The following is a 66,668-nucleotide window of genomic DNA, read 5'->3' as shown; positions in this document are numbered from 1 at the left end:
TTCATCTTCACTGTCCAAACAAATACGTGTGGGAGTGTACATACCTCAAGAAGAAGAGGTTAATAAAAACATGATGAAACACAAATTAATCTACTAATAATCCTGTTGAATTCACTTGTTTGTTGTTTTTCAAAGATGACTGTGATGTGATTTGCCCAGCAAAAAACCAACACCACAGTAGCCTACATTAGTCAACGGGCAAGTTCGTTTTACATGGCTCGGTGCCCCGGGTGAGTTGAATTTTATATTTTATATTTTAAACCATTCCATTGTCCCTTAAATAAATCTCCATTTTTCTTGGGCACCGGGCCATGCAAAACAAATTTGCCCAATGAGGACAACATGATCAGATGGCACCCTCTAGTGGCCCACTATGGGACATAACACTGAATGAGTTGTTCATGGACATCACGTTTCAAGTTGTATTAGTTGTATGTACGGGATATGTATGGTACACATCGCTTACTTGCAGGTTTCTTCTCGACAATGCAACAACAAATGAGAAATAGTAATAAATAAGATTATGAACAAAGGGGCTATGAAAGGGTTTTGAAAGGTCAATAGCTGAGTGGTATGAAATCCTGTAGGCTAGTTAATTGATCATGTGCTGCACAAAGCACATTAAGCAGTTCAAGATCAATATAGCCTATATGCAGTAGATTCCGATGGCAGCAACAAAACAAAATCTACAAAACAAAATCTATAAAATTAGCTGTTTCATATAGATTCATATAGGCCTATACGGCAGACGCTTTGACCCAAAGCGACCTACATTAGTGCGTGCATAAAAATGCATTTGTAAGGGTGAGCATCGCAAGTGCCATGCCCCACCAACTGAGCAACACACCTTCGTGTGGTGGCAGACAGGGTGCTCTTCAACACAAAAATACTAGCAGGGAGTAGGTGCATTGTGTGTTTGAGGGCATGCTGTAGGCCTACTTGTATCCTGYAACACCACCTGTGAAATCTCTGGATTCTCAGGGCTGTCGAAGTGCAGCATCTGGGAGCCTACAAAACTCCCTAGTTCTTGCCGATGACAAGCATACCCATAACATTATGCAACCACCACCATGCTTGAAAATATGAAGAGTGGTAATCAGTGACGTGTTGTGTTGGATATGCCCCAAATATAACGTTTTGCATTCATTGCTTTTTTAAAATMTCTTTGCCATAGTTTTTGCAGTATTATTCCGGCAACTGAATTAGGAAGGACGCCTGTATCTTTGTAGCGGCTGGGTGTTTTGAGACACGATCCAAAGCGTAATTGATAACTTCACCTTGAAACTTGTTTTACCCATCTATAAATAGGTGCCCTTCTTTGTGAGGCATTGGAAAACCTCCATAGTCTTTGTGGATTTAATCTGTGTTTGAAATGCACTACTCAACTGAGGGACCTACCAGATACTGTAACTGTATGTGTGGGGTACAGAGWTGGAGTAGTCATTCAAAAATAATGTTAACCATTATTATTGCACACAGAGTGAATCCATGCAACATATTATGTGACTTGTTAAGCAAAATTTGTACTCCTGAACTTGCCATAACAAAAGGGGTTGAATACTTGACAACACATTTCACAGCTGTTTCATTTAATAATTATTTGTAAACTAAATTGCAACTGTGATTATGGGGTATTATGTGTAAATCAGTGTCACAATCATATAAACTTAAATCATTTTAATCAGGCTGTAACAATTCAAAATGTGGAAAAAGTCAAGGGTGTGAATACTTTCAGAAGGCATGGTGTGTGTGGTGTGTTTGTGTGTGTGTGTGTGTGTGTGTGTGTGTGTGTGTGTGTGTGTGTGTGTGTGTGTGTGTGTGTGTGTGTGTGTGTGTGTGTGTGTGTGTGTGTGTGTGTGTGTGTGTGTGTGTGTGCATATGTGTGTTTCGTGTTAGAGGCGCCCCGAGAGCCGATGCTAGAGCCGATGCTGCTGTACCGTTTGCCAAACAGTCTATGGCTTGGGTGGCTGGAGTCTTTGGCAATTCTTTGGGCCTTCCTCTGACACCGTCTGATATAGAGCTCCTGGATGGCAGGGAGCTCAGCCCCAGTGATGTACTGGGCTATCCACACCACCCTCTGTAGCGCTTTGCAGTCGAGGGCCGTACATTTGCCATATCAAGCGGTGATTCAGCCAGTTAAGATGCTCTCGATGGTGACGCTGTAGAACTTTCTGAGGATCCGAGGGCCCATGCCAAATCTCTTCAGTCTCCRGAAGGGGACGAGGCACTGCCTTGCCCTTTTCAGGACTGTGCGGGTTTGTGTGGACCATGTTAAGTGCTTAGTGATGTGGATGCCAAGGAACTCGAAGCTTTCGACCCGCTCCACATCAGCCCCATCAATGTGGATGGGGGCATGCTCTCCCCTCTTTCTTCTAAAATCCACGATCAGCTCCTTGGTCTTACTTACATTGAGGGAGAGGTTGCTGTCCTGGCACCACACTGCTATGTCGCCGTCGGGGATCAGGCCTACCACAGTCATGTGGTCAGCAAACTTGATGATGGTATTGGAGTTGTGTGTGGCCACGCAGTCATGGGTGACAAGAAGTACAGGAGGGGACTACGCACACACCCCTGAGGGGTCCCTGTGTTGAGGATCAGCGTGGAGGAGGTGTTGTTGCCTACCCCCACCACCTGGGGGTGGCCAGTCAGGAAGTCCAGGATCCAGTTGCAGAGGTAGGAATTTTGTCCCAGGGTCCCTAGCTTGGTGATCAGCTTGGAGTGGACTATGGTATTGAACGCTGAGCTGTAGTCTATAAACAACATTGTCACATAGTTATTTCCCATCTTGTCCAGGTGGGAGAGGGCAGTGTGAAGTGCAATTTATATTGAGTCTCATCTGTAGATCTGTTGAGGCGGTATGCGATTTGGAGTGGCTCTAGGGCGTCTGGGATGATGGTGTTGATGTGTGTCATGACCAGCCTTTCAAAGCGCTTCATAATTACAGATGTGAGTGCTACATGGTGATAGTAATTTAGGCAGGTTACCTTGGTGCTCTTGGGAACAGGGACAATGGTGGTCAGTTTGAAACATGTTGAGATTACAGACTGAGACAAGGAGAGATTGAAATCCATGAAGACACTTGCCAGCTGGTCTGTGCATGTTTTAAGATCGCCCTGGTATTCCATGTGATTGTTAACCTGTTTAAAAGTTTTTCTCACATTAGCCACAGAGAGCGAGATCACACAGTCATCCGGAAAAACTGGAGCTTTCATGCAAGGCAGTGTTATATTCCTTGAAGCGAACATAAAATACATTTATCTCGTTTGGGAGTTCTGCATCGCTGGGCAACTCACGGCTGGGTTTCCTTTTGTAATCCGTTATCGTCTGCCAGCCCTACCACATACGACGAGCGTTGGTGCCGGTATAATAGAGCCCCACAGTGGTGTCATAATACCCATGAAACCTAGCGGTCAGGGCCTAAAATTAACACCCGCCACCTGCCATTTTGGCATTGGCAGGTAAGATGACTCGTTCACCAGTCACAGTAGCGGGTTATCAGGGCTCCACAGTGCGAGCATTTCACTCAAATKAAATTTTATTTGTCACATGTGCTGAATACAACCTTACCGTGAAATGCTCACTTAAAAGCCCTTAACCAACAGTACAGTTCAAGAAAAAGAGTTAAGAAAATATTTACTAAATAAAATACAGTCAAAATAAAAAGTGCTGGAGAAGATCTGCAGAGAGGAATGGTAGAAACTCCCCAAATATATATGTGTGCCAAGCTTGTAGAGTCATACCCAAAAATACTTCAGCTGTAATACAGCTATAATCGCTGCCAAAGGTGCTTCAACAAAGTACTGTGTAAAGGGTCTGAATACTTATGTAAATGTGATATTTCACTTTTTGCTTTGTCATTATGCGGTATTGTGTGTAGGGGAAATGAGGGGGAAAAAATAATTTCATCCATTTTAGAATAAGGTTGTAAAGTAAGATAATGTGGAGAAAGTTAAGGMGCCTGAATACTTTCCGAATGCACTGTACATTGTTTCGCATTTGCGACGGACCTCTTGAATGCCCCGCAGGTCACTAGATTTCTCCAGGAATTCAAGTCAGGGAAACGTGCGTTCTGTCCGGCTAGGCAGCCTCTCGTGAGGAAGCAAAATATCTTCAAGGGAGAAGAGGGAGGCAGGGGAAGGTCCGACTGTCTCCATTAAAAAGTCACTGTAGTTAAAAAGTAGATACCCGCCAAGTAACAAGTAATTAGCTAGCTACTAGCTTCTGCTGTGTGTTTACACTTTGCTTCCCTGGTGTGTTTACACTTTGCTTCCRTGATTTGGCACGAAACTTCGAAATGGCGCAACAGTCAGCTATTGAGTCAAGCGAGAGCAATCAATTTCCAACAGTCAAAACAATTGGATAAAACAGAGAGCTTTGTAAACATTTGGCCTGTAATTACGTGGTATTATGAGAAGAGCACATGAGAGACATGTGCTTAGCTTAAATCCTTTAAAAAATATATAGCAGACTTGCTACATTTTCACAGAATAAATAGGCTCACCTGTCTCATTAAACACATTCTCGATATTAAATTCTGAAGATAAAGTAGACAGCATGTTTATCTTAGGTGACTTGTATTCCTTTGCAACAACAATAAAAGTTTCAGTGGAGGTGAGTGATTTCATTTGCAATTAGTAATTTATCCAGTGGAGTGCCCAAGGTCGCTTTTGAGCTAGCGCRGAGACCCCTAGAGGGCGTAATTTTCCTGATGTTGTAATACCTGTAGGTTTCGACGCAGTCAGCCCAGCCGGTAATACATTAGCGTCCCCTATGGACCGGCTCGTATATAAAACATCCTCCATTCAGGCTGCAAAGGAGTCGGTTTCCTTCTTAACTCGATTGAACCTGCCTTAACGTCATGTCGGAGTGATCGGAGGAATGACTTGTCTACCCAGGAGGAACGGCTTGGAGTGTTCACATGCTATTATCCCTTATTCATGTCACTTGTTAAATCCCTAATACATGTCAGACATCCTTTTAAGGTATGTACCCAGTATGTCCCTCATGTCATCTATCACTGGCCTTTAAACTATCCCAATGCCTCGGACCAAGAGGCATGGAGAGGCAGCCTTTAGTTATTATGCGCCCAGCCTCTGGAATAGCCTGCCAGAGAACCTGAGAGGGGCTGAAACTGTGGGTGGATATACAGTATTTAAAAGACATCTTAAAACACTGCTTTTCCTTAGGGTGCTTTTTAGTTGTTCAGTTTGTGTCATTCTATATTTTTTATCTTATGTTTGTTGTGTAGTAAAGTTTTTGCTTTTATTTTCATTGTTTTTTATTAGTTTTTTCCTGTAAATCACATTGCGTTGCATTCCATGTCTGAAATGTGCTGTATAAATAAAGCTTGATTTGATTTGATGGTGTATGTGTGCCATTCAGAGCGTGAATGGGCAAGACAAAATATTTAAGTGCCTTTGAATGGGGTATGGTAATAGTTGCCAGGGGCACTGGTTTGTGTCAAGAACTGCAATGCTGCTGGGTTTTTCACGCTCAACATTTTCCAGTGTGTGGGAAGCCTTGGAGTCATGGGCCAGGATCCCTGTGGAACGCTTTCGACACCTTGTAAAGTCCATGTCCCTGATGAATTGAGGCTGTTCTGAGTGAAACTCAATATTCGGAAGGTGTTTCTAATGTTTGCTATACTCAGTAAATATATATATACAGTATATATTATAGGCTGCAGTAGGCTACAAAATAGACTTTCCAGTGACACTGACTCACCCAATGATGAAGATGAACCCTAGGCTACTCACCTGTCATGGCCGATGCGCTCGTGCCAATCAATAGCCTATCTTAAAATAAGTTACTTTGAAAAACAGCGCTGTTCGCTCAGAATCACTCAAAAATTTGTGGTTAGCTTCTACAGGCAGATTAGTAATTTATTTTCAGCAGTAGGCATTTGCTTTCCAAACTGTATGCCTACGATTTTCTCGTGATTGTATTTTGAAACTTGCAAAAGCTAATTGACAGCCACAACCAACCATAGAAATATAATCCATAGATGCAGTTTCCAGTCAAATCAGGATTGGCAACCATTTCTAGGGTACACATGAGTTTAACAGTCAAAGTGCCGGGGTTACAGGTTCCAAAATCCTTCTATGGATTATATGTCTATGGCCACAATGCAACAAGCTGTTCTATATTTGGCAAACGCTGCCCAAATCACAGCCTTCATGACAGTAAGTGCTTACTATAAAATGTTTTCCACAGCTATTTTTTAGAAGCTATTGATCCTCTGTGGCTAAATGATGCTCTCTGGTGTAGTATTTTAAATTATTTTATTCATGTATGTTCAGACAGGAGTATGCTAGTATAATTTTGGGAATAAAAAACAAATTGTATTATAATTTTGGCAAGCAAAAAAAACAGAATATTGTCAAAACAACCTATGACAAACAACTTAAAAGGAATAATAGCGACATCTTGCTGCCCGTTGGGCTACCTTTGAGCAATTCCATGATAACAGAATGATCCTCAGACTCTGATGTTTCACTTTAAATGTATGTCAAACAAAAACCAATGATTGCAAGGTTAAACAAACCATACAACTCTATAAACAAGGACTAATTTTAAACAATTTCCACAGAAGATTTTACAAAATCACTTGAAGAACCGTGCAGATGCAAAGATTAGTAACATAATGATGGGTTGTGCTCTTTGTGCCCTGATTCTGTTACCAAACTTTGCATCTGCATTTTGACATACATTTTACAGTGAAAGAATTCGAGTCTCAGCATCATTCTGTTACCATGGAATTGCCCCTTCTTAAAAAGCAGTTGGTAGATTTCCCTAATTGTTTTGATTTATTTTACTCTTATTTTAACAGGTACGTTGACTGAGAACACATACATACAGCAACGACCTGGGCAATAATTACAAGGGAGAGGAGAAGGGATGATTGAATGAGCCAATAGGAAGCTGGGGATTAAGTGTCCATGAAGGTATGAGGGCCAGGTTGGCATTTTAATTAGTGTGTGTGTGTGTGTGTGTGTGTGTGTGTGTGTGTGTGTGTGTGCGTGTACAGTATGTCTGTGCGTGTGTGTATGTTTAATGCAGCAGCAATGACTATACATCAACAATGATGTCCTAAATTGGGTTATTTGACCTCAGATATGAGAATCAGAGAATCTGTGTGTTAGACTGGCTTTATTCTGCAGGAGTGAATGGGAGTGACTGACTGTGCTGTCACTCAAACCTGCTCATTAGCCTAAATCCAAGAGATCATCCTCATCATACTGATACATTCCACACACACACGATGTGTTCATGGTATATAATTTGTCTTTCAACTTTGATGCATGCATGATTAATAGTTTTCTCATTAATAGCAAACAGAGGCAGTAATAATTTACGTACAGTTTATAAAGGGTTTGTTAATGGTTAATAGTGTTTATAGTTTTTTTWATTTATAGTTTAAGAAGCAGTAATAAACAGTTGTATGCTAATTGCGTGATAAATTCATGCCAATAACAAGTAGGCCTATTTGGGGGAAATACATTTAGGCTGCTAATTGCCATTTGTCAACAATCTCAATAATTCAGCATTTGGTTAAAAAAAACGTATATGAATGCTGTGCCATCTGCATGTTAACTTGGTTATGACAGCGTTACTWGCTCATATCAATCTCTGTCCTCTGCTCACACTGCGTTCGTCTGACATGGTAGCCTGGGGCGAGCCAGACAAGCGCCTTCATTGGATTTCTAAAAGATAAACAGACAATTAGGACAATATTATATTCAATTCCTCGTGATTAAGAATATATATAGACTACTGTATATTCCCTATTCACACGCGTTACATTGTTAATCCGAGTATGCGCACTGAACGCCTCCATTGTCTACCAGCAGCAAGGAGTGAGAGCGAGCGCGCGGATATGAGAATGCAGGGGAGCGGCATACATTGACCCAAATCTCCGGGAACCGGAGAACAAGCGGACCCGGACACACGTACGTCGTTGGAAAGACAGACTGGCAGACAGACAGCAACAGTTGTCATGGCTATGGTTATGATCAGCTGAACCAGTCTTCAAGACAAAAATAATAACATTAAAGGGGGGTAGCCTAGCCTACTGCAGAGAAGCGCGACTGTCGGAACCGTTGTTGCGCTTTGTGCTTGTCATCATCCCTGTTGTGATTTGGAGCAGGCTGTCCTGTCATTCGTTGTGAGGGGAAAACGTCTTGCGTTTAGCTTATCTTCATCAAGGGGAGTTGTTTTTCTATCATTAATTTGACATCATCCTCCTATAAATGATCGTTTTTCTCTGTTGAGCTGAATCAAAACATTCGAGTCGCTCATGTTCCTGTCAGGGAAATGGGCTGTTGCGTCTGTTATACACAGCTGCTTTAGTCAGACTTGACAACCGGGATTTTTTAAAGCTGCCGTTTTGTCCCTGGCAAGGGGCGATCAAGTGCACTGCAGACAGGCGTGTCGGGGGCGATTCCAGTGACGGCTCTCGACTCTTTGCGGAGCCCTGTTTCAACACCCCCCACCCAATTTTATCGGGCGATTTGGATGGGGGGCAAGCAGAGTACGGCAGGGCGGCCCCGGGGTGCTTTTCACGGTGTCTCGGCYGATGACAGCGCAGTGCCACCCTCGGCCCACTTTGGGCACTACCGACCAAGTGGCACTATGGGGTTACGCAGTCGCTCAGTGAGTTCTGTGGCTGGGATGGGCATAGAACATAGTCCTACGGTGCCCTTTGGGTTTTATACCCCCAGAGGAACAGACTCGGACAGGGCCGGAGGTGGGTCTGGCACTAACACCYCCCATGGTAATGGCTACCAGGAAACAGGCAGCGGGCATCACACAGATGGTATGCTCTATCTGGGCTCCCGAGGGTCATTGGCAGACACCTTACCCCTGCACATTGCACCCCGATGGTTTAGCGCCCACAGTGGTAAGTATCAACACAGCCACCCATGGCTGGCTGCACACATCACAGTTATCAGGGTTTACAATGACATTAGGCCTCGATGTCATCAGCAAACTTCCCTGCCATCCATGGAACTTCATTAATGAATTAGTGTGTGTGTGTGTGTGTGTGTGTGTGTGTGTGTGTGTTGTGTGGTGTGTGTGTGTGTGTGTGTGTGTGTGTGTGTGTGTGTGTGTGTGTGTGTGTGTGTGTGTGTGTGCGTGCGGCCATTGTGTAGTGCCATCAGGGCAGTTAATCAGGGATTCATTGAGTGTCTGACCTTTTGTATCTTATGTACCTTATTGGGGGGGAGGGCACAGCTATCATCTGTTTACCTCAGACCACAATATGTCTCACTGACTGGGCTTGTCAGGGCCTGAGCTGCAGAATACTGACGACACTGACTCAGGTCCCCAGGCACTCATTACCAAAGCCCAAACCAGCAACCCACAGGAGGGAATGTCAGGCATCAACATCCAGACTGTTTGCCTTTTATATCGCTAGGTGACCCTGCTGTTCCTTTTGATGACTGAGACGCTCCCATAAKGGATAAGGCTATGGTCCTGCTTCAGGTACATAATTCAGCCCTGTTTTCAAGACATGGAGTCTCTCTCTGTCCTCTCTGTAAAATGGCTATTAATAAGGCTGATCACAGGTGCCTCCGTCAAGTGCCCTTGGGAAGTGGTGAGGGAGTGTGTGGTGGTGGTGGGGGGGTAGAAGGAAGACAGAGACACCAGAACTTAAATTCTACCAATTTCAAACTCTCAAGTCTGGTGTGGTCACACTCCTATCATAGTATGGATTTGACTGTGGAATTGCAGAATTGATTGAAAGAACCATTAAAAATATATATTTTCTGGAAATTTCTTGGAGCATTTCTCTTATCTCGGTGGAGCATTGGTCAGACATATTGTTGCGTTCAATTGATTAGTCAAACTAGAAACAGTACTCACGGTCTGCAAAGCATGAAAGACTCTGGTGAGGTGCCACCATGGCAGGTAGACAGTAGACAGTTCTGCAGCATAATAAACAATGTAATTCATACTTTAAAACCAAAAGTCTGACACAAGGTCACATCAGAAATCCCCTATGACAATGGTATTACATGCCGACACACGCACGCACGCACGCACGCACGCACGAACGCACGCACGCACGCACGAACACACACAACACACCACACACCACACCACACACCACACACCACACACCACACACCACACACACCACACACATTTCTTAGGCTTGAAGCATTACAAATATTACTGAGCCTTCTGATATTTACCAACTGGACAGTTTTGGCCTGCCCTTTTCCATGCAGCCTCATTGATACTCCATTAATACTCTTATTAATATTGTATGACTGCTGATTAGTCTGATCCTGGCAGGAAACCTCATTCTGATAGCCAACTGCTTGATCCAGCAGCAAACAGTTTCACTGATGCAGTTCCTGAACAGAGTCCCGTCTACATTYTCACTTAGTAAATTGCTCACCTACTGTTGTTGTTATGCACTCTCAGATTAGAGACTCCTTAGCAATGGTCTGTGTAATCTCTCCTCCTGTYATAGACCCATGGTGCTCACTCACCCATCACAGAGCTAAGTAATCACTCACCGATTTGAGCAGAGCAGAGGCACTGACTGAACTCTCTTTGAGCAGAAGCCAATGTAATTGTTCTAAAATTAAAGCCATAAGSAATCATTCACTTGTGTACACCGCCATTTTAATTTAAATGTAAWTAATGATGATAACACACATGAACACATACACACGCATACTACTGTAGACACACAGTGTTGTGGCTGGGTTTTAGTGGCAAGTCTTTTAGGAATGATGGGATGTGCTGAACTGAACATCTGAAGATCTGTGCTGAACTGTCTGGCAGCGGAATTCAACAATATAGGTCATTCTCAATTTATTTATGTTTTCCCTTCCCCTCACACACACTCTTTCTCTATCTCTGTCTCTTCTCCCAATGTCTCAGCACAGTGTACWCASACWCKKACACACACASACWCKKACACACACACACACACACACACACACACACACACACACACACACACACACACACACACTGGATGGCTAAGTGAGGAGTTTCTGTTGCTGCGTCTGTGACAACCACGTTTCTTGTCACTGCTATTTTCAAGATGAACACTTGCTTGCTCCTTACCACCCTCACAATATCCTCACACACTTGTTTCATCAAGATGCAGAGGATGAGAGAGGGAAGAAGGGAGATAGGGAGAGATGGAGGAAAGGAGGGAGAGAGGGAAGAGACAGAGAGAGGGAGAGAGCGGCTTGACATGTTCCTCTGACAGACTTCCTGTCACCAGTGTTTCACAGCCAGTCTGTTGTTGAGTGACAGCCGACAGACCTTTCTAATAAAAGGACGCCACAAGTGCAAACAACTGGCCAATTAAAAGGACAGGGGGCCAGGGCAAAGGCAGTGGCAACCGTTGCCATGGTGCAGGGACTAAATCCTGTCATTATACAGCAGAGACTTTCTAAAGATAAACCTTTGACTTCAGTAGCAGGGGYCATTAGCCTCTGTCAATCAAAAAAGCAGATGATGCCACTGTATAGCAAGCATCACACTGATCACAGGATGCTTTCTATGTCATTAAGCATCACAAACCTTAATCACATCGTTTCCCAGTGCTTCCCATCACAGCAAAGCAGTCTCATTCACTGTGTAATGATACCCTAGTCTCTCCCACACACGACACCCCAATGCCATTACACACCTCCCTCCTACCCACACTCTACCCCCCATTTCACCTGTATTGAAGGCCCCATCACCTCCTGCAATCAAGGAGTTTAGTGAGGAACAGAACAATAGGTCAGTATGTCTCTCTCACGGCTCCCTCCACCCCATTTCACTCTCCGTCTTTACCGCTCTCATTCAGCTGTTTCCATGGAAACTGCTGTTCTTTCCGGTAAGGTAAAGAGTTGTCTGAGTTGCGATTGAGTTGGATGTGAGGTAATCAAATGGCTACTGTCCATGTATGGGCATAATGTCCTGTATTCTGGACTAAACAGGTCTCTAGATATGCTGACACACTCCAGCATTTAGTATCATCATTAGAGGGACAACCAGCCCAGACACGTGGAAAGAAGATGCACACAGGCATACACAAACAAACAAGGTCACTCATTTAATAAGCTTATCCATGTTGTCTAGTCTAATGACCTGTGATAGACAGTAAACAAGTGATGTCCTTGACATGACAGAAAGAGGGCATGAAACAGCAAGGTGTTTATTCTTCTGAGAGACAGAGGCTTTCTAGACAGCAGGGTATTACAGGGAGCTAGCTGTCACACTGCTTGCCTGCCGTTTGATTGGAGCAGGAGCTAGAGGCAGCCACAGACTTCCCATCTGTACCTTTAATGGTGACTTCTCTCCTCTGAGTGCATCCCAAATGGCACCCTATTCCCCATATAGTGCTCTACTTTTGACGGGAGCCAATAGGGCTCTGGTTAAAGTAGTGCACTATATTAGGAATACGGTGCCATTTGGGATGAATGTTCTGTCTATCTGCCTGCCTCTCTTCTCTGTTCATAACACTACTCCTGAACCTCTCAGTGTTGTGTGTCACTGAGTTTATGTCTGGCCGTCTACCACCATTCCACCTCTCCTCTCTTCCCTTCTCCATTACTCCCCTACGTGATTCTCTGAAGAAGGACTGATCCGGTGGAATGTCATTTAGAATGCAGAGGAACATTCAGACAGGACTAGCTGATGATATTTGTGTTTTGTGTATTATAATGTGTTTATAAATGTGACTTGTTACAGGAAGCTAGGCGTATGTCGCATGTCACTACTTCACAGGAGAGGCATTTGAATGTAAACATTAATTTGTTATCAAAATGCATTTTTGGGGGGCAGAAATGCTTTCTGGGACATATGAACTTTCATGTGCCTTAATAACAAACATATATGCCATCTGTAAATATACAAATAAAATGAAAAAGKCAGGAACCTTCCCGCTAGCCATGATTGCCTGAGATAATGGATGGGCTGGACATGCCGAGAGATGAGTTCGGATTGGTCTGCCATGTAGCATGCTTCGGTCTATAACATGAGCTGCTCAGTATGTGTAGATAATACTTTCTCCTGCAGCTTTTTGGAAAGATATCAAGAAAAAATGCAAAAGTGTTACTATAGTGCTCTCAACATTGCTGCCCTGAATTTGTGTTGTTGTCACGGAAGAACTTGCCTGAGTTTTGAAATAAGCGGAATGCCCGGTGTAAGCAGAATATGATAGCAAAGGAGATGGAGAAAATTATAGCATTTGATTGCAAGTATGCGGAGGGAGTCGAAAATCTCCGGATTACATCTCCAAACRAAGGCCAACCATGGCATCTGTGACAGAGAGGGAGAYGCATCCATGTATACGGGTAAGAGTCTAGCTAGCTACATTTTCAGATATTACACGTTTCTAATTTTGTCAGATAGTAATTTTCATTGCAAGTTAAAGCATACTGTTAGCTAGCTAGCTAACGTTAGCTGGCTGGCTCGCTAGCTAACATTACGTGCATGATCTCTTTAGTAATATTATTCGTATCTCAGAAARCCATTTGCATTGCTAGTTATAGCCTAATGTTGGCTAGCTAGCTAACATTGAACCTAGTTGGTTAGCCTTAGCTACCTGCAGATTCATGCGTGGTGGCTAGCTATGATAATCGGTTTGTATTAATAGTAGTATGAGTTGGGATTAGGGCTGTGGCGGTCATGAAATTTTGTAAACTGGTGATTGTCAAGCAAATAACTGTCGGTCTCATGTTAACTGACTGTTACTTAACATAAACACATTTAGCATCTCCTGGTTTCCACGCATAGCCTACAAGCCAATGATGCAGACCTTTGGAACATCTACATTTTAAAAAGTCTAATAAATCCATGTAATATAGCCTACACCATCACAATAAATCCATTATTTATTTTAGACAGGTCTAAAGAAACATGATATGAAGAAAATGTAGTCTATTTCAGAAGAACAGAATAGCATACTCTGAGTTGTCCTTATGTTAGGTCCTGATCTGGCTATGCCATATGGCTGTGGGCTACGCTAGTTAATTTAGCGGACAAGATTTGCTTAGAATTACGTGGCATTATTTGTTTATTATTTTATATTATGAAGAATACAGTTGAATATAACTGAATAAAATAAAAAMGATATTTTCTACAAACGATTTGAGGGAGTGAACACATGTGGCTAGTCTGTGTTGAACGGTTAACAAAGAAACAGGTGCTCCTACAGTGTATGCTTCATGTACAGTTATTTATCTAACTTTAGTTGTGATAAAAATGTTGGGCTATATATTTAGATTTTTCATACATTCTAAGGCTGCATGGTACAGCTCTAATGATGACATGAAAGGCATGAGCTCTGCTTTGTTGTTTTGCGCAAGCTGTACAGACTTCATCAGTCTCTCGTTCCCAATTTGACAAAGACTTGATAATGCCTCGAATTTCCCGGCTGCATCCGCTTTGTGTGGCCGTAATGCCCACTAAAAAAATCCATGCCTTTTGCGGCCAGTGGCCGTTGTGCCCTTGGGCTGAATATAATAATTATAATTCCCTTCTCCCGGCTGCATGCCCGAAGCACCTCTCACTCACATGGCTACAAGTGAAGACGGATACATCAGGGACGCAACTGCGCATGTGCTTATCCAATTCCGAGGCGCATAGTGAAGATATTGGAGGAACTGTCCACATTTACTTTTCGGCAGCCGACAAGATGAGTAGGCCTAAGGCTAGCACTTTTGCAGTTCTTATGTCAATCTACTATCCCCCATAGCACAAAAGTTGACCTATTCTGTGTGAGAAATAAATATTACAAACATAGTCTGGGACAGTTGTGGGATGCGATAGATCCCAAATTAATAAAACCACTAGCATCAGAAAACCTGTTTTAAGCAATGAGCCTGATACAACAGATGAGAATGTTTAGCTTAAAATGTGATAAACTATTTGGCTATTTCTTCACATTATAAGTGCAMCAAAGTGCACACGGCAGTAGGCTATAAGCGTTAACGCCATTCTCAAAAGTGACTGCAAATGTGATTATGCATGTAATGCTTTTATTATAAAGGTGCATTTTTATGGTGAAAATGATCTTCCCCAAATTTGAAACTCACGTGCTGCTCATGTATGCCAGTGGGCTCTATACCCGTTGTAAAGCAGATTATTAAGCTTAATTTTAAGAAGTTATTTGTCCACTTTAGTTGTGATACAAACCTTATCAAAACATATAGGCCTATGGGCTAGGATACATGAGGTGTGCGGCTATGATTTGAAGTCGAGAAAAAAAGCATGAGCTGTTTCTTACCTTAAACTGATAATATATKATTCACAAGCTAATATTTTCACCCATCACACTATTCACCCATCACACTATTCACTCATCACACTATTCCATATACTAAATAATATATGTGTGAAATTAGTTTTGATTTAGAATGGTCCATTATCATGCACCTAATGTAATCTGTGCACTTAAATAGCGAATGGAGGACACTTTTCCCGTGGTTCATTTGCATGCCAGCCAGGTAGGCTATACTCCTGTTGTAAATAGAAGCAATGTGGTTAATATTATTAAAGTTGATAAATAAATATAGTAGACCTAGCCTATAGAAAGATGATGGGAWCCTCCTCTTTTTAATAGAGGCCATCACTCTGTTTTTTCATGCAATTGCATAGCCTATAGATATTTGATTACGTTGTCATTGATGTCAGCGTGATTAGAGGGACAATAGAGTGCTGAGTATCAGGAAGTTAGCACGTTTGGTAGGATACTAATGACCATCAGCAGCATCAGAGCTTGTAGAAGCCTAATTACTGTGACTAAACAGTCACATGGAATTTGACTGCCATCATGACTCGTGACCGCCGGTGTGGCGGTAATACGATCACCATAACAGCCCTGGTTGGGATTATTGCCGTGTCCAAAACAACTGGGATCTCTGAATTTAGAACTGGGATCTTCTGACTTCAGTGCGTTCAAGACAACTTGAGAACTCGGAAAAAACTAGCTCCGGCTGGGAAAAATCTCTTTGAACGGTCATCCAACTCTTAATTCCAACTCGGGAACTCAGGCCTCTTTCTAGAGTTTCTTCTTTCCGACCTGAAGATCACTGACGTCATGATTTGACCTCGTATTTTTCCAAGTTCCCAGTTGTTTTGAAAGCACCATTAGGTTAATTATTTAGCTAGCTAGCTACATGTCTGAACAAAAGACTCCACTTCGCCAGATGTTTACATGCCCCATCAAGTTAGCCAGGTGTATCTGGGGATGATTATGGCCATCTATTGTATTTCATAAACATGTGTACATGTCTAGACAATAGTGACCCATCCACTTAGCTAGATGTGGCRGGGGGGGTGGTTATTGCATTTATTTCACATGACCCAGTGTGTCTGGGTAAAAATCACCTAATAATCATATAATATTTATACAATAGTTATCTGGACACTTTCTATTTTTGATGATGCTACTAGGCAAATATGCAATTAACCATTTCACTGTACTGTTTACACATTCTGTGTCCTGTGCATGTGACAAACTTAGATTTTTATTTGATATAGTGTGTGTTTACCAGAGACGGTAATGTGAAGAACAACATGACCTGCAGCAAAGTCAGATTAGGATATACTGTAGGTCAAGGACTAGATAAAGTGTGTTTTTGCTACCACTTACACCTCTTTTAGTCTTGAAATCTTTGGTTGTTTTCTACACTACCTTACTCACTCTGWTCAGCACATGGCTTCACATGTGAATCCTTAAAGAGATGGTTGGGGCTAAGGCTTAAGAGGGTGTGAACGATGCTGGATGGGTGTAGACAAAGAGCTCCACTAGGTGTACCAAAACATTCAAGGGCCATTRTTTTTAAAGTGGGGTTGCAAGTTTATCAACTTTCAAAGTAGAATTACTCTCCGATTGTTCCTCAAATGCAGTGTGTGATATACAAATTTCTAGCTCTGAGTCTCTACTTTTATCCAATGTAGAAAATGCAATTTCAAAGGTTGCTACATAGGACCGAATCGAGACGGTTTGTCACAAATTGAGTGAGTGATATTAAAATATGTATCTGAATATTGATATTGGGACATTGAAATCCAATGATCTGCCCCTGAGGGCATCTTCTTAATGTGAAGACTCCCTATAGATGTTTATGGAAGGCTTAAGAGAACATGTGGGTAGGCATCCATGGATTTTAAACCCACTGAAACCGACTCCTTTGATCTAATACATGTTATTTTGTGATATTCTAATCTATATCAACCATCAAATATTATATATCATTTATGCAGAATGCTTCAGGATATAACACGGAATTTCATTAAACTAGAGATGAATGGTTCATGAAGCGTACAGATTCATGATTGCTATAAAGTCAATTCAAGCTCAAGATAGAAGCAGAACATTTGTCTAAATGAATTGCTACAATGAATGAAAATAGTATGTTGGCTTGGAAGCTGAGGATGAGTCATGATGAAGGTATTTGGGAACATCTGGAAATGAAAGTCTAAAAGTTAGTACTTCATTCATTCGAAACTAGAAAACTATATCATTGCATTTCCTTCCTTGTTTTCCAGTTGAAGTTTCAGTCCCAGGTTCATCTGGCTAACATTTTTCCTTGAATGAGAAGAGAGATTCACAGTTTTGGCCTATGGAGTAAATTAGTTGATTTAATTGTAATTACGCAGTGGTGTTTGTGCCACATGAGTGAAAGATTATGTCAGATGCATGACCTTGCCTTACTATCCATTGCCTTACTATCGATTGACTTACCACCTGGATTCGGTCTTATGTACGTAGTAACATTTGAATTTCTGTTTTTTACATTGGATAAAAGTAGAGACTCAGAGCTACAAAATGGTATATCATACACTGCATTTGAGGAAACAATGGGAAAGTAATTCTGCTTTGAAAGTTGATCAACTTGTAAACTCACCTTTGAGAAAACCGTCTTTCAATGTCTTGGTAGTACTATTGGAGAGCCCTTCTTTGTCTACACCCATTCAGCATTGTTCACACCCTCTTAAGCCTTAGCCCCACTCATCTCCAACCGTTCTGTTCTAACTTGCCAGCTTCTTCCAGACATCTAAGAGACAGAGAGAGAACAGCTCACTGAACATTACTCGCCCTATCGCTCTGTCTGTGGTTTCGCGATCAGAGCGCACACTGGACGCTCTGACCAATATGTAGGGTTGTTCCGAAAGCTCTGACCTCACAACTACAGTCAAGCACCAAAGCTAACTGGCTAACATTGGCTAGCTACTTCCAGACACATAATGAGAGAACAAATCACTCTGACCACTATACTCGCCCTAGCAGAGCTGGTTAGGCTTTTTTCATGTTATCCAGAGTGTTAGTGACTGTAACTGTGCTGCTWGCAACAATTATATGACTCTTTGTTGCCGACGTTTACTGACACCGTACATATTCAACGGGTGTTGAGCATTCAAAAATGCATTAGTTATTCTGCACTCTGGCATACTAAGACGAGAGTCTATTGTTAAGAAATGCAGCTAGATAGCTAGCAAGGTAAACAATGAATCCCAACGCATGACGTAACATTAGTTTGCGAACCAGCCAGCTAACATTAGCTAGCTAGCTAACAGTACACTTTAACTTGAAATGAAAATACTTTGTCAAAATTAGAGTGGAGTCTTTTGTTAAGACATGTAGCTAGCTAGCTAAATAATGGACCATAATCACAACTCATGATGTTACGACCCTGCATGAATCTGCAGGTAGCTAACCAACCAGGTTCTATGGCTATAACTAGTCAAACAAATGTGTCTGAGATACGAAGAATAAGATCATACACATAACGTTAGCTAGCGACACAGCCAGCTAACGTTAGCTAGCTAACAGTACACTTGAAATMAAACCACTTTCTGTCAAAATTAAAAACGTGTAGTATCTGAAAATCATACCAGTATACATCATGGTTGGACGCGTCTCCTATCTGATGCCATGCATCGTTGCCCTTAGTTTGATGATGTAATCCAGACTGGTGAGTTCTCCATCTCCTTAGCTATCATACTCGAATTTCACTGATTTCAAAACTCGGTCCTCCAGAAAGTGGAGAGCATGCACATAACGTTAGCTAGCGAGCTAGCCAGCTAACGTTAGCTATCTAACAGTACACTTTAACTTGACATTAGGTTTATGCAGTTTTACTACACAATAAAAAACAATTTAAAAGCCACATTCCACATGATTACCTAAACATACTGACCAGCTCCAATAGACAGACACARGCTATATGGCAGACCAATCCAAARTAATCTCTCGGCATGTCCAGCCCWCTCATTATCTCAGCCAATCATGGCTAGCGGGAAGATTGCTCWCTTTTTCTCTGGCTAAACCAACTAGGCTCGTAATTTAACTATTTTATTCGTATTTACAGATGGCATACAAGTTTTATATTAAGGCACATGAAAGTTCACATGTTCAAGAAGGCATTTCTGCRCAAAAACGAATTTTGCTAAAAAATATATWTTTRTTATGTTCAAACAGCTCTCCTGTGAAGTCGTGAATTGCCACATAAGCGTAGTTTCCTGAATTGGTTCACATTTGGAGAAAAGTTTAAAAAAAACGTCTAATACTACAGTGAGACTGTGATAGCTTGTTGTATTGATTCAGTCTGAGTGTAGACAACATTGGTGGGTAGGGGGGAGGGTAATGTTCACAATTGACCCTCAAATCACTGTCATTCACATTTTAAGCACTTCTGAAGAAGGGTAAATGCTGTTTAATATCGCCTAAAAGAGGATATGGCTTTCCCTCTTTACTCTGTCTAACACATGGAGAGGAGTGGGAATATATTGAGAGGGTAATGATCCTAAGGAAGGAAGCTATCATAATGCTGGTGGCCAGTCATGGACATTTTATMAGCTTCCGAGACACAAGTATTTTTGTAAGGTTTTTAATTCTTTATCATTGACCATGGGGAATGGGGCAGGACTACAGAGGTATCATAAAAAATACATGGAGTAAAGATTGAGTCAGTCGGCTTGGGTTGAGAAATGTGTCGGCTTTGTGGAGAGGTGCCATGGGACACTTTAACAGAGCGCAGTGTAATGGCTCTATTTCACTTCTGTAGAAACAGAGCATGCCCACTCCATAGTTACTAGGCCTATACCAATGGCTTGATATCTATACAGTGTGACAACTAGACTGTGCATTGTTCAGTGTAAGTAAACAGTGGCTGTACTATTACTTAGTAAGGTATGATGAATCTGCTGTGATGGTTAGTTTCAGGTTGGGACATTGTATTGTGTTGATATTTGTGCTCTCTCTGCTAGTATGAAGTATGTCTTGTTAGTGGTTTGATAAAGGGCCAGCTCTGTGTTCATGAAACACACTGTGTTCACTGTAGGGAATATCTTTCTTTGCTTATGTTTTCATGCAGTCTTGTGATTTACTTTAATGGTCCCTATTGACCTCACAGTTTCCTAGAATACAATCAATCCCCCATGACTTACTGTAAACTTTAGTTCCCAGCACCACCCTAGAAGTCGTACTAAGTTGTTCCAAGCAACGAGTGGTATTTCTCAGTTACAGTATGTTCTCAGAGACTGATTTATTTTCAGTGCTGTCAGTGGATGGATGAGCACACATACAAAAAGAGGTCCACAGTATCATCATGTGACCTCTGAACATTTCTTTGATCATTGAAATTGTCATAGAGCTGTTGCCATATACTGTCTGAATTGCCATTTACAGATAGGGCCTCTTTGGCCTCTTGCCTTCTGGGAGGTGATCCATGGGCTATCTCTGTCCATCACATCCAACCATCTCTCATAGAAAGTCCTCACTCTACCTTTCTCCTGCATCTCTATTTTTTCTAAAATGTCTTCCATTCCTCTCTCTGTCTGTCCCTAAGTAAGGGCTGAAAATAGCAGCCAGGGGAAATGTGGGTCAGCTGTCATGGGGGGGTGGGGCTTCGGTTTACTGACTGACTAGGTTTACTTTTATCTTTATTAGTTCCTCTCTCTATCTATCAATCCCACCCTCATCCCTTTGTCATACTTGCTGTTTCGTTCAAGTTCCCCCTTACTCTCTTTCTCTCATTTATAAAGCTGTCTCATTCACTTCAGCTCTAGGCCTTTATGGGGTGTTTTCATCTCTCCATCTCTTCTCCTGACTGTGCTGGTCTGTCTGGTCATTGCTTTATGCTTTCTAGGTGAACCCCAGACAGACTCAGACCAACCAGACAAGTCTCAAAGTAAGAGTTTAGACTCTGATCCCACCGAAGGAATGAATAAATATTGACTTAACATTAACATTAAAACACACATTCTGGTGCGGGAGCGTGGAGCAGCGATAGTACTGCAGTCTCCCAAGTATACATGAACGATATGGGTACGAAACTCACCCCTGACACACGCGATCTCTCCTCTACCTGTATCCCAACATGTACTTTCAATATTGTCTGAATAAAGAGAAAATACGTAACGAGGAATGAATAGCAACAACCTTTATGACTGCATAGTTGTCATTGGACCAAAAACAAGCTGATTTTGGCACAGCTGAGCTTTTTTTTGGCAATGTACACACAGGACAGCGTGGTCCCTGGACTGAGTGGTTTAATGACCAACGTGATAATGGCCTGCTGTTGTGCCCAAAAAGACTGGCGAGTCCAGCKCTTTGCTGGGGATCTGGGATGGTAAATGTGTAAATGTACAGGGTTTGATGCAGCGGCCAGTTAAACACTACTGAGTTGAGTCCCAAATGGCACACTATTCCATATATAGTGCACTACTTTTGYCCAGGGTCGGGGATAGGGTGCCGTTTGGACAGAGCCCTGGTGTCTGTGCTTATGGTAGTTGTGTACATGTAAAGTGTTGGGTGCAGCCATCTGAACACTACTGGTGTCTGTGTTAAAACAGAATTGAGGACTCATGATGCAAAACTCAACTCATGTGGTTGGAGGGAGAGCCACGCCAGGAATTGATGTAATCTCCTTTTATGTGCTTTGCTAATTCTGTAATATGCACAAAGCTGAAAACAAACATCGTAAGAGAGATAGCTAAGATAGAGCTTTGCAGTAATTTATGTCTGCTATTTGGAATGGGATATACACATTTGTATCAACATTTTGTTTTTTATTATTCAGGGACCATGCACAACAAATATCTTACCAGATTTAGCAACATAGCTCATTTTCATCGGCAATGTCTTTTCATATGCAGGTTAACATTCATAATCTTTACAGATTACTACATGTTTATTACATAGTGAATAAGAGACCGGTCTGTATTACATGCAAAGGGGACTGACACACAGAAAGACAGAGAGACACAGACAGACAGAGTGATTCAATGTGAGTCTACATGGTTGATGCCACTGTTTGTGGTGCCCCATTCTAGTTGGGAACACTGGTTTGTAATAATCTAGGATKATTTGGTTCACTTATTCACTGTTGTGAGTTGGATGGTGGCTGTGAGAGCCAGAGAGCCAGTGTAACATGCATACACTAAAGTCTAACCAATCCTCCATCTCTTTCTCTACAGGGTTCAAGTGTCCTGTCTGCTCCAAGTCTGTGGCGTCTAATGAGATGGAGGTGCACTTCATCATGTGTCTAAGCAAGCCCCGCCTGTCCTACAACGGTGAGACACCCTTCCTCATACAATATGGCCTCCTCCCTCCTCATCTCTGCTTCCTTCCCCTCACGTCTGCCACTTTTCCACCATGTGAATCTCTGAAACCTTCTCCTCTTCCCCGTCTCTCTCTTTTCCTACTTCAAATTCTTGCCATCTCTTCATCCCTCCATCTCTCTCTGGTTCATGTAGCCTCTCTTTCCCCTCTTACTCAAATGATGCTGGCTGTGACTGTCGGAATGTAGCTGTGAACTCTATATGGCCCGTCTCTCTAGTACCAGAGCTGGGGTCACAGTGGTGTGTTATTCCCTCCATTGACTCTCTCCATAGCACTACTTAGTCTGTCTGTCTGTCTAGGGGCGTGTCTCGATAGGATAGTACTGGAGTTCWTAATTGTCAAATACAGTAGCTATAGAAATATAATTAGAATCCTGTATTTCTATATTAATGGCTTGGCCTGCTTGTACTCAAGTAATCACAGTATCCAAACAAAAAAAGCCTGATCTACATGTACCATACAGTAGCCAAATACATAGATAGTGTCTGTATGCCATTAGCGCTCCAATAGTGTTTTGTGTAATGCTGTCATCAAGGCAAAAAGTGTCTACTTCGAATAATCTCAAATATGAAATATCTTTTGATTTGTTTAACACTTTTTTGGTTACTACATGATTCCATGTGTTATTTCATAGTTTTGATGGCTGTACTATTATTCTACAATGTAGAAAATAGTACAAATAAAGAAAAACCCTGGAATGAGTAGGTGTGTCCAAACTTTTGACTGGTACTGTATATGTGACCGAACGACTTGATTCATTCTTACAGTATATAGCAACATTTGAAATTGTGTTTTTTACATTGGATAAAAGTAGAGACTCAGAGCTAGAAAATGGTAGAGGGAAGGCTCCTGTCTTTTTTGGGGCTAGCGGGAAGGTTCCCCTCTTTTTACGTGGCTAAACCAACTAGGCTCGTAATTTAACAATTTTATTCGTATTTACAGATGGCATTCAAGTTTGTTATTAAGACAGATGAAAGTTCACATGTTCCAGAAGGTATTTCTGCCCAAAAAATTTATTTAGATAAAAAAATACATGTTTACGTTCAAATGCTTCTCCTGTGAAGTAGTGATGCGCGACATACACCTAGTTTCCTGAAACGAGTCACATTTATACCTGTCTTGACTCGCGAGCACAGTATGTTCAAATCGATTCAGGTATACAATCAGCCTTTCCAGGACATCCAGGTTGTGTGATTGACAGTGTGGCTGGCTGAGATATCTGTCTGCCTGTAGTCTTGGGCAGCCCTGTGTGACTGACTGACTGACTGACTGACTGACTGTCCGGCCCAGCCTGTCTGGTCTGTATGGGGCTGAAGGTGACCCTGTGGGCTACGTGTCACATATGACCAGTCTGCTTTCTGGGGCTCATTTAAGGCCAGGTATGTCTGGACACATAGGGAGAGGGAGAAGGAGACCGATGAGGGGCTGAAAAGGAATGGGGGTAAAAGATTGATTGAGATAGTGAGAAGAAATTAAAAGAGAAACTGACTGGGATTGATGGAAGAGTACGGAGAGTAATACAGTGATGGCTGATAAAGAGTAAGAGGGGAGAGGAGTAAGAAGATACATATCTCCTTGTTTGTGTGGTTTTCCACTTCCCTGTCACTCTTTTTTTCTTACTTTTTCTCCCTCTCTCCATCTCTTCCTCTATCCCTCTCTATCACTATCTCTTTCCTTCTCTGTCACTCTCTTTCTCTCTCACAGTCTGTCTCTCTCTCCGTCTTTCGCTCTCCCCCCTCCCCCCTCTCTGTCCGCAATCCCCTAAATTAGTGACACACAGGGACAGGACTGTGGCTTATCTTATTTCCCAGAATGCTCTGTGGTCTATTGTCAATCAGCTGGGCCCACTGCCTGTCACACATCAGCAGATCTCCTCTCTGCAAGGCCAATGTACACACACACACACACCCTGCCCGCAGTGGCCCGTGATAAATGTGTGTGCCTGTCTGTAAACTTACTGTGTTTCTGTTTGTGGAGCATTTAGAGAGTTGTGTGTGTCTATAGAGAAATAATGAGATAGACAATACATACATTGTGTGGGTATCTGGCCAACAAGGTTTGCATTGTGATATTGGTTAAGGGTTTGAAATGCCACACATTATTGTGTTGTTTACRCTGTGGTATTTACTGGTGCTTAGCGCCATGAACTCCCGTCTACCCCAGCGGGAATTGCTCCTGCTAGGGGATGAACATGGGGTGACACGTAAGTTACACCCAGATAATACAGAAATAGCAGTGCATTAACAGCAGTCAAAGACAGTTCCATCAAAATGATATGAGACAATGTATTGACAATCTTGACTGTATTGAAATATTCATGTAATATTTAGCTGATAAACTCCTTCCACACTCAGTGTCATTTGCATACAGTATTTTACCAACAGAGATTTGGCATTCTCCCCAAACACATCAAATAGGAGTAAAGTAGTTTGTTCTCTCTCTCTCTCTCTCTCTCTCTCTCTCTCTCTCTCTCTCTCTCTCTCTCTCTCTCTCTCTCTAACTCTCTCTCTAACTCTCTCTCTAACTCTATCCTCTCTATTCAAGGGCTATATTTAAGCATACAAAGTTGTAGCCCAAAAAAGACACAGTGGTCAGCTCACGTGGACTGGGTATAACAAGGCCTCACTCTCCAGCTCATACTCACATGTTCACTAAAACAGTGTCACATTCATTCACTCAACAACCACTTCACAAACACCCCTAGAATCCTAGAAAACACAAACATAAGACAACCTATCTTAGCAACCACAAGAATTAAACAATTTAACACAAATAAAAATACATACACACCACACAGTCACAAACATATAGTACATAGGCGGTATACAGAAAGCCCTGTAGACATAATGCACTGTACATTGCAGTGTGAAGACCTAGACCAGGGCTCTCCAACCCTGTTCCTGGAGAGCTACTGTCCTATAGGTTCTCTCCAACCCTAATCGAGTTCACCTGATTCTAGTAATTAGCTGGTTGATAAGGTGAACCAGTTAGTTACAACTGGGGTTGGATTGAAAACCAACAGGACGGTAGGTCTCCAGGAACAGGGTTGGAGAGCCCTGACCTAGACCTAAATCCATCCATTGTACTGTAGACCACATTGCATGTACACAAACACACAAACTCACTCACAACTAACCTGTCTCCACCCTCCCCCCGGCTGGTTGGCGTAATGCGGAGGGAGCTGCTGAAGCCATAGCTCCTTAGAGGATAAAGCTAAGGAGCAGGAGAGTGGACTGGGGGAGGAGGAGGGGGTGCTTATTGTTCTAGCGCAGGGGTGTGGAAGGGGAACAGCTGTGTATAGACTTACTGAGATCCAGTTTTGGAGATTGAGGATGCTGGAGGAGGAAAGGGGGTGGGGGAGAGGGGGAGGCAGCCAGGGGGTTGATGGGACTGGGCGGCTAAGCTAAGCTGATTTACATTCAGAGCATATGTCTTCTGTCTGTCTCACTCCATTTCACGCTGTCTTCTCCTCCCTTCACCTTAGCTGCCCCACATTCCCTCCCTCCTCTCTCATCCATCCTCCTCCCTGTTCTCCCGCTTTCCTTTGTTCCTATGGGGAGCTTCAATACTTATAGTTAGAGTTGCAAAATTCTGGGACGTTCCCGGAATCAGGAGGGAATAAGCAGGAAATCCGGATTCCTCCATCCAGGATTCTGGAAAACCAGGGAATTTATTATTAAAGTTCCCAGATTTTTGTAACCCTACGGTATTTACCCAGGGATCAAACATTTTTAACGGTCATTCTCAAAGATACACTTCCTTGAATGCTTTGAATAGAGCATCAGAGATTCAGAGCAGCCTATCGCCTAGTAGTCTACCCTTTGTTTTAAAACCACACACTCACTCACACAAAACAGTCACCGCAAGAAAGCATGCAGGCAGGCAGCACACATTTCCAGGGGAAGAAGTATGGAGTGAGATTTGTTTCTTTACTCTGTAAATATGTTTATCACAATCCGTGTGTATATTCAACATAAAGTGCCTTCGGAAAGTATTCAGACCCATACATTTTTTCCACATTGATACGTTACAGCCTTTTTCTAAATTGATTAATCGTTTTTTTCCCCTCATCAATCTACACACAATACCCCATAATGACAAAGCAAAAACATATTTCTAGAAATGTTTGCTAATATCACAGTACAACTTGATTGGAGTCCACCTGTGGTAAATTCAATTGATTGGACATTATTTGGAAAGACACACACCTGTCTATATAAGGTCCCACAGTTGACAGTGCATGTCAGAGCAAAAACAAAGCCACGAGATCAAAGGAACTGTACGTAGAGCTCCAAGACAGGATTGTGTCGAGGCACAGATCTGGGGAAGGGTAGGAAAACATTTATGCAGCATTGAAGGAACACAGTGGCCTCCATCATTCTTAGATGGAAGAAGTTTGGAACCACCAAGACTCTTCCTGGAGCTGGCCGCCCTGCCAAACTGAGCAATCGGGGGAGAAGATCCTTGGTCAGGAAGGTGACCAAGACCTGATGGTCACTCTGACAGAGCTCCAGAGTTCCTCTGTGGAGATGGGAGAACCTTCCAGATGGACAACCATCTCTGCAGCACTCCACCAATAAGGCATTTATGGTAGAGTGGCCAAACGAAAGCCACTCCTCAGTAAAAGGTACATGATAGCCCACTTGGAGTTTGCCAAACGGCACCTAAAGATTCTCAGACCATGAGAAACAAGTCTCTGGTCTGATGAAACCAAGATGGAACTCTTTGGCCTGAATGCCAAGCGTCACGTCTGGAGGAAACTATTCATACAGTGAAGTATTGTGGTGGCAGCATCATGATGTGGGGATGTTTTTCAGCGGCAGGGACTGGGAGACTAGTCAGGATTGGTAGAAAGATGAACGGGAAAAAGTACAACTTGATGAAAACCTGCTCCATAGGGAAGGTTCACATTCCAACAGGACAACGACCCTAAGAACACAGCCAAGACAACGCAGGAGTGGCTTCGGGACAAGTCTCTGAATGTCCTTGAGTGGCCCAGCCAGAGCCCGGACTTGAACCCGATCTGAATTTTTCATCTAAAAACCTGTTTTTGCTTTGTCATTATGGGGTATTGTGTGTACTGTAGATTGATGAGGGGGGGGGACTATTTAGAATAAGGCTGTAACGTAGTGTAATAAAATGTGGAAAAAGTCAAGGGGTCTGAATACTTTCCGAATGCACTGTATAACATTATTAGGATGGGCTATGTTGAGAATGCAGTATATACATACACAGTGAGTAAACAAAAGTATATAAACAGAATATGAGGTTAGGGTGTACAACTATGGCACAAAGCATTAGACTTTGCCAAACTGCTTGCATGCAGTGTCTTATAACTGGTACTGATTTTTGAGAACTATACAATATATGTTGGTTTTCATTCCAACCCCTATTTCCACCTATAGTCTTTTCTTCAGACATTCATGYATCACTGCTTTGGGTCTGATGTCAGCAACACTTACGTCCGGTCCCAAGTCACTCCCTAACTATTTGTTTCTGTAAGGTGTGAGATAAATCATTACACTGCTTATATACCAGATGTCCTCCATTCGCCTATTAACAATTTGACTCACTCCCACATATGGTGAACACTTATCAGTTTCCAGGTCACTGAGGAGAGAAGGACGGAGGAATTAAGGAGACACATTTTTTACACTATTTACAATCTCCTTATGCCTATTCTAAACAGAGAAACTACTGTATCTGGTCACATGAACTATTACCCACAAATACAATTTTACAAATTTTTCTAAAGTTGGTCACAAAACATTTTTGTCAATAACAACATTTTCTGAGAGTATTACCAGTGGGTTGATAAATACATATGGGAAAGAAGAGGAGGGCCACAGCAAACACAGGAGGTTGTTTGGTAGATTTTGGTTCCTAAACGAACCATGTGTCTGCTATGCTGATAGATGAAATCCAATCTTTACAGAATGTACTGGTGATGGTGCCCTGGTAGGCGGAGGGTCTGGAAGCATATTGATGCTTTTGGAAGGCTGCCATCAACCACTGTAACCTTCACTGATTGAGTCAGGATCTTCCACCCAACCCAGAATTTGAGGAGCATCTTTAGCATGTCTCTTAAGGCTAATAACGAACAGAACAAAATCATTCCAGTACTTTAGTAGTGTGTACTTTTTTATAGTACACACTACTATTATAGCAAAATTGAATGTCTACATAGGTATTGAACTTGATTCCCGTTTTCAACAAACTGCCAGAGGTATCCAGTTGTCAGGCATTTTGCGTCTGTTGGGCATTCATCACTGTCGTCCAGGGGCTAGACTATTTGTGCAAGTACAATTTAATAGAAAAAAATGAAATAATTCAAGCACCTCTTGAGAATAACTAGGACCAAAAAGTGCTAGGCTGATCTCTAGGCTGAGATCCTGACCCTATGGTATAACATAACCAATGCTCCTTTTTTTCTCTTTCTCATTGGAAAGTTAGGCGTGAACGTGCACTCAGATTTCCAGCAATTGCGCTGATTGGTTATCACACAAGTTATTTTCGCCAGGGGGGTTGAGACCTGCTGTTTGAATTTGAAAACAAACGGTTTTCAAAGCGAGGAGGCAGCGCTCAGGGGCTGTGTGTGTGTGTGTTTTGAGTGAGCGTGTGAGTGACAGAGAGATGCAACCAGTGAAAGCACATCCACCCCATTTATTGACTCATTGTGCCAACAACACCAAAGATCTGCCCCCAGATGCATAGCCAGGGCCAGGTTAAGGGTATAGATTTACTAAAATGTCTAAATATTATGAAGGGCACTATACCTCTAGGCTTAAGACAGCGGCTGCCTCTCACCGAAACACCAATGGAACAATGTCTGGTCGCTGTGTCAGGAAGTTCCACACGGTGGTCTCCTGAAGGCCCTTTCTCATTGTTTGTCAGACCACCTAAAATACATGATTACAATGCACACAAGCCTTTGGTGATGAGGAAGCAGTGCAACAGTTTTAAAAGGTTTTATAAAAATGTTGGCTTCATGCAGTTATATGCTAATTTCCTTAAAACAAAAACAATAACAATTGCGCCTGGGGCGGCCAGTCACACTGTTTCAGCTTTCAACCCCAGCCCCCATGTGTCGAGACCAAGACACGTTTAAATGTAGAAAAACAAGACCTGACCGAGACTAACCATCTTAAAATGACAGATAAATACTGTTTTTTTTTTTTACATTATCCATTGCATACTGGCAGGGCATACTCATCTATCTTACACGTGTACAAAGCAAGGTGCCCTTTAAATGTTGTGTTTTATCACTTCTACTTCAACGTAACCAACAAGAGTCTGTACTCAGTGGTGTATCTTGACCTCTTGAGTTGATAGACTACATAGGCTATTGTCTTATCCCAGACCATGGCTGTTTCTCAACTGTATTTCCTGTTTTCCTCACTTCCTTGAATCCATGACAACAACAAAAAACACATTTGAGGAAAATTTCAGAGGAATCAAAAAAAAAAAAGGGAAAGGGAAAAGGAAAAGTTGTACAACTTACCTCGTAAGTTGTACAACTGAATGCCTTCAACTGAATCAGAGAGGTGCTGGGGGCTGCCTTAATCGACATCCACGCCTTCGGTGCCCGGGGACACAACAAGGAAAGACAATTAAGAAAGAGACGTGGTCTCAAATACAATTTTTTTGTAGTCTCTCAACCCTTGTGGTGAAGCCTTAGAGCAGCACCCAGTCCATGATATTGGTACCAACACATAGTATAGACACCATGAATTAACAAAGACCGCATATGTGGTCTCAGGATCAGCACAAGAGGATAAAGTAAATCTATTATAATGACACATTAACTCAATACATATTGTGTTCTTAGAATGACAATAATGTACACTATCAATGTACACACCAGCTTAATGGTGTCACGGATGTCCAAGGCCAGACAGTCATATAGTTCCACAGTGGCAGTATCTGCTTTTCTCCCCAAGAAAAACATGGACCACAGCCGAGCTCAATCCACGGAGGCACGGACACCCATGACAAGGCGTATGACATTAAAGTGAGATTCATGTCATGTGCCTTTACGCTCAAGTTAAGTCTGTACAGTATGATTACAAAATGTTGCCTTTAATTTAACTGGTAACATTGCCCTCAACCCACAAGACAAAGGGCAGGAAACTGACAAGAGGAAATCGACAGAAACAGAATGCATGTCATTGACTAGGCAACAACATATCAATCAATGTTACAATGAACAACAAGTTACTTGACTAGCTAGCAAATAAGCATAGATGGAGCAAAACACTGCAAGCAGCATTTCTTACTCTTTTAATCAGATAATGGTCCAATTTCTTACCTTCAAACCAGTTGGGAAAGAGCGATTTGTCCTGCCTCGAATCACTTGTCCTCTAGTTCCTGAATGAAAACAAAAATATGATTTGCCACTTTTAGCATCAGCTAGCTAACTATCTGGCTAGCAAGATCACCAATTCAGGATTTAAAAACTGTGCTGTCCTTCATAATTGATACATTCCTGACGTTACAATTAGTTAGTTTAACGTAAGTTGTTCATCTAGCATAAATATGACGAGATTGCCATCTATGCTAGCTAGCTTTATCGCATCCAACGTCGTTAGCTAGCCGATGTTATAGCTAGCTAGCTATAGTTAGCTAGCTTGACTCAGCATCGGTTGTACAGTTGAAGTTGGAAGTTTACATACACTTAGGTTGGAGTCATTAAAACTTGTTTTTCAACCACTCCACAAATTTCTTGTTAACAAACTATAGTTTTGGCAAGTTAGTAAGGATCTACTTTGTGCATGACACAAGTAATTTTTCCAACAATTGTTTACAGACAGATTATTTCACTTATAATTCACTGTATCACAATTCCAGTGGGTCAGAAGTTTACATGCGCTAAGTTGACTGTGCKTTTAAACAGCTTGGAAAATTCCAGAAATTTATGTCATGGCTTTAGAATCTTCTGATAGGCTAATTGACATCATTTGAATCAATTGGAGGTGTACCTGTGGATGTATTTCAAGGCCTACCTTCAAACTCAGTGCCTCTTTGCTTGACATCATGGGAAAATCAAAAGAAATCAGCCAAGACCTCAGAAAAAAATTGTAGACCTCCACAAGTCTGGTTTATCCTTGAGAACAATTTCCAAACGCCTGAAGGTACCACATTCATCTGTACAAACAACAGTACGCAAGTATAAACACCATGGGACCACGCAGCCGTCATACCGCTCAGGAAGGAGACGCTTTCTGTCTCCTAGAGATGAATGTACTTTGGTGCGAAAAGTGCAAATCAATCCCAGAACAACAGCAAATGAATGACCTTGTGAAGATGCTGAAGGAAACAGGTACAAAATAATCTATATCCACAGAAAAACGACTCCTATATCGACATAACCTGTGTCTGGTTAGACTGTAAACTCTCCTTCCAGACTCACATTAAGCATCTCCAATCCAAAATTAAATCTAGAATCGGCTTCCTATTTTGCAACAAAGCATCCTTCACTCAAGCTGCCAAACATACCCTCGTAAAACTGACTATCCTACCGATCTTCTACTTCGGCGAAGTCATTTACAAAATAGCCTCCAACACTCTACTCAACTAATTGGATGCAGTCCATTCACAGTGCCATCCATTTTGTCACCAAAGCCCCATATACTACCCACCATTGCAACCTGTATGCTCTCGTTGGCTGGCTCTCGTTGGCTGGCCCTCGCTTCATACTTGTCGCCAAACCCACTGGCTCCAGGTCATCTACAAGTCTCTGCTAGGTAAAGCCCCGCCTTATCTCAGCTCACTGGTCACCATAGCAGCACCCACCCGTAGCACGCGCTCCAGCAGGTATATCTCACTAGTCACCCCCAAAGCCAATTCCTACTTTGGCCGCCTTTCCTTCCAGTTCTCTGCTGCCAATGACTGGAACGAACTGAAAAAATCACTGACGCTGGAGACTCATATCTCCCTCTCTAGCTTTAAGCACCAGCTGTCAGAGCAGCTCACAGATCACTGCACCTGTACATAGCCCATCTGTAAATAGCCCATCCAACTACCTCATCCCCATACTGTAGTTATTTATTTATCTTGCTACTTTGCACCCCAGTATCTCTACWTGCACATTCATCTTCTGCACATCTACCATTCCAGTGTTTAGTTGGTATATTGTAATTACTTCGCCACCATGGCCTATTTATTGCCTTACCTCCCTTATCTTACCTCATTTGCACACACTGTATATAGACTTTTTCTACTGTATTACTGTACAGTTTGTTTACTCCATGTGTAACTCTGTGTTGTTGTATGGGTCGAACTGCTTTGCTTTATTCTTGGCCAGGTCCTAGTTGTAAATGAGAAATTGTTCATATTTAACCAATTATTTAAATTGGTTAAATAAAGGTGAAATATATATATATATATATATATTTTAAACCTGAAAGGCCGCTCAGCAAGGAAGAAGCCACTGCTCCAAAACCGCCATAAAAAGCCAGACTGCGGTTTGCAACTGCACATGGGGACAAACATCATATTTTTGGAGAAATGTCCTCTGGTCTAATGAAACAAAAATAAAACTGTTTGGCCATAATGACCATCGTTATGTTTGGAGGAAAAAGGGTGATGCTTGCAAGCCGAAGAACACCATCCCAACCATGAAGCACAGGGGTGGCAGCATCATGTTGTGGGGGTGCTTTGCTGCAGAAGGGACTGGTGCACTTCACAAAATAGATGGCATCATGTAGATGGAAAATTATGTGGATATATTGAAGCTACATCACATCCCATTTGAGACCAAGTTAAAGCTTGATTGCAAATGTGTCTTCCAAATGGACAATGACCCCAAGCGTACTTCCAAAGTTGTGGCAAAATGGCTTAAGGACAACAAAGTCAAGGTATTGGAGTATCCATCACAAAGCCCTGACCTCAATCCCATAGAAAATTTGTGGGCAGAACTGAAAAAGTGTGTGCGAGCAAGGAGGCCGACAAACCTGACTCAGTTACACCAGCTCTGTCAGGAGGAATGGGACAAAATTCACCCAACTTATTGTGGAAAGCTTGTCGAAGGTTACCTGAAACGTTTGACCCAAGTTAAACAATTTAACGGCAATGCTACCAAATACTAATGAGTGTATGTAAACTTCTGACCCACTGGGAATGTGATGAAAGAAATTAAAGCTGAAATAAATCATTCTTTCTACTATTATTCTGACATTTCACATTCTTAGAATAAAGTGGTGATCCTAACTAACCGAAGACAGGGAATTTTTACTAGGATTAAATGTCAGGAATTGTGAAAAACTGAGTTTAAATGTATTTGGCTAAAGTGAATGTAAACTTCCGACTTCAACTGTATGTCCTAATGATTGAATTTAACATTCATATGAAAGTATGCCGTTGAAAATGTTAACATCATTTGTTGAATAAATAAACATAATTCTCACATTTCACAAAGTTGTTGTTTAATATTCTTCTAGAAAATGTTGTCCCAATACATGGGGATATGACATCCTGCCTTGACATGACGTCATCGCACTGCGCCTTACGTGACATAGATCTCAATGACTGGAGCTGCACTGTCCATTTGTGGATTGAACCAAACATTGTCTATTATATTGACAAGATAGTCAAGTGACAATGGAAATACATGTCCTCAAAGATGGAAGTCAGGCGGGAAGAGGCGGGATCAGGTGGGACCATTATAGCCAATGAGAAGACAGATACACGTGAACAATAGGCCATACAGATAGATGGAGGACTCATCTTTGTATCTGGGCCATTGTAATGTCTGTGACCCCATGGGCAGTGCCACTGAGGCTATCTCCATTTTGAAGTAGTCCATTTTCCTCTTCATTGGTTGATTGCTTCCACCCAGTTGACTATTTTAAAGTGGTGGAAACCCTTAACAAACTATAGTTTTGGCAAGTTGGACACACGTGGCATTTCGGCAACTTTAAAAAACAACTTTATATCTGAGTTGTGCCTGCTGTCATACAGATATATAGAGGACTCATCGTAGATATAACCTGTTTTAGTATGGACATTGTCATTGAGGGTTTCCACCACTTATATCAGTGCTTTTGTATCAACCTAACCATTATGAAACTTCTATTCATTCAAATGAGCCTCATGTAGCAAATTAGCAATTTGACACTCTCATTGATTCCTCACTTCGTGGGCTTACTTTCGTGGACTAATTTTGGGCTGAGTAAAACCTCTTGCTTCGCCTCTTCCTCTCTGATTGACCACACAAATCAGCAGAAAATACAGATCCACAAGCACTTTTTGATGTGCAAATACACGTTACACAGTTGTAAATGTTAGGAATTTCCGAACATTTGCTCACATCGTTGTACATTTGTTCAAATTGTTGTTTTATTTGTAAGCTACGTTAAATATATTTACAGATCATGATTGAATTGTGACTCATGCTGAACATGCATATGGATCTTGGTTTCATTTGGGAAATATTTATACATATTTACGGATTATGGTTTTATTTAAGAAATGTTTTAATATATTCACATATCATAGTTTTATTTGTGAGTTATGTTGAATATACGCACAGATCGTGGTAGACATATTTACAGAATAAGGAAACAAATCTCACTCCATAATGAAGTGAGTGAGTTGCTGTAACAGGATGTGGTCTGGTCTCCTACTTTGGTCTGGCACAGGGCAGCATTTCCTGTCAAATTAAAACTAGGTTTTACTGGAATCCACCACCTCGTCTTCAAAGAACACTCTGTTTCAACATGTGTTTCAGTGAGTCACGGTAGGAGAATGAGCTAACATGTCATATCCTGCTGATCAAGACCTTGCTGAACAACCGGCTGGATGTTTCAGTAACAGCTCAGACTATACGGACACACAGACACAGACACACACACACACAGTACAGCATACCCTTATAAAAAAATACATGTTCACATGTTGAGCTGACATTTCACATGTGAAATTTAATTTAGAGTTCACATGTTAACACCACCTTTTCACATCAATAAAATGTATTTATAAAGCCCTTTACACATCAGTTGAAACCCAGCCTAAAACCCCAAACAGCAAGCAATGCGGTGGCTAGGAAAAACTCCCTAGAAAGGCAGGAACCTAGGAAGAAACCTAGAGAGGAACCAGGCTCTGAGGTGTGGCCAGTCCTCTTCTGGCTGTGCTGGGTGGAGATTATAACAGTACATGGCAAAGATGTTCAAACGTTCATAGATGACCAGCAGGGTCAAATAATAATAATCACAGTGGTTGTCGAGGGTGCATCAGAGGGTGCAACAGGTCAGCACCTCAAGAGTAAATGTCAGTTGGCTTTTCATAGCCGAGCATTCAGAGTTCGAGACAGCAGGTGCGGTAGAGAGAGAAAGAGTTGAAAACAGAAGGTCTGGAAAAAGGTAGCACGTCCAGTGAACAGGCCAGGGTTCCATAGCCGCAGATAGAACAGTTGAAACTAGAGCAGCAGCATGACCAGGTGGACTGGGGACAGTCAGGAGTCATCGGGCCAGGTAGTCCTGAGGAATGGTCCCAGGGCTCAGGTCCTCCAGGAGGGGAGAGAGAGAATTAGAGGGAGCATACTTAAATTCACACAGGATGCCGGATAAGACATAAGAATTACCCCAGATATAACAGACTGACCCTAGCCTCCGACACATAAACTATTGCAGCATAGATACTGGAAGCTGAGACAGGAGGGGTCAGGAGACACTGTGGCCCCGTCTGACGATACCCCCGGACAGGGCCAACCAGGCAGGAAATGATCCCACCCACTTTGCCAAAGCACAGCCCCCACACCACTAGAGGGATATCCGTAAACCACCAACTTACTACCCTGAGACAAGGCTGACACGGCACGAACCCGAGGGGACGCCATACCGGACAGGAAGATCACGTCAGTGACTTAACCCACTCAAGTGACGCACCCCTCCTAGGGACGGCATGGAAGAGCACTAATAAGCCAGTGACTTAGCCCCCGTAATAGGGTCAGAGGCAGAGAATCCCAGTGGAGAGAGGGGAACCGGCCAGGCAGAGACAGCAAGGGCGGTTCGTTGCTCCAGTGCCTTTCCGTTCACCTTCGCACCACTGGGCCAGACTACACTCAATCATAGAACCTGCTGAAGAGATGAGTCTTCAATAAAGACTTAAAGGTTGAGACCGAGTCTGCGTCTCTCACATGGATAGGCAGACCATTCCATAAAAATTCAGCTCTATACGAGAAAGCCCTGCCTCCAGTTGTTTGCTTAGAAATTGTAGGGACAATAAGTAGGCCTGCGTCTTGTGACTGTAGCGTACATGTAGGTATGTACGGCAGGACCAAATCGGAGAGATAGGTAGGAGCAAGCCCATGTAATGCTTTGTAGGTTAGCAGTAAAACCTTGAAATCAACCCTCGCCTTAACATGAAGCCAGTGTCGAGAGGCTAGCACTGGAGTAATATGATCACATTTTGGGGTTATAGTAGCCGTGCTTACTGAAACTTACTGCTAACTGAAGTTTATTTAGTGCTTTATCCGGGTAGCCAGAAAGTAAAGCATTGCAGTAGTCTAATCTAGAAGTGACAAAAGCATGGATTAGCTTTTCTGCATTATTTTTGGACAAAAAGTTTCAGATTTTTGTAATGTCTTTGCTGTCTTTGAAATATTCTTGATATATTCGTCAAAAGAGAGATCAAAGTCCAGAGTAACGCCAAGGTCCTTCACAGTTTTATTTGAGACGACTGTACAACCATCTTGATAAATTTTCAGATCGAACAGAACATCTCTTTGTTTCTTGGGACCTAGAACTAGCATCTCTGTTTTGTTCGAGTTTAAAGGTAAAAAAATTGCCGCCATCCACTTCCTTATGTCTGAAACACAGGCTTCCAGGGAGGGCAAATTTGGGGCTTCACCATGTTTCATCGAAATGAACAGCTGTGTATTGTCTGCATAGCAGTGAAAGCTAACATTATGTTTCAGAATGAAATCACCAAGAGGTCAAATATATAGTGAAAACAATAGTGGTCCTAAAACGGAACCTTGAGGAACACCAAAACTTACAATTGATTTGTCAGAGGACAAACCGTCCACAGAGACAAACTGATATCTTTCCGACAGATAACATCTAAACTACTGCAATGCTTTACTTTCAAGAGGCTTTATTACTGCAACTTTCCCCCCCTTTTCTCCCCAATTTCATGGTATCCAATTGTTAGTATTTACTGTCTTGTCTCATCGCTACAACTCTCGTACGGGCTCGGGAGAGACGAAGGTCGAGAGCCATGCGTCCTCCGAAACACAACCCAACCAAGCCACACTGCTTCTTAACACAGAGTGCATACAACCTGGAAGCCAGCCGCACCAATGTGTCGGAGGAAACACCGTGCACCTAGCGACCTGGTCAGCGTGCACTGCGCCCGGCCCGCCACAGGAGTCGCTAGTGCGCGATGAGACAAGGATATCCCTACCGGCCAAACCCTCCCTAACCCGGACGACGCTAGACAAATTGTGCGTCGCRCCATGGACCTCCCGGTCGCGGCCGGCTGCGACAGAGCCTGGGCTCGATCCCAGAGTCTCTGGTGGCACAGCTTAGTGCCCTAGACCACTGCACCACCCGGGAGGCCCATTACCTTCACTTTTAGTGAATTTGGTACACATCCAGTGGATTGGGAGCCGTTAATTATGTTCAACATAGGAGGGCCAAGCACCGGAAGTATCTCTTTCAGTAGTTTAGTTGGAATAGGGTCCAGTATGCAGCTTGAAGGTTTAGGGGCCATGACTATTTTCATGAATGTGTCAAGAGATATAGGATTTTAAAAACTTGAGTGTGTCCATTGATCCTAGGTCCTGGCAGTATTGTGCAGACTCTGGACAACTGAGCTATGGAGAAATACGCAGATTCAACGAGGAGTCTGTAATTTGCTTTCTAATGATCATGATCTTTTCGTCAAAGAAGTTCATGAATTCATCACTGCTGAAGTGAAAGCCATCCTCTCTTGGGTAGTTCTGCTTTTTAGTTAGCTTTGCGACAGCATCAAAAATACATTTTGGATTGTTCTTATTCTCCCCAATTAATTTGGAAAAATAGGACGATCGAGCAGCAGTGAGGGCTCTTCGATATTGCATGGTACTGTCTTTCCAAGCTAGTCAGAAGACTTCCATTTTGGTGGAGCGCCATTTCCGTTCCAATTTCCTGGAAGCTTGCTTCAAGGCTCGGCTATTTTCTGTATACCAGGGAGCTAGTTTCTTGTGACAAATGTTTTTTGTTTTTAGGGGTGCGACTGCATCTAGGGTATTACGTAAGGTTAAATTTAGTTTCTCAGTTTGGTGGTTAACCGATTTTTGTACTCCGACGTCCTTGGGTAGGCGGAGGGAGTCTGGAAGGGCATCTAGGAATCTTTGGGTTGTCAGAGATTTTATAGCACAGCTTTTGATGATCCTTGGTTGGGGTCTGAGCAGATTATATGTTGGGATTGCAAATGTAATAAAATGGTGGTCCGATAGTCCAGGATTATGAGGAAAAACATTAAGAGCCACAATATTTATTCTACGGGACAAAACTAGGTACAGAGTATGACTGTGGCAGTGAGTAGGTCCGGAGACATGTTGGACAAAACCAACTGAGTAGATGATGGCTCCGAAGCCTTTTGGAGTGGGTCTGTGGACTTTTCCGTGTGAGTATTAAAGTCACCAAAAATTTGAATATCTGCCATTCAGGGAACAGTGAGAAATGCTGTAAATGGCCCAGGAGGCCTGTAAACGGTAGCTATAAAAAGTGATTGAGTAGGCTGCATAGACTTCATGACTAGAAGCTCAAAAGATGAAAACGCAGACATTTTATTTGTTGTAAATTGAAATTTGCTGTCGGAAATGTTAGCTACACCTCCGCCTTTGCGGGATGCATGGGGGATATGGTCACTCATGTAACCTGGAGGAGAGGCCTCATTTGTCACAGTAAATTCTTCAGGCGTCCCGTCAGCGGGACACCTGTCGACAACATCCGGTGAAATTGGAGGGCGCGCAATTCAAATAAATAATCGTAATATTAAACATTTATGAACATACAAGTATCTTATATCGGTTAAAAGCTTAAATCTTTGTTAATCTAACTGTATTGTCCGATTTACAGTAGGCTTTACAGCGAAAGCATACCATGCAATTGTTTGAGGATGGCGCCCCACATCAACATATTTTACAACCAGCACAGGCTTTATAAATCACAAATAGCGATGAAATAATCACTTACTTTTTGAAAATCTTCCTCTGTTTGCAATCCCAAGGATCCCAGCTTCAACATGCATGGTCGTTTTGTTAGATKAAATCTTTCTTTATATCCCAAAAAGTCTGTTTAGTTGGCACCATCGATTTCAGTAATCCACTTGTTCAACGTGCAGACAAAGGAATCCAAAAAGCTACTGCTAAACTTTGTTAAAACAAGTCAAACTACATTTATCTTTAATCCTCAGGTACCCTAAAATATAAATAAACTTTAATATTTCATACGGAAAGAAGTATGTTCAATAGAAAAGTAAAATTAGCAAGTGCACGCGCACTTGCTAATTTTACTTTTTTTTCTTCCTCGCGCACCTACAGACTGATTTCCAACTGTGACTCCCGGTACCAAAACTCAAAGTTCTTTCTCGTTTTGGAAGAAACAAGCCTGAAACCTTGAACAAAGACTGTTGACATCTCCTGGAAGCCATAGGAATTGCAATCTGGGAGCTGGAATTACATAGGACCCATAGCTTTCCATTGAAAGAGCATGGAATCTAAAAAAAATGAAAATCCTTTAGATTTTTCTTTGAATTTTTGGCTACCATATCAATTGTGTTATAGTCTCATACATTATGTTAACATTTCTACAAACTTCAAAGTGTTTTCTCTCCAATGATACCAATTATATGCATATCCTGGCTTCTGGGCCTGAGTAACAGGCAGCTTACTTTGGGCTCAGTCAGGTGGAAATTCTGAAAAAAGGACCCTAGCCCTATTAATAGTTAGCGGTAGTGCCAGCCTGATGGCAAKAACCAAATATCAAATACCTGAGACTGTTTATCTACTATTAGCTGTAGTGCTAGCCCTTAGCGAACAACCACAACAGAACCTTATTTACAGTGTCGTTAGGCCTATTTACGAGTCTGCTTGTTTTTAAAAGCCATGTTTCAGTCAGGCCAATCACATCAAGATTATGATCAGTGATTAGTTAATTGACTATAACTGCCTTGGAAGTGAGGGATCCATTTTGAGATGTGAAATATCACAATCTCTTTCAATAATGACAGGAATGGAGAAGGTCTATTTTCCACTGAGATTGCTAAAGTTAACACCGCCATGTTTAGTTTTGCCAAATTTAGATCGAGGCACAGACACGAGGCACAGTCTTATTGGAGATAGCTGAGCTGACTACACTGACTATGCTAGCGGCAGACTCCACTAAGCTGACAGGCTGGCTGACAGCCTGTTGCCTGCTGCCTGGCCTGCACTCTGTCTCATTGTGGAGCTAGAGGAGTTAGAGCCCTGTGTAACGGCTCTCGTTTGTAGAATGAAGAGTGGACCAAGGCGCAGCATGGTAGGCGTACATCGTCTTTTTATTGATGATACCAAAACAAAATAACAACGACAAAAAAACAAAAGCGAACAGTTCTGTCAGGCATAGACACTAAACGAAAACAAGATCCCACAAAACCCAAAAGGAAAATGACAACTTATATATGATCCCCAATCAGAGACGATAGACAGCTGCCTCTGATTGGGAACCACACTCGGCCAAAAACAAAGAAATAGAAAACATAGACTTTCCCACCAGAGTCACACCCTGACCTAACCAAACATATAGAATAATAAGGATCTCTAAGGTCAGGGCGTGACACCCTGTCTATGTTGATAGATAAGATGAGAGCACCCCTCCAGCTAGGATGGAGTCCATCACTCCTCAGCAGGCCAGGCTTGGTCCTGTTTGTGGATGAGTCCCAGAAAGAGGGCCAATTTTCTACAAATTCTATCTTTTGGAAAGGTTAGAAAACAGTTTTCAACCAGTGATTGAGTTGTGAGACTGCTGTAGAGCTCATCACTCCCCCTAACTGGGAGGGGGCCAGAGACAATTACTCGATGCCGACACATCTTTCTAGCTAATTTACACGCTGAAGCTATGTTATGCTTGGTGACCTCTGACTGTTTCATCCGAACATCGTTGGTGCGAACATGGATAACAATATCCCTATATTCTCTACGCTCGCAGGTTTTAGCCTTAGCCAGCACCCTCATCAGATTAGCCTTTACGTCAGTAGCCCTGCCCCCTCGTAAACAGTGTATGATCGCTGGATGATTATTTTTAAGTCTAATACTGAGGGTAATGAAGTCGCCATTGACAGGTTTTCAATTTGTCAGAGCTAATGGTGGGAGGCTTCGGCGACTCAGACCCTGTAATGGGTGGAGGACAGACCAGAGAAGTCTCGGCCTCTGACTCCGACTCGTTGCTTAATGGGGAGAACTGGTTGAGRATTCCGACAGCATTTCCTTCCAGAAGCCATGAGAAAATAGTCCGGCTGCGGGGACTGTGCGAGGGGAATTATTTCATTCATTCATTGTTTCATTCTTTCCTACACTTAAATTACCATTGCCTAACGATTGCGTCTGAAGCTGGGCTTGCAGCACGGCTATCCTCACCATGAGGCAATAGTTTTCCTGTATATTACGAGTACAGCGATGTTAATGTTACTACTTAGCTTCGGCTGGCGGAGGTCCTATAGAACCATGTCCAGATATAAGCGTCTGGGGTGAAAAAGTTGAATGAAAAAAGTTGAGCGAGGAAAAAAATAACTTTTGACGTTGGTAAATGTGTAAAATAAAGAGTTTGATTAAACAGTTATTAAAAAGTTAAAAAACATCAAGTTGGCAGGTAGCAAGTAGCAACAAAGTACCCATGTGAGGAGAATACCATGTTTTCACCTCATGTGAATTGTAGTTTCACATGAAATTTGCGGGTTTCCCATCACCATCTTTGTCGTCAGTCCAAATGATTAGCCAAGCAAGAGAAGTTCGCAACGTAAGCCCCTCAGCCCTCATTTTGAATCGAGTTTGCGAGTGTACAATTATGTTCACTTCGGGGACTGAAACGCCCCATAATTAAATTTGCGATGATTGTACATCCGCTAAGACTTAAAACCTCAACGTCAATATGGAGAAGTCAACATACACGTGTAAGTAAAAACAAATGTAAATAAGTTAGAAATTGTGCTACTAGTACACATGACGGCACAAACACGTCTAGTAAAAGTAATGTTTTTGTTTGGTTATCTTTTGGAAATTGTAGAAATAAAACATTTTCCTTCTTCAGAAGTTCCAGCTAGGCAGGCTAACGTTAGTTAGCTAGTTATTTTGCTAGCTATCATACAGTAGGTGTATATGAATAATTATATAGTTAATATTAGTAGACATGCAATCATAATTGACTGTAGCACATATAAAGCACCCACAAGCTACCGGTGGCTGAAAACAATCGTTGCGGGACGAACGAGGGACGAATTTCCGGGCAAGGGCAGTCCATTTAAAATTCCTTCCTTCCTCCCTCGCCCCTTGCCCTGCAAGTGTAAACTCGTCAGACGTCATGATACGTCATCAGAAGTGCCTACTTAATTTGAGGGCTGAGGGGAGAGGGTGTGTCTTTTAAGTGTTTGGAATGCAGCCAATGACTTATCTGTGACCCAAGAGCTGCTCAGATAATCCCTACCATTGTGTCGCTGAGTTGTCATAGTGCTGCTGCAAATGTACATTGTCCGAGGGGCGTTGGCAGTCATAATGTAAGTAATCTAATTTATGTCCCTCTAACTCCCCTGATTGCCCCTGTCATTCCTAAAAAAAATAGCCCACATTAACATGTGGAGCCTCATTCATGAAATCGATAACTTGCTAGTAACCGATAACATTCATATACTGGCTATCTCTGAAACCCACTTAGATAATTCCTTTGATGATACAATGGTAGGAATATATGGTTATAATATCTGCAGAAGAGACAGGAATGCCAATAGTGGAGGTGTTGCTGTGTATGTTCAGAGTCATGTTCCTGTAAAGCTTAGAGAGGATCTCATGTCAAATGCTGTTGAAGTAATATGGCTAGAGGTTCACCTGTCTCACCTGAAGCTCATTTTAGTGGGAAGCTGCTATAGATCACCAAGTGCTAATAGTCCGTATCTGGATGATATGTGTGAAATACTTGATAATGTATGTGATATCAACAGAGAGGTATATTTTCTGGGTGACCTAAATATTGACTGGCTTTCATCAAACTGTAACCAGTGCCTGCAACCTGGTTCAGGTTATCAGTCAACCTACCAGGGTATTTACAAACAGTACAGGAATTAAATCATCCACATGTATTGATCACATCTTTCCTAATGCAGCAGAAATCTGCTCTAAAGCAGTATCCAAATCCATCAGATGTAGTGATCATAATACAGTAGCCATATCTAGGAAAACCAAAGTTCCAAAGGATGGGCATAATGTGTGATCGACCGCCTTAATTCAATCTTATGTAGAAAAATATGAAATTGTGTTTTGTTTTTATCAAACAGAGACATAGAGCTACAAAATGGTATATCATACACTGCATTTGACGAACAATGGGAAAGTAATTCTGATTTGAAAGTTGATAAACTTGTAACCTCACTTTTGAGAAAATGTCCTTTGAATGTTTTGGTACCGACTGGAGAGCTCTTCTTTGTCTACACCCATTCAGCATCGTTCACACCCTCTTAAGCTTTAGCCGACCCATGTCTTTAAGGGTTGATCAGGGCTTTCTGTACAAGCACCCAAGCTAACTGGCTAAATTGCTAGCTACTTCCAGACACAAATGAGAGAACAGCTCACTGAACATTACTCGCCATAGCAGAGCTGGTTAGGCTGTTTTTATGTTATCCAGAGCGTTGGTGACTGCAACTGTGCTGTCATATTGTCCGTACGGCCATATTCTGCGCTCTGGCACATTCAGACGAGAGTGCTCTGAAATCAGAGTAGATGGCCAGACTGACTTTACGAACACACCCAAAATGGTTACTTGCATAGTGGAGTCTTTTGTTAAGACATGTAGCTAGCTAGCTAGGTAAACAATAAACCATAATCTCAATTCATGATGTTACTACCCTGCATGAATCTGCAGGTAGCTAACCAACCAGGTTCAATGTTAGCTAGCTAACATTAGGCTATAACTAGCCAAGCAAATGGCTCTGAGATACGAATAATAAGATCATACACATAACGTTAGCTAGCGAGCCAGCCAGCTAACGTTAGCTGGCTAGCTAACAGTTCACTTTAACTTGAAATGAAAACGACTTTGTCAAAATTAGAAACGTGTAATATCTGAAAATGTAGCTAGCTAGACTATTTTTCTCGTATACATCATGGTTGGATGCTTCTCCCTGTCAGGGATGCCATGGTTGCCCTTAATTTGAAGATATAATCCGGAGGCAGGTGTTTTCTCCATCTCATTAGCTATCATACTCTAATTCCACTGATTTCAAAGCTCAGTTCTCCAGAAAGTGGAGAGCAACACTTATGCAGTTCTACTAAGCAATATATATTTTTTAAAGCAGCGTTAGACAGGATTACCTACACATACTAAACAGCTCAAATAGACAGAAGTGTGCTATATGGCAGACCAATCCGAATTCATCTCTTGGCATGTCCAGCCCACTCATTATCTCAGCCAATCATGGCTAGCGGGAAGGTTGCTCGCTTTTTCTGTGGCTAAACCAACTAGGCTCGTAATTTAACAATTTTATTCATATTTACAGATGGCATACAAGTTTGTTATTAAGGCACATGAAAGTTCATATGTGCCAGAAGCCATTTCTGCCCCCAAAAATGCATTTTGATTTAAAAAAGGATATTACGTTCAAATGGCTCATGTGAAGTAGTGACCCGCAACATACGCCTAGTTTCCTGAAACGGGTCACAAGAGGTCATACAATACGTTTTTTAGTGATTCCTATGTTGAAGGTGTAAATAATATTTGCTGGTCTGTGGTGTGTAATGAAGAGCAATCAGATGCTGCACTTGACACATTTATGAAATTGCTTATTCCAATTACTAATAAACATGCACCCATTGAGAAAATGTAAAAACTGTTAAATCCCCGTGGATTGATGAGGAATAAAAATTGTATGGTTGAGAGGGTTGAGGCAAAAGGAATGGCAAAAGTCTGGCTGGCAAACATACTGTAAATTGAGAAATCATGTGACTAAACTGAATAAAAAGAAGAAGAGACTGTACTATGAAATAAAGATAAATTATAGAAAGAATGATAGAAAAGGCTTTGGAGCACCTTAAATGAAGTTTTGGGCAAAAAGACTAACTCAGCTCCATCATTCATGAATCAGATGGCTCATTCATCACAAAATGTACTGATATTGCCAACTACTTTAATGATTTTTTAATTGGCAAGGTTAGCAAACGTAGGCATGACATTCCAACAACAAATTCTAAACATCTATGCATAACTGACCAAATTATTAAAGACAAGCATTGTAATTTAGAATTCAGTAAAGTGAGTGTAGAAGAGGTGAAATAATTATTGTTGTCTATCAACAATGACAAGCCACCTGGGTCTGACAACATGGATGGAAAATTACTGAGGATGATAGCAGACGGTATTGCCACTCCTATTTGCCATCTCTTCAATCTAAGCCTACAGGAAAGTATCTTCCCTCAGGCCTGGAGGGAAACAAAAGTCACCCTTTACTGGCTCAAACAGCCAGCCAATCAGCCTGTTACCAACACTTAGTAAACTTTTAGAAAAAATGGTGTTTGACCAGATACAATGCTATTTCACAGTAAACAAATTAACAACAGATTTTCAGCATTTATATGGAAGGGAACTCAACATGTACTGCACTTACACAAATTACTGATGATTAGCTGAGCAAAATTGATAATAAAAATTTGGTTGGAGCTGTTTTGTTTGACATCAGTGCAGCTTTTGACATTATCAATCATAATCTGCTGCTGGAAAAACTCCTGCTATATTGTGGATTGAGAGTTACCTGTCTAACAAAACACAGAGGGTGTTTTTTAATGGAAGCCTCTCCAACATAATCCGGGTAGAGTCAGGCATTCCCCAGGGCAACTGTCTAGGCCCCTTACTTTTTCAATCTTTACTAATGACCTGCCACTGGCTCTGAGTAAAGCCTGTGTGTCTATGTACTGTATCCTGATGACTCAACACTATACACATCAGCTACCACAGCAAGTAAAATCACTGCAACACTTAACAAAGAGCTGCAGTTAGTTTCAGATTGGGTGGCAAGAAATAAGTTAGTCCTAAATATTTCAAAAACAAAAAGTGTTGTATTTGGGACAAATCCTTCACTAAACCCTAAACCTCAACTAAATATTGTTATGAACAATGTGGGAATTGAGAAAGTTAACTTAAGGATCGGACCCTTTTTTCCATTTTCGCCTAAAATGTCATACCCAAATCTAACTGCCTGTATCTCAGGATGTGAAGCAACGATATACATATTCTTGATACCATTTGAAAGGAAACACTTTGACATTTGTGGAAATGTGAAATTAATGTAGGAGAATATAAGGAGACTAAACTGCTTGGAGTAACCCTGAATGGTAAACTGTCATGGTCAAAACATATTGATGCAACAGTAGCTAAGATAGGGAGAGGTCTGTCATAATAAAGTGTAGTAGCCTGAGGGTATATACTTAATGTGTTGTGAAATCTGTTGTGAGTTGTAGTGTAATGTTTTTAAAATTGTATGACTGCATTATTTTTTCTGGACCCCAGGAACAGTAGCTGCTGCCTTGGCAGGAACTAATAGGGATCCATAAAAAATACAAAATACTCCCTTAAAATAACTTCACTTGAAAAATGAYAAAAAAGCAGCAATATTACTGTTTGTCCCTCTTGAGACACTATAGCAACCACATAGCCAATAACATTTCCTCAAATAGTCAGAATTATTCTAAGATAAATCAAGAAATCTGAATTCAATTTACGTTTTGTTGAAGTCTTAGTCGTGAAATTTTACATCAAACTAGGATGGTTGGTGCAGTATTTCTCAAGTGAAAAACTTTGCATGAAAACTATTCGCCTCAACACTTCATTGAAGAATCCCATCCATAGTTCCCACTCCTACTAAGAGTACTGTTAATCAATCACAGACTAAGGGGCGTAGACTTCGGCTACTGAACTTCGCCTTGCCTCAAGAAAAAATATTGTGTGCGCGAACAGCCGAAAAAAAACCTGACAAACACCAAAACAAAAAAACAAAAAAATTGTTATAATAGATCAAAATCAAATCAAATCAAATGTTATTAGTCACATGCGCCGAATACAACAGGTGTAGACCTTACAGTTAAATGCTTACTTACGAGCCCCGAACCAACAACACAGTTAAAAAAAATACAGATAAGAATAAGAAATAAAAGTAACAAGTAATTAAAGAGCAGCAGCAAAATAATAATAGCAAGACTATATACAGGGGGGTACCGGTACAGAGTTAATGTGCGGGGGCACTTGTTAGTTGAGGTAATATGTACATGTAGGTAGAGTTATTAAAGTGACTATGCATAGATGATAACAACAGAGAGTAGTAGCGGTGTAAAGGGGGGCAATGCAAATAGTCTGTGTTGCCATTTGATTAGGTGTTCAGGAGTCTTATGGCTTGGGTGTAGAAGCTGTTTAGAAGCCTCTTGGACCTAGACTTGGCACTCCGGTACCGCTTGCCGTGCGGTAGCAGAGAGAACAGTCTATGACTAGGGTGGCTAGAGTCTTTGACAATTTTTATGGCCTTCCTCTGACACCGCCTGGTATAGAGGTCCTGGATGGTCCGTTCGCACTACCCTCTGTAGTGCCTTGCAGTCGGAGGCTGAGCAGTTGCCATACCAGCAGTGATGCAACCAGTCAGGATGCTCTCGATGGTGCAGCTGTAGACACCAAGGAACTTGAAGCTCTCAACCTGCTCCCCTACAGCCCCATCTATGAGAATGGGGGCGTGCTCGGTCCTCCTTTTCCTGTAGTCCACAATCATCTCCTTTGTCTTGATCATGTAGAGGGAGAGGTTGTTGTCCTGGCACTACATGGCCAGGTCTCCGACCTCCTCTCTATGGGCTGTCTCGTCGTTGTCGGTGATCAGGCCTACCACTGTTGAGTCATCGGCAAACTTACTGATGGTGTTGGAGTCTTGCCTGGCCGTGCAGTCATGAGTGAACAGGGGGTACAGGAGGGGACTGAGCACGCACCCCTGAGGGGCCCCCGTGTTGAGAATTAGAGTGGTGGATGTGTTGTTACCTACCCTTACCATCTGTGGGCGGCCAATCAAGGAGTCCAGGATCCAGTTGCAGAGGGAGGTGTTTAGTCCCAGGGTCCTTAGCTTAGTGATGAGTTTTGAGGACACTATGGTGTTGAACGCTGAGCTGTAGTCAATGAAAAGCATTCTCACATAGGTGGTCCTTTTGTCCAGGTGGGAAAGGGCAGTGTGGAGTGCAATAGAGATTGCATCATCTGTGGATCTGTTAGGGCGGTATGCAAATTGGAGTGGGTCTAGGATTTCTGGTGTAATGGTGTTGATGTGAGCCATGACCAGCCTTTCAAAGCATGGTTCAGTAGTCATTTAGGCAGGGTACCTTAGTGTTCTTGGGCACAGGGACTATGGTGGTATGCTTGAAACATGTTGGTATTACAGATTCAGACAGGAAGAGGTTGAAAATGTCAGGGAGACACTTGCCAGTTGGTCAGCGCACGCTCTGAGTACACGCCATGGTAATCTGTCTGGCCTTGCGGCCTTTTGAATGTTGACTTGTTTAAAGGTCTTACTCACATTGGCTGCGGAGAGCATGATCACACAGTCGCCTGGAACAGCTGATGCATGTTTCAGTGTTACTTGCTTCAAAGCAGTAATTTAGCTTGTCTGGTAGGCCCGTGTCACTGGGCAGCTTATGATTTAATCTTAGTCCTGTATTGATGCTTTGCCTGTTTGATGGTTCGTCAGAGGGTATAGAGGAATTTCTTAAAAGCTTTCGGGTTAGAGTCCCACTCCTTGAAAGCGGCAGCTCTACCCTTTAGCTCAGTGCGGATGTTCCCTGTAATCCATGGCTTCTGGTTGGGGTATGTACGAACAGTCACTGTGGGGACGACGTCATCGATGCACTTATTGATGAAGCCAGTGACTGATGTGGTGTACTCATCAATGCCATCGGAAGAATCCCGGAACATATTCCAGTCTGTGTTAGCAAAACAGTCCTGTAGCTTAGCATCTGCTTCATCTGACCACTTTTTTAATTGACCGAGTCACTGGTGCTTCCTGCTTTAATTATTGCTTGTAAGCAGGAATCAGGAGGATATAATTATGGTCAGATTTGCCAAATGGTGGGTGAGGGAGAGATTTGTACGCATCTCTGTGTGTGGAGTAAAGGTGGCCTAGATATTTTTCCCCTGTGGTTGCACATTTAACATGCTGGTAGAAATTTGGTAAAACGGATTTAAGTTTTCCTGCATTAAAGTCCCCGGCCACTAGGAGCGCCACTTCTGGATGAGCGTTTTCCTGTTTGCTTATGGCTGTATACAGCTCATTGAGTGCGGTCTTAGTGCCAGCATCGGTCTGTGGTAGTATGTAGACAGCTACGAAAAATACAGATGAAAACTCTCTAGGTAGATAGTGTGGCCTACAGCTTATCATGAGATACTCTACCTCAGGTGAGCAAAACCTTGAGACTTCATTAGATATCGTGCCCCAGCTGTTGTTTACAAATATACATAGACCSRCACCCCTTGTCTTACCAGAGGCTGCTGTTCTATCCTGCCGATACAGTGTGTAACCCGCCAGCTGTATGTTATTCATGTCGTCGTTCAGCCACAATTCGGTAAAACACAAGATATTACAGTTTTTAATGTCCTGTTGGTAGTTCAATCTTGCTCGTAGGTCATCGATTTTATTTTCCAATGATTGCACGTTGGCCAATAGAACTGATGGCAGTGGGAGTTTACTCGCTCGCCTACACATTTTCAGAATGCAGCCCGACCTCTGCCCCCTTTTTCTCCGTCTTCTCTTCACACAAATGACGGGGATTTGGGCCTGTTCCCGGGAAAGCAGTATATCCTTCATGTCGGACTCGTTAAAGGAAAAAGCTTCTTCCAGTTCGTGGTGAGTAATCGCTGTTCTGATGTCCAGAAGTTATTTTCTGTCATAAGAGACGGTAGCAGCAACATTATGTACAAAATAAAAAAATAAGTTACAAACATCGCAAAAAAACGAAGAAATAACACAGTTTGTTAGGAGCACGTAAAACGTCATCCATCCTCTCTGGCGTCATTCTACTAAAGACTGATGCAGGGTTTTACCGGCTTAAGCCTGTCGCATGCTTCCCAGTTGAAACCGTTTGCACAGCACGGCCCCATTCTTTTCYACGGGGCTGCTGTGGAGCAGGTTGAGAGCTTCAAGTTCCTTGGTGTCCACATCACCAACAACCTACCATGGTCCAAGCACACCAAGACAGTCGTGAAGAGGGCACAACAAAACTAATTCCCCCCTCAGGAGTCTGAAAAGATTTGGCATGGGTCCTCAGATCCTCAAAAGGTTCTACAGCTGCACCAGTACATCACTGGGGCCAAGCCACCCTGGACTCGAGCCACCCTAGTCATAGACTGTTCTCTCTGCTACCGCATGGCAAGTGGTACCGGAGCGCCAAGTCTAGGTCCAAGAGGCTTCTAAACAGCTTCTTTCCCCAAGCCTTAAGACTCCTGAACATCTAATCAAATGGCTACCCAGACTATTTGCATTGCCCCCACCCCCTTTCTTTTACGCTGCTGCTACTCTCTGTTATTATCTATGCATAGTCACTTTAATAACTCTACCTACATGTACATATTACCTCAATTACCTCGAGTGGTCGATGCCCCCGCATATTGACTCTGTWCCGGTACCCCCTGTACATAGCCTCACTATTGTTATTTTACTGCTGCTCTTTAATTATTTGTTTATTTTATTTATTCTTCTTTTTTTTCTCAGGCATTTAAAAAAAAAAAGATTAAACTGCATTGTTGGTTAAGGGCTTGTAAGTAAGCATTTCACTGTTGTATTTGGTGCATGTGACATAAAATGCGATTTGATTTTGATTTGTTGATCCAGACTAGACTGTGTTCAATGCTGCCCCCTGCTGTTTGTTTACACAGCAGCAACCAGATCAGGCCTAGACCTCTTTCTGACGCACCGACTAGATGCTCTTCCATCTGACTAGTCCCCAGCTGTGTGTCTTTTTCTCTGTTCTATTCTGGTATTTCTGTTCTATTGCTGCTGTAGTTGTAAAGCCTATAGTAATTTACAGATTCTTTGTTGATCTTGATGTGCCACTGCCTCACTGCCTTTGCTATTTCATATTAGGTACAATTTGATGATGTGTCATTGCCACTCACGGTTGTCTTGTGTTTTCTTTTGTGTGTTTGTGTGTGTGTGTGCCTGCTTGCCTGTGTGTGCGTCTGCTGGTGTGTTTTTTTGTGTGTGTTTGTGTGTGTGTGTGCCTGCTTGCCTGTGTGTGCGTCTGCTGGTGTGTTTTTTTGTGTGTGTTCCAGATGACGTGCTGGCCAGGGATGCCGGAGAGTGTGTAATCTGTCTGGAGGAGCTGCAGCAAGGAAACACCATCGCCAGACTGCCGTGCCTCTGCATCTATCACAAAAGGTGAGACAGCGGGACTACTCAAATGGCACCCTATCCCTGATATAGTGAACTACTTTTGATTAGGGCCAATTGGGGGCTCTGGTCAAAAGTAGGTTGCCACAGGAAATAGGGTGGCATTTTAGGACACACCTTCAGACTGAGCTCAGTTCCTGATCCTGACTGTACAATACGCACACAGGCTCACAGGATTACACACAGCCTGAAATGACTCCACTAGATTAATTATACTCAGTGGGGCAATACATTTAGGCCTTAGCGATGTACTGTAGCTAAGGCCAGAGAGATATGTGCATTCATGTGATGATGGTGGGTTTTTTCCTCTTTCTGTTCAGCTGTATAGACTCCTGGTTTGAGATCAATCGTTCCTGCCCTGAGCATCCTTCAGACTGACTGACCTCTGTGCTCCTACTCCTACTGTTCAAGGTGAGAGCATCTCCTCACCTGTTTCTCTTCCACACAGGAGACTGGTGACATGAGGTGTTTCAAAGAACATTATGATCCACATAGCTCACTCACTCGCTGCATAATGCATACGCAGTACGCACACATATGACCACCCTCAATAAAACTCACATTCTTAGTCAGTTTGAAGCTAGAGCATACTGTAACCGTAAATGATGCACTCAAAATAACCTTCTGAACTGTCTTTGTGTATCCACTTTAATGTATGGTTAACATCTCCCCTCCATTTCTCTCTTTATCTATCAGGACACTTTATGTTCCTACCATGGATATCTGGACACTGAAGTAACCAAAAAACTAAACAATCAAAACAACCTATCTATCAATTGATCTATCAATCTATCAAGAGAATTCCTAGCAAACGGAACCAAAAGAAAAAACATTAAGCTTATACTGTCACTTCCACATGCATAAAAGAGTGCCCCTCCTCCCTGCCACCTCCCCCCTAGCCCTAGAGGCTGCTAACTGCCAGGCCCTATGTTGGCCCAACTAGGCTGACCATCCCTCCAGGCCAACTGCCTCACCAGGCTGCTTGGCCCCCCAGCCAGCCAGTCACCACGCCACATGGCCTGGTCCTCTCTAGGCTCCTCCGGGGGTCTGGGCCTTGTTCTGCTCTGCCTTCCATTTTGCCTCCTGAGTTTGGCCCTGCCTGGCTCCATATCACTCATTTGGATCCAGCCATCTCATGGCCTTCATCAGGGAGAGACAGAGGAGGATAATGAAGATAAAGAAAAAGATGAAGAGGAAGGAATAGGGCTGGATGAACCCTGTGTGCCAGGGCAGGGTGGACTCCCAGGACGTTGTCTGATAATGCAACAAAAGGCTTTCCCCCAATCACCAGAGTTACAGCACCCGCTCACCCAATCATTAGATGAAGAGACATGCGCTTATCTTAGTCTTTACTTTGAGGTGGAGCAGCGATGTGTGAAGTGCAGCATTGGTGGCAGGCAAGGTCTGTCTATGTAGGTTTCTGTTTGGGTAATGTGTGTTTGGGTTGTGTGTGTGTGTGTGTGTGTGTGTGGGGGGGGGGGGGTGTGGAGGGGTGTAGTTAATGCTTCTATATGTGTCGGGGCAGTGAAAATATCAGTCAGACTACACTTGTTCTGTGTGCGTTAGTGTGTGGAGGGGTACGTCGTTTATGCTTGGTGGTGGGTGAATGTGTGTGAGTGTGCTTATGTGTCGTGGGGGACAGTTGGGGGTCGTTGGTTTATGTTTTTCTATGTTCTGGGGCTGTGAGGATGGTGTCCGTAAGCATACATGTGGTGTGGTTGAGGTTGGGGTGATGATGCAGCCATCTCTGTAGTGTGAGAGCCTGATTTGCTAAAGGGTCAAAAAGAAGTCTGAGACAATACTATGTGTTGGTCTGTGTTTGAAATGTTTACAATTTAGATGTCCATTTTCCCTGTGTGAATGTGGTATCGCTCCCTTTATTTTGCTAATGTTTACAGTTACATAAAATCGACATGACATACACACTCTTTCTCCTTGTTTTTGTCCACCAGGTTTTTGCTGCGATGGGGAAACGCTGACCAGAATTAGTAATTTCCCTGTAAGGGCCTTGAGTGTGTTCATGTGTGTGTATGTGTGATGCCTCTTGGTCTAAGCTACTGTCTGTGCCCCACATGTTTTCTGATGAAATAGGTCAGGTCCTCTCTGGTTGTGTTGGCTGATGTGACTTAATGTAATGGACGTATTAAAGACCTATCAACCCAAAAATGACAGTCACATCGTGGAGCTATTCCAGGGTTATAACTTATTTATTCACATTTAACAAGATTTGTTTCCCCAAATCTGACAGAAAACATACATTACTCTTCAGAATGCCTCTAGTGTGTAAAGAATAACAGAATGATGATTCTGGAAGAAAAAAAACTAACATAGCTCAACAAATGGGTGAATATTTTTTCAATTTCTGCTAGATGAAAATGTAGAGAATATAGTACCTGTGAGGCCACTATAAACAATTCATTAGCAAGCAGACAACCACCAAGCTTCAACTGAACAAGGAACACAGGGGAGACAGACTACTAGTCAGTTATGATAGAGTATACTATACATATTCATGTCTCCTGCTAACTGTATCCCTGCCCGACTCTGCTAAAGGGCCATATACCTTGATTTCATTTAATGTTTTGAGATGACTTTTTTTCCAAGGATGTGAATGGGTGCCTGTTTTGGAGGTACCAACTAATTGTTTGATGATTTTGATGTGCAATCTGTGGGATGAATTCTGATAATGATATATACACAGTACCAGTCAAAAGTTTGGACACCTACTCCTTCAAGGGTTTTTCTTTATTTGTACTATTTTCTACATTGTAGAATAATAGTGAAGACATCAACACCTTGAAATAACACATATGGAATCATGCAGTAACCAAAAAAGTGTTAAATAAATCAATACATGTTTTATATTTTAGATTCTTCAAAATAGCCACCCATTGCCTTGATGACAGCTTTGCACTCCAACACTCTCCTTCTTGATCAAATAGCCCTTACAGGCTGCAGGTGTGTTAGGGTCATTGTCCAGTTGAAAAACAAATGATAGTCCCACTAAGCGCAACCCAGATGGGATGGCTTATCGCTGCAGAATGCTGTGTTAGCCATGCTGGTTAAGTGTGCCTTGAATTCTAAATAAATCACGGATAGTATCACCAGCAAAGCCCCCCCACACCACCACACCTCCTCCTCCATGATTCACAGTGGGAACCACACAGGCAYAGATCATCCGTTCACCTACTCTGCGTCTCACAAAGACACGGCGGTTGGAACCAAAAATCAAACATTTGGACTCATCAGAACAACGGACAGATTTCCTCCGGTCTAATGTCCATTGCTCATATTTCTTGGCCCAAGCAAGTCTCTTCTTCTTATTGGTGTCCTTAAGTAGTGGTTTCTTTGCAGCAATTTGACAATGAAGGCCTGATTCACGCAGTCTCCTCTGAACAGTTCATGTTGAGATGTGTCTGTTACTTGAACTCTGTGAAACATTTGATGCTTGATGGTTTTTGCAACTGCACTTTAAGAAACTTTCAAAGTTCTTGAAATGTTCCGGATTGACTGACCTTCATGTCTTAAAGTAATGATGGACTGTCGTTTCTCTTTGCTTATTTGAGCTGTTCTTGCCATAATATGAACTTGGTATGTTACCAAATAGGGCTATTTTCTGTACACCACCCCTACCTTGTCACAACACAACTGATTGGCTCAAACGCATTAAGAAGGAATGAAATTCCGCACCTGTTAATTGAAATGCACTCCAGGTGACTACCTCATGAAGCTCGGGCTCCAGCCCAGCTGTCTAAGGCACTTCATCTCAGTGCAAGAGGCGTCACTACAGTCCCTGGTTCGATTCTAGGCAGTATCACATCTGGCCATGATTGGGAGTCCCATAGGGTGGCGCACAATTGGCCCAGCGTCGTCCGGGTTAGGACGGGGTAAGCCGTCATTGTAAATAAGAATTTGTTTGTAACTGACTTGCCTAGTTAAATAAAGGTTCAATTAAAAAAAACATATAAAAAAGCTGCTTGAGAGAATGCCAAGAGTGTGCAATACTATCATCAAGGAAAAGGGTGGCTACTTTGAAGAATCTCAAATATATTTTGATTTGTTTAACACGTTTTTGGTTACTACATGATTCCATATGTGTTATTTCATAGTTTTGATGTCTTCACTATTATTCTACAATGTAGAAAATAGTAAAATAAAGAAAAATGCTGGAATGAGTAGGTGTGTCCAAACTTTTGACTGGTACTGTATATAAATATATATATATATATAATAATAATAAAAATGACAAAATAAACATGCTTTTTCATGTAATTTCCTTAACTAGATTCAGGCTTAAATGTTAAGTTTAACAAATCTACTCTATAAATAATGGTGTGCTAATGCTTGTCATTAAGCTACTTTGTTGAACCATCAGCTAATGTTAAAAGGCTAAGGCTGTGTTCTCTTCTGTCCTGGATAGATTGATGGATTCTCTTGAGGAGAAAACTTGGATCACTCCTGTGACCACTTACAGTTGTTATTACTCTGTTACATAAACCATGGGTTGTTTTTCTCTAGTCTCATTGGCTTGTCTCAACACATGTCACCACTGAGCAAATAAGATTGTAAGAAGAAATCTTTAGAGACATGAGCAACTTCACCATGGCAATATAAATAAATACTTAACTCTCTATCAGAAGGGGCCATTTACAGTTTAAGTACAGTATGCACATATCAACGGCACAAAATAGAGCAGAAACTAAATGCAAACCGATGGATTTAGTTAATTACAAGTAGTCAATAAATAATTTCAAGCCATACAGTTATGTTGTAGTAAAATCTAAAGAAGCATTTAATTCTGAGGAACTTAAGAGGATAAACAGAGGACAGACAATAATAACACAATTTGCCCTTGGGACTAGTCAGTCACTCACGCTATAAAAACAAATATACCAAACGCCTGACACCTGGTGGCAGACAGAGGTATTGCATCCCTAAGTAGTACTGCACACTTCATTCATTTATTCAGTGCTCTGTGATAAGGTGATAGCTTCAGTACCTTCAGCTACAGCACCTTCCCAGGATTCATTAGGTTCTTGGGGTCCAGAGTGGCCTTGAGGCCCTGCATGACCTCCATGGCAAGGGGTCCCATCTTCTCACGAAGCAACACTCGTTTCCCCAGGCCCACCCCATGCTCCCACGTACATGTCCCGTCCAGTGCCACTGCTTTTCTACAAAGTGAGAGAGAAACAGAGAAATATGAAGACAGGGATAAGAGAGAATGAGTTCCATGGTGAGGTACAAGGGGCCGATCAATGACGAGGTATAGGAAAAACTAGGGAGAAAATATAGAGGACAGAGAGACCTACAGTACCTGGCCAGTCTCTCAGTGAACTCTAGTGACCTCATCCTGGTCATTTGGGTCCATGACCATTATACAGTGGAAGTTTTCATCTCCAACATAACCCACGATCAGACCTCAGGAGAGAAAGAAGCCGTAAGACACTACTGTGCACACAAACATATACATCAGTTCCCCAACTAGCGGCCCGAAGGCAGTTTTATTTGGCCCATCCAGTTTTCTGAGCAGAATATTATTATTATTACTATTAAATGTATATATTTTTTTAATGTTCATTGTTGGACATAAAATACTGCTTATTGGACTTATGATGAACTGCACTTAATTGGTCAAGTGTATACCCTGCATCTATAGACATTATAGGTTGAAAGCATAGACAAACATTATATTCATATTATTATAAGCCTTACATAAGTATTCAGACCCTTTGCAATGAGACTCGAAATTGAGCTTAGGTGCATCCTGTTTCCATTGATCATCCTTGAGATGTTTCTATAACTTGATTGGAGTCCACCTGTGGTAAATTTAATTGATTGAACATGATTTGGAAAGGCACACACTGTCTGTATCAGGTCCCACAGTTGACAGTGCATGTCAGAGCAAAAACCAAGCCATTAATTAGAATGTATTGTCTGTAGAGCTCCGGCCAGCCAAACTGAGTAATCGGGGGGAAGGGCCTTGGTCAGGGAGGTGACCAAGAACCCGATGGTCACCCTGACAGAGCTCCAGAGTGCCTCTGTGGAGATGGGAGAACCTTCCAGAAGGAAAAACATCTCTGCAGCACTCCACCAATCAGGCCTTATGGTAGAGTGGCCAGACGGAAGCCACTACTCAGTAAAAGGCACATGACAGCCCGCTTGGAGTTTGCCAGAAGGCACTTAAAGACTCTCAGACCACGAGAAACAAGGTTKTCTGGCTTTGGCCCAAATGCCAAGTGTTACACCTCTCAGCACCTGGCCAATACCATCCCTYCGGTGAAGCATGGTGGTGGCAGTATCATGCTGTGGGGATGTTTTCAGTGGTCAGGACTGGGAGTCTAGTCAGAGTTGAGGGGAAGACGAATGGAGCAAAGAACAGAGAGATCCTTGATGAAAACCTACTCCAGAGCGCTCAGGACCTCAGACTGGGGCGAAAGTTCACCCCCCAACAGGACAACAATATGCACACAGCCAAGACAAGGCAGGAGTGGCTTCGGGATAAGTCATTGAATTTCCTTGAGTGGCCCAGCCAGAGCCCGAACTTGAACCCGATCGAACATCTCTGGAGAGACCTGAAAATAGCTGTGCAGTGACGCACAGCTATTTCACCAAGCAAAAACAAAGCAAAAACCTGTTTGTTTTTTCATTATGGGGTATTGTGTGTAGATTGATGAGGGAAAAACAATTTCATCAATTTTTAAATAAGGCTGTAATGTAACAAAATGTGGAAAAAGTCAAGGGGTCTGAATACGTTCCGAATACACTGTATATGTCCTTTTAAATATACAGTAACTACATGAAATCTTAAATGTAATCTACGTAATCCCCGGAAGTAATTATTTATCATGAGCAGACCATAAACAATAACTAGTAATGCTGCATACACCAAGAAAGGTTAAAATCTCACTGTTCTGTTAAAATAGTTATAAATTGCTGAGGTGTAGTCACTTTTGAGGACACAAGCTCAAGTGCACAATACAAATATGATGAAAATATGAAATATTTTATGACGTATTTCCTATTCAACAAAACTGTATGAATAAGGCTTGAAATCACTTATATGCTTTCTAAAAATAGTATAAATAAAAACCAACTAACTATAAGATTTCCCCTTCCTTATAACTATAAAATACATATTTGTATGTTTAGCGTGTCTCTCTTGATCAAAACATCTGGCCCCACCGCTGTGAACATCACACTGAGCTCTAGTGTGGCTTCCTGAACTCCTTAGGTACCCACATTTCATCTCATAGTAATATTGCCTAACAGAAAGTGTTTTTTGTTCCAAATCTGAGGAGTTGAGGCGTTACGTCCACTCCTACATCACTACAGTAACCATGCTAAACGATCAATCACATCAATAGGGGTTGTAATGAAAAATGATCAAACAAGTACTGTATGTTTCCTTTTGTAAGTTATTCCCATGTGTCATAGGGTCTTGAACAAAGCCCCAGTTCTAGGGCCCATGGCCTCCTCAGGGAAGATGCCTCTGAATAACAGGAAAACAACTTTATATTTACCATGTGGCCTTGTCTTATTAGTCAACAGTGTACAGCCTGAGACCCTTTTTACTATTTGTTGTTATGCTTACCTTTTTTTGTTGTTGACTAAATTACCTTTTCAATTGCTTCCTAATTGCAATCACTGTAGTCCTATGTAAACCAATAAGCCTGGCAATTAGCATGGCTAACATGTTCATATGTAAATATTTCAATGAATCATTGTGATGATGAATTTTGAAAGGAGGCTATCAGATAGTTTCATGATAGCCTACATGGAACCATCAACATAACACTGCAGACTGTCGGGAAGACAGATTTGATTGCATTCATTTCTTTAATGTCACGATCAACCATCAGACACATATAAGACAAACACAAAAACATTAGCGAGACAAAGTAGTACATCCAATCATTGATTGAAGAATGACTACAATTAAGGTTAGTTAGGTAGCAGTCTTGACCCCATTCATATTAATAGAATGAAACAGCCTACAAAGTAGCATCCTGATTTATGAGCCTTGGAGGCTCATAAATCAGCTCACCCAATGGATTATATGCATTTGCCTATAAGGCATTTTGACCGCTAATATGCCTGCAAGGAGCTTTTTTTTTTAAACAGCCTACAAGGCATCATCCTGARTTATCAGCCTCCGAGGCTGCAACTGAATCTGATCAAGCTCTGAGGGTGAAAGCTAATCTGATCAGCCTGTCAGGAATGTAGCTCTGTAAATGTAAATAATTATCCACAAAACATGAAGTGTCCCTTCTAATTATACACGTATCAGTAATGCAAGCTAACAACAAGCATAGATAACTAGCTAACTAGCTGGCAAACTCACAAGACTAGCTAGCCAAGTGAGCTTGCTAAACAGCTCTGCTAGCAAGCTAGCTAACAAACTCAAAAAGATTGCTCATCAACAACAAATCAGTCTGATATAATATAAGTGATATATCAATATAAAGTTGCCTAGATTTTGAAAGATTCTAGCTGTATTATATGTTTTCCTCTAGGCTTCAGCTTTCTGGCTCGGTTTGAATCTGGCTCAACGACTCTTGTTCCTTGCATGCGATTGGCTCTTGCCTTGGGGGAAGCACGCATCCTGGGAGACAGAGCTGCCTGTCATCGTCTTCTTCTTCAATGAGGTTTGACAGCAGTTGGCATATAATTGCATTATCGCCACCAACTAGGCTGGAGAATAACTCCCTTATACTTTGCTTGAAAAAAGGAAAATAAATCAGCAAATACTCTAGCATCTAACCCTACACTCACTAAAAACCCACCACCCTACTTATACATTTTATAAACGCAAATGTCAGACAGAAAAGAAGCCTATAGTGATAACATTATTCCACTAGATGGGAGTATGGTACCACACGTCTGCTTTAGGCTATTCCTTATCTAGTAGGCTATTGTCAGATGCAATATAGTAGGCCTTATGGCAGGCAAACAAGTGTGCACTATTTTTGGAATTGAATAAGTTCCCCCTGACTAGTAAATTAGGAAATATAACATCAAGATTGGCCCATGGCTATTCTTTTTTCACTTGTGTATGTAGCTAGCCATCGTATTTAGAAAGCTCTGGTTTTTGAACTTGTGACATGTCTGCAGGTCATGTGAAAGACAGCAGATAATTGGACTGAGAGTTTTCCCTTTCCCCAGATTAAATCAATCAAAATATCTGGCAACTTTTGTATTATAGCCCCAGTACCTAGTTTTGTCAATGGTGATGATGGATTTACACATATCAAAGTGGGTCAGTGGCATGCAGTGAGGCTCAGTTGGGGGCCCTTCAACCAGGACCCATGGTAGGCTATATAGAATAGAACAGTAATTCACTCATTATCCCATCAGAGATGTATGTGTACTGCTACAGGGAGAGAAAGAGAGAAGAGTGGGGGGGGGTCTGATGTCCTTCATATTCCACTGGTTCCATCACAGCTTAGAGCGTACAAGCTGTGCCACAGGTCCAGTTCCAGAGGCCATGGCCAGGTTTCCTGATAGCGATGGAATTTAGGCTTACGAGTGTTTTAACGATGCATCTTTCCTGGCTGGGCCCAAAGCTCTGCTGCCTGGGCCAAATGTGCTCAGAATCCTAATCACTGCACCTGGAATGATGAAAATGTTCTCTCTCTTTCCACAATAGAACTCAAGGACTCCCCATGTGTACTGTTTCCCCATATGTACTGTTTGCTTCTGCGCACATCTACTTCAGTTTGCTTACAGGACTTTCTGTCCTCCTTCTTGGGTATTTACAACTGAGCTTATGTGGTTCAACAGTAATGTACTTCTAATGATAAGTCAATTAAATATGTTACAGGTGTCTGAGAACAATCTTGTGTAATTTATCATAGGCTACAGTAGCGGAGAGTGGGGTATATGGAGCAATTTTATACATTTAGCATCACTCTGTCAAGTGAAATATAGTATTTTTTCAAAAAACATATCTAAATATATTTCAGGATGTTGTGTATGCCTGGAAATATTAGAATTCATGTAAACATTACAATTCTGAAAACATAGCTTGTCCAAAGAAAGTGGTCACTTGGCACAATTTATACTGGGTATGGGGTAAATCGAGACACGGGAAAGGGTAAGTTAAGCCCCTACACATTTCTGTACTGAATGAAATATTACCACTACCTTTTTAAAAACATGTCTATCTTTATTTCCCAAACACAATTCAACACAATCACAATCACTTTTTTGTATTTTAATCATCTTTAACACTTTTAACATAGGCTAGTCCCTGTTGTTACCTCATATCCGATGCATAATGAAACTTTTAACACAATATATTCATTTGACTTTTGATTATTATTTGATTATTTTTGGGGACCTAACTTGCTTACCACTTTTTCCATGCTCATGCATAGAAACATGTCATCGAGCCTAACAGTGGTCTCGCGAAAAAATGCGAATCTGCATCAAAGGCAATACATTTTACCAAGACAAATATGATTATTCATGTTCTAATCATTCAATGGGGTCTTTCTCTAAGATATCATTAACATTAGCATCTATCCAAAAAGTCAGATTTCGTAACCTAATAAAAGCACCGAGCTCTGTTGACATACCTGTGCAGGTTTCTCATAAGAAACTTTTGAAGATTTTACATTTTGTGGTCTCTTCAAAGTTGTTTCCGTGGGTCGTAAAAAGCTAAATTAGCATGACACAAGCTGAATTAATTGTAAAAGGCTTTGAAAATATAAAGCTTGATACTGTATACGCTCAGTACTCCATTGTCATTTCACAGAGATACGGTAGTTTTTGTGAGAAATCTTAGAAAAATAACAGGAATTTTGAATAAATATGAAAAGCGTATACTAAATTATGAAAATACTACGTCATGTCTCAAAGTCAATATCCATCTTACCTTACCTCTATATTGTTTTATGTCRTGCGGATTCGAGAAGAAAGATGACGAGTTCAATGGGAAAGTGAGCCTGTCAGGTAGCCTGCCAGTAACTTTAATTCTTGTTTCTTTTAAGGTTTTTGTATAATCTGTAATTTGTTGTACCCCCTAGCATATGTTATCATTGTCTATTTATGTAATTATTGTATGTATGCAGACTTTTCTACATTGGTAATACAAAAAAAATGCTAAAAATAAATAATATATATACTGTATATATATATATTTTAAGTCTTGCACAGAATACAGCCTAGTTGATGTGATGCAATTTTCCGGATTTTTTACAACTTTTTTCTCTGGCCTCCTGTCACGCCCTGACCTTAGAGAGCCTTTTTATGMCTCTATTTGGTTTGGTCAAGGTGTGATTTGGGGTGGGCATTCTATGTTTTGTTTTCTATGTTTCTTTATTTCTATGTTTTGGCCAGGTATGGATCTCAATCAGGGACAGCTGTCTATCGTTGTCTCTGATTGGGAACCATACTTAGGTAACCCTTTTTCCCTCCTTTCAGTGTGGGTAGTTAACTTCTCTGCGCTACGGATCCCTTTTACGGGATCATTTCCATAAACAACCGCTGAATTGCAGGGCGCCAAATGCATAAATATTACTAAAAATATTTATAATCATGCAATCACAAGTGAAATATACCAAAACACAGCTTAGCTTGTTGTTAATCCACCTATCGTGTCAGATTTTGAAAATATATTTTACAGCAAAAGAAATCCAAGCTTTTGTGAGTGTAGCTTTCAATGCTACAACAGCTAGCCCCAAATTAGCATGGTCACGAAAGTCAGAAAAGCAATAAAATTAATCGCTTACCTTAGATAATCTTCAGATGTTTGCACTCACGAGACTCCCAGTTACACAATAAATGTTCTTTTTGTTCGATAAATATTACTTTTATAACAAAAAACGCCATTTGGGTTGCGCGTTATGTTGAGAAAACTACAGCCTCGTTCCGGTCCTGAAAGGAAGATGAAAATTTCCAAACGTATCAGATTAAAAAATATTACAAAAAATATTTATAATCNGATAATCTTCGGATGTTTGCACTCACGAGAGTCCCAGTTACACAATAAATGTTGTTTTTGTTCGATAAATATTACTTTTATCACAAAAAAAACGCCATTTGGGTTGCACGTTATGTTGAGAAAACTACAGCCTCGTTCCGGTCCTGAAAGGAAGATGAAAATTTCCAAACGTATCAGATTAAAAAATATTACAAAAAATATTTATAATCATGCAATCACAAGTGGAATATACCAAAACACAGCTTAACTTGTTGTTAATCCACCTATCGTGTCAGATTTTGAAAATATATTTTACAGCGAAAGAAATCCAAGCTTTTGTGAATGTAGCTTTCAATGCTACAACAGCTAGCCCCAAATTAGCATGGTCACGAAAGTCAGAAAAGCAATCAAATTAATCGCTTACCTTTGACAATCTTCGGATGTTTCCACTCACGAGACTCCCAGTTACACAACAAATGTTATTTTTGTTCGATAAATATTACTTATATCACAAAAAAACGCGATTTGGGTTGCGCATTATGTTGAGCAAACCAAAGCCGTGTTCCGTTCGACAAATTCCAAAAAGTATCTGTAATGGTCGTAGAAACATGTCAAATGTTTTTTATAATCAATCCTCAGGTTGTTTTTAACAAACATAATCGATAATATTTCACCCGGACCATAACCTAGTCAATAAGAGACAAACGGAAAATGGGGTGCCCCTCTCTCTTGCGCAGGAAATATTCAGAGGACACCTGACTACTTTTGAAAGAACTCGCTCATTTTTCAAAATAAAAGCCTGAAACTATGTCTAAAGCCTGGTCACAGCCTGAGGAAGCCATTGGAAAATGAATCTGGTTGATACCCCTTTAAATGGAGGTTAGATGGGCCAGGGAACACAGATTAATTTTTTTAAATATCACTTCCGGGTTACATTTTCTCAGGTTTTCGCTTGCAGAATAAGTATTGTTATACTCACAGACAATATTTTGACAGTTTTGGAAACTTTGGAGTGTTTTCTATCCTAATCTGTAAATMATATGCATATTCTACGATCTGGGCCAGAGAAAATGTCCGTTTACTTTGGGCACGTTATTTAAAGAAATAAAAAAATCCGACCCCTAGCGCTAAGAATCTTTGTTTGTAGCACTAATGCCCTGTAAGCTTCACAGTTGTGTCTTTCGGTTGTTGTTTTGTTGGCAACATTTCTAAAATAAAAGGGAAAATGTACGCTCACCATGCTGCACCTTGGTCTTCTTCCAACATCGGCCGTGACAGAACTACCCACCACCAAAGGACCAAGCAGCGTGGCCAGGAGGAGCAGGGATCTTGGGCCCGGGAGAAGAGAGAATGGAGGACATCTTGGACATGGGAGGAGGATATGGCAGGGGACAAGACCCTGCCATGGAAACAGGCTGAAGTAGCGAGGGAGGAATGACTTCGCTACCAGGAGTCACGGCAACGGAGCAGGCACAAGAGGCAGCCCGGCAATTTTTGGGGGGAGGCACACGGGGAGATTGGCTTAGTCAGGTTGGAGACCTGAGCCAACTCCCCATGTTTACCAGAGTTAGCGTTGTACTGGTCAGGCACCGTGTTATGCGGTGGAGCGCACGGTGTCTCCAGTGCACGTTCATAGCCCGGTGCGCTACATTCCAGCTCCCCGCATTGCAGGGCGAAAATAACCATTCAGCCAGGACGGGTTGTGCAGGCTCTACGCTCAAGACCTCCAGTGCGCCTCCACGGCCCAGTGTATCCTGTGCCTGTCCACAAAACCAGGCCTCCTGCATGTCTCCCCAGCCTGGTGAGTCCTGTGCCTACCCTCAGACCCAGGCCTCCTGTATGTCTCCCCAGCCTGGTGAGCCCTGTGGCAGCTCCACGTACCAGACTGCCCATACGTCTCCTCACTCCAGTGATGATCCTTGGCAAGAAGCCTCCAGTGATGATCCATGGCACGAAGCCTCCAGTGATGATCCATGGCAAGAAGCCTACAGTGATGATCCATGACACAAAGCCTCTGTCAGGTTTTGGCCAAGACTGTTCGGGTTTTGGTCACTAGATGTCCCCATTGCACCTTTTTTGTACCTTTTGTTTTTCTTGCTCTAATTATTGTTTGCACCTGTAGGTCATTCCCTTGTTAGTATTTAAACCCTGTGTGTTCCTCAGTTCCTTGCTCAGTGTTTGTAAGTTAGCACCCAGCCCCAGCCCAAGCCTTGTTTTATATAGATATTTCTCTTGTTGGATTTTCCAGAGGTTCTCTGGTTTAGTTCTTGTGTATTATTTGAGTAGTCTTTTGAGGTTTGTTTTTCCCTGCTGTTTTTTTACCACTTTGTGGAGTTTCTTTTGTATTTTGGAGGATTTCCATTTTGTGCCTCTTGGCTTTATTTTTGGACATTGTGGATTTAGTTTCTTTGCCTGAAGATTTTGTTCTTTAATTAAACCACCATCTCTAGTACTGCTGTGTCTGCCTCATCTTCTGGGTTCTGACGATTATTAGTGACTGTTTCTCGCACCGGGTCCTGACAG

The 66,668-nt window shown here is 42.0% G+C and overlaps 1 protein-coding gene across 1 annotated transcript; it reads left to right on the top strand.

Annotated features, from left to right (window-relative positions):
- Positions 1 to 7,634: 7,634 nt before the first annotated feature.
- Positions 7,635 to 56,398, top strand: LOC111952104 (E3 ubiquitin-protein ligase znrf1). Its single transcript, XM_023970587.2, has 5 exons — positions 7,635 to 8,899; positions 22,450 to 22,545; positions 52,105 to 52,210; positions 52,543 to 52,633; positions 52,919 to 56,398. The coding sequence occupies exons 1-4, from the start codon at positions 8,515 to 8,517 to the stop codon at positions 52,598 to 52,600; spliced, it is 645 nt and encodes a 214-aa protein (XP_023826355.1). The 5' UTR covers positions 7,635 to 8,514; the 3' UTR covers positions 52,601 to 52,633; positions 52,919 to 56,398.
- The last annotated feature ends 10,270 nt before the right edge of the window (positions 56,399 to 66,668 follow it).

This window comes from Salvelinus sp. IW2-2015, linkage group LG26 (genome assembly GCF_002910315.2).
Source record: "Salvelinus sp. IW2-2015 linkage group LG26, ASM291031v2, whole genome shotgun sequence".
Lineage (NCBI taxonomy): Eukaryota > Metazoa > Chordata > Actinopteri > Salmoniformes > Salmonidae > Salvelinus > Salvelinus sp. IW2-2015.
The sequence above is the reverse complement of the archived record's forward strand: the minus strand, read 5'-3'. Positions and strand labels throughout refer to the sequence as shown.